At 40.7% G+C, this 55744-nt stretch overlaps 1 protein-coding gene, 2 non-coding genes and 1 pseudogene across 3 annotated transcripts; 2 read left to right on the plus strand and 2 right to left on the minus strand.

Annotated features, from left to right (window-relative positions):
• Positions 1 to 3193: 3193 nt before the first annotated feature.
• Positions 3194 to 44154, plus strand: LOC129071108 (TATA-binding protein-associated factor 2N-like; annotated as a pseudogene).
• On the minus strand, positions 11282 to 11386 carry LOC129071143 (U6 spliceosomal RNA). The gene has a single exon (XR_008529211.1). It is a non-coding gene; the product is annotated as a U6 spliceosomal RNA (small nuclear RNA).
• LOC129071151 (U6 spliceosomal RNA) lies at positions 21149 to 21255 on the plus strand. Its single transcript, XR_008529217.1, has one exon. It is a non-coding gene; the product is annotated as a U6 spliceosomal RNA (small nuclear RNA).
• A 796-nt stretch (positions 44155 to 44950) lies between the features above and the next one.
• On the minus strand, positions 44951 to 54852 carry SNX12 (sorting nexin 12). The gene is made up of 4 exons (XM_054574275.1): positions 54581 to 54852; positions 47893 to 47988; positions 47201 to 47325; positions 44951 to 46823 (listed from the first exon to the last, which is right to left on the minus strand). The coding sequence occupies exons 1-4, from the start codon at positions 54743 to 54745 to the stop codon at positions 46721 to 46723; spliced, it is 489 nt and encodes a 162-aa protein (XP_054430250.1). The 5' UTR covers positions 54746 to 54852; the 3' UTR covers positions 44951 to 46720.
• Between the last annotated feature and the right edge of the window lie 892 nt (positions 54853 to 55744).

Consider the following 55744-nt stretch of genomic DNA (forward strand, 5'->3'; position numbering starts at 1 on the left):
AAAAGTGAAAAGACAACTCACAGAATGGTAGAAAATATCACAATATATGTTAAGGGACTTGCATTTAAAATATATAAATTCTTACAACTTAATAAGACAAATAATCCAATTGCTGAGGGAGGGAAGGAGGGAGGGGGCAAGGGAAAGTGGTGGGGGGTAGGCAGAGATAAATGTATTTGAAAAAATAAATAAAATATAAAAAAAATAAAAACTCACAAAGGACACTTCTAGTTTCCTTTCTGGCATATAGGAAGCCTAGAAGTCACCAACCCATCCTAACAAGTAAAAAGCTTAACAAACTGAAAAATCAACAATTCTTCCTAGGGTTGTCAGAGAAGTGAGGTCACAAGATAAACCTCTGTTCCCGAAATTGGAGAGACAGCCAGGCAGATACAGATAATCACAATTTACTGGAGCAGAAAACCACAAGCAGACATCTTCACCAGAATCAGTACCCGGGCAGAAAAACCTGAACTATAATTGACGAAATGCTGGAGGCTCAGAGGGGACAAGTCTGAGAGATTAAACATCCAGGGAGACCCAGTCATGGGGGACCCCCAACTTTTGTGAGTTTTACCTCCAGGTTATCACAGGGAAGACTGATAAAAAAAAAACCCAAAACTCCTCAGGATTCCAGTAGGAAGAAGGGAAGCAATCATTTTGAAATATGTCAGACCATTCTGTTCTACCCAACAAGCCATCCCCAAGAGAGAGTATTTTACCGGAGCCTAACCTATTGGGGTTTTGTCAGAGCCTAACCACCTGGGGGAAGGAAAATACCCAACTCCTTCCCCTTCTAGCCACAGTGAACCAGTTAAGGGGGGAGAAAAAAACTGAGAGACACTTTCAAAGTTCAGAACGTAGGTTCATAGACTCACTAAACTTATACCTAATCATATAAAAGGCTTCCCCTCCTGCCACATATTACCAGTACATTATCATAGGCCAATTTATCAAAGTTCCTTTTACTTAGTACATCTTATCTGGCTTCCAACAAAAAACTACAAGGCATACTGCCCTGGCTGGTATAGTTCAGTTGGCTGGAGTGTCATTAGTTATAGGTTTGGTTCCTGGTCAGGACACAGACCTAGCTTGCAGGTTCGATTCCTGGTCTGGGCACATTCGATCCCCAGTGCAGGCACATTCAGGGGGCAACCAGTCGATGCTTCTCAACACTTTTCTCTCATAGCGATATATCTCTCTCTCCCTTCCTTTCTCCCTTCCTCTCTCTCTAAAAGCAATGAAAAAAATATCCTTAGGTGAGGATAAAAAAAAAAACCCAAAACTACAAGGCATACTAAAAAGCAAAAAATACAGTTTGAAGAGAGAGTGCAAACATCAGAACCAGACCCAGATATGCAAGATGCTGGAATTATCAGACCATGAATTTAAAACGATGATTGCTTTGGCTGGTATAGCTCAGTTGGTTGGAGCATCGTCTTGTATCCAAAGGGCTGTGGGTTTAATTCCCATCAAGGCACATACCTAGGTTGTGGGTTAGATCTTTGGTCTGGGGGTGGGCATGTGCAACTGCCCCCCATCCTGTTTGGGCTCAGATTCCCCAATCTGGGCGTGTATGGGAAGCAACCAATCAATGCTTTTCTCTCCCATGGATGTTTTTCTCTCTCTCCCTTCCTCTCACTCTAAAAGCAATTTAAAAAGTGTCCTCGGGTGAGGATAAAAAAACAAAACAACTATGATTAATATGTTAGGGGCTCTAATGGAAAAAAGTAGGTAATATGCAAGAACAGATCAGTAATTTAATTAGAGAGATTGAGATCCTAAGAAAGAATCAAAAAGAATTTCTAGAGATAAAAAACACTAACAAATTAAGAATGCCTTTGACAGGCTCATTAGAACACTGGACATTGCTAAGGAAAGAACCTCTTGCCTTGAAGACATATCAACAGATACATCCAAAAATGAAAAGCAAAGTGGAAAAGACTGAAAAAAGAATCCAGAACAGACTATGTAAGAACTGTGGGTCCAAAAAAAGTATAAATATATGCATAATGGGAATACCGGAAAAAGAAAAAGGATCAGAAGAAAATTTTCTTATTTTTTAATGTATTTTTTATTTTTTTATTGGTGTTCAATTACAGTTGCCCCCATTTCCCCCCATTAGTCTCTCCTGCCTTACCTACCCCCCACCTCCAACATTTAATCCTCCCTCCCTTGTCATTGTCCTTGGGTCCTTTATACATGTTCCTTGACTTGACCTTTCCCTTTCTTTCCCCCTTTATCCCCCTATGATCTAACCTATAAGTGGAACCTAATCAACAAAACAAACAAGTGAGCAAAATAGAACCAGAGATATGGAAATAAAGAAATTTTTCTTATTTTTAACTGAGCTAACAGATAACAGTTTGTTCAAGATAGTAACAGGAACAATGTATTCAGTTATGTACACTTACATGTGTGTATGTATGTATGTGAAACAAATGACAGAAAGGAGGAATTAGGACTATTTTGTTGTTATAAGACACACTACCTGTGACGCAGTATAGTTTTATCTGAAAAGTGGACATGGATTAGCTGTAAATATATATTGAAAACCCGTAGAAAAACACTAAAAAAAGAACTACAATCAATATGCTAAGAAAGAGACAAAATGGAATCACATGAAATTCAATTAAAACCACAAAAGACAGAGATCCCAAGGGAGCCTGTAGGTCAGTGGGCTCGGTTGTGCGCTCACAGCGGTAATGCGGTAATGCGGTGATGCGGTGAACTGCGCCTGGACAGAGACTGTTCAAGGACAGAGGCAAAGCCGGGGTAGCGTGAACCTGGGGGCGGCAGTGGAGACTGGGCGTCTATTCGGCAGGTAGGGACGAGCACGCCTCCTGGCGAGGAGACGCCCCACACCTGGCCTAGCATTTGGGAGACAAATGAGGTGCATCCCGCCCTGACTGTTGTGGCTAGAGCGCCAACCAATGAACCAAAATGTCGCAGGTTAGATTCCCCAGTGAGGGCACGGTGCCTGTGTTGAGAGCCGGGTCTCCAGTGGGGGAAGTGTAAGAGGTGGCCCATCGATGTTTCTCTCACACATTGATGTTTCTCTCCCTCTCTTTCTCCCTCTCTTCCCCTAAATAAAATTATTCTAAAAAAACAAATGAGGAGCATCCTTTGGAGGTGACAGGCACCAATGGGCACGAGACCCCCCCACCCAAGGAAGGCAGACAAGTGACTCCCCATGCCAGCAACCAGAAAGGCACCAAGGGTAACAGGAACAACATGGGGCGACACAGGAAAAATGTTCTTTGTTGGCCTGAGCTGGGTTACCAGTACAAAGGACCTAAAGGATTATTTTACCAAATTTGGAGAGGTCATTGACTATATAATTTAAAAAAAAAATCGATCCTGCCCTGGCTGGTGGGGTTCAGTGGATTGAGCGCTGGACTGTGAAGCAAAAGGTTGCTGGTTCCATTCCCAGTCAGGGCACATGCCTGGGTTGCAGGCCAGGTCCCCAGTGGGAGGCATGTGAGAGGCAACCACACATGGATGTTTCTCTCCCTCTCTTTCTCCATTCCTTTCTCTCTCTTTAAAAATAAATAAATAAAAGCTTTTTGAAAAATGGATCTAGCCCATCAAGAGGGTTTGGGTTTACCCTGTTCAAAGATGCAGCCAGTGTGGAGAAGGTCCTAGACCAGAAGGAGCACAAACTGGATGGCCATGTCATTGACCACAAAAAGGCCATGGCCATGAAGAAGGATCTAGTAAAGGAAGTGTTTGTCTGGGGTGTCTGAGTCCCAAAGCCACTGAGGGGATCAGAGAATATTTTGTCAAGTTTGGGGAGACGAAGGCCATTGAGCTTCCAAGGGATCAAAAGTCAAACAAAAGACGAGGCTTTGTTTTCATTACCTTTAAAGAAGAGGAACCTATGAAGAAGGTTGTAGAGAAAAAGTTCCACACCATCAGTGGAGATAAGTATGAAATCCAAGTGCCCAGCCCAAAGAGGTCTGTCAACAGCACAGTATGTCTCTGGACACTGTGGGGACTGCAACTGAGGGGAACATAGGTAGCAATGCTGGGTGGCAAAGTGGAGGAGGTGAGAGTCAGAGTTGGAACCAAGGCCACCACTCCCCAGAAGGATGACAGTGGCTATGAATACTCACCCTGTGGCTATTATGGCTATACCTCAGGCTATGATTAGTCAGGGCAGCAAATTTCTGGGAAAAGCCAGCAACACGACGTTCATCACAATAACTACAAGCCTGACTGAGGTACTCCTGGTCTGAGCACAAACACTTTGTCTGGATATCGAGTGAACACACACAAATAATTATGTAGCGAATTTAACTTGGCATATTTTCTATGGCCTGTCCCATATGCATTTATTTAATCCCCCCCTAAGAAATTACTCTTTTGTTTACTATTTACAGAGCTTTAATTGTTTTAAGCAGTGTGTGATGTCTCAGTGGCCAGAGCAGCACTGTGGCCTGATTTTATTATGAGGTTACCCAGAACCAGGGAAGGTCTGCTTTTTGCTGCCTCCTTACACATTGGATCTGTGGACCCTGGTTGTAAAGAGGTCTATCTTAGAAAATCAGTGTCAATTTTTTTTCTACCCTTTAATTTTATATTATCTGTGTTATTCATTTCCTGTAATGGAAGAAGTGCTCATTTTGCTTTACTTTTTTGTACCTTTGGAAATCTGATGTATTGTAAGGTATCTGGGTTTTGCCACAACATGGATATTGAACCAATCCAAGTTTTTGAAATGAAAGTGTGACACCTCCCATCCAAACAAACCCAAACCACTAATTCAAAAGAATATATGTACCCTTACATTCACTGCAGCAAGATCTGGAAGCGGCCCAAGTGTCCATCAGTAGATGAGTGCATAAAAAGCTGTGTTACATTTACCCAATGGTAAATTACTCAACCATAAAAAGAATGAAATCTTACCATTTGTGACACCATAGATAGACCTAGATGGTATTATGCTCAGTGAAATAAATCACATAATTTGATGGTTTGTTTTAGGCACATCCATGTTAAGTATTGTTATATCTTCTTGGATAAGTGACCCTTTTATCATTATGTAATGCTCTTCTTTATCCTTGATAACTTTCCTTGCTTTGAAGTCTCCAAAGAGACATAGATGAATTCAGTATCTTAGCTGGAGACTTCAGTACGGCTCTATCTGAAATGGACATATTCAGCAGTCAGAAAATCAGTAAGGACATAGTTGAACTGAACACCATCATCAAGCAACTGGATGTAATTGACATCTATAGTCTACTTCATCCAACCACAGCGAAATACACATTCTTCTCAAGCTCATGTGGAACATTAATCAGAAATGATCAAATTCTGAGCCATAAAACACACCTTACCAATATAAAGAGAATAATTTTAAAGATTAGAAACGAGGCCTGGCCAGTGTGGCACAGTGGGTTGGAGAATTGTCCCATAAACCAAAAGGTCGCAGGTTTGATTCCCAGTCAAGGCACATGCCTAGGTTGCAGGTTTTGCCCTCAGTCGGGGCACATCCAAGAGGCAACCAATCGATCAATGTTCTTCTCTCACATTGATGTTTTTCTCCCTTTCTCTCTCCCTCCCTCCCCTTCTGTCTGAAATCAATAAGCATGTCCTCAGGTGAGGGTTAAAAAAAAAAGAATAGAAACAATACAATTTCTGCTCTCAGACCATAATGAAATTAAACCAGAAATCAATAACAGAAAGATAACTAGAAAATTCCAAAATATATGAAGATTAAACAACACATTTTTAAAAAACACATGTGTCAAGGAAGGAATCTCAAGAGAAATTTAAAAAATAAAACACTTTGAGTAAATGAAAATGGAAACACAACTTCTCAAAAATTTGTGGGATGCAGCAAAAGCACTGCTTAGAGGGAAGTTTATAGCATTGAATGCCTACATTACAAAAGAAGATCTAAAACCAATAATCTAAGTTTCCACCTTAGAAAACAAGTAAAAAAGAGCAAATTAAATCCAAAGTAAGTAAAAGAAATATACGATCCTATTAACCAATATCATCCCAATAAATTTAACTTTAAAATGTAATAAAAAAATAATAAGAATTAGAGTAGAAATCAATGAAATTGAAAACAGGAAATTGGTAGAGAAAATCAATGAAACCAAAATATGCTTCTTTGAAAAGAACAATATATTGAATTACACAATCGAATTGTACACTTTAAATGGGTGAATTTTGTGGTGTGTGAATTACATTTCAATAAATCTGTTTTTAAAAATCAGATCAAAATAATGTTAGCAGTAAAAAGATCAGTGGTAGCTAGGAGTTAGGGATTAGGGAGGAATAAATAGGCAAAGCACAGAAGATTTTTTTGGGTGGTGAAATTATTCTGTATGATACTATAACGGTGGATAGATGTCCTTATACATTCATAAAAACCCATAGAATGCACAACACCAAGAGTGAACCCTAATGTAAACTCTGGACTTTGGGCGATTATGATTTGTTGATGTAAGTTCATCAGTTGTACCAAATGTACAGGATGGGCAGGATTTTGATTGTGGGGGAGGCTGTGCATGTGTGGGGTCAAGGCGTGTACAGGAACACTATGTACTTTCTGTTCAATTTTGCTGTGAACTGCTTTAAAAAATAAAGTATTTAAAAGGAAAAAAAATGTTTTAAATCAGAGACTCTTCAAACAGAATGTGAAATAACAACAACAAAAAATCCTGTACCTTTAACCTTTCTCTTCCATGGCTCCTTTTGAGGCCTAACAGAACTAGGTCCATATAAAAAGCTATCTATTCTAGCCTGAGAAGCTTATCTCCTCCTCCTTAACTTCCATAGGCAGGCGAGAGAGCCACATGAGGACCTCTATTTTAGGATCCCTTCAACTGCAGGCATTCTGCTTCACTCTACCCAGACAAATGACCTAAATGACTTAGATCCAAAAGGCGATCTGCACTAACTATGGAGAAATCTTTACCTTTAATCCTCTTAGCATCTTCTATTTTCATCTAGCATGGCCTATCCACCTGACCTGTCCATCATTTTGCCATCTCCTCCAAAATTCAAAATCCAAGTTATACACGCAAACATATTACAGACACTCGTGGTAACTTGAACTAAAAATATTAATGTTAAAAGCATTATTCTGGCCAGGCCACCAGCTGGGAAGAGCGCGAGAGGCAACGATCGCTGTCTCTCCCTCTCTTTCTCCCTCACTTTCCCTCTCTTGAAAATAAATAAAGAAAATCTTTTAAAAAAGCATTATTCTGACAGGAAAGTGTATGGAAGGACCTAATTTGTTAAAACTCAGGGAACAATGGAAATTACCCTCCTTCAAAATGGCCTCGTTAGCACTCATTGTAGCCTGACCTCCAAGAGGTTCTGACCCTGAAATTCCAAGCTGCAAGCTGCTCTGACAAGAAATAGCTAATTGTGTACCTACCTGTGGAGAGTAATTCATCACACTATTGAACATCAATCTCATTAACTCTCCTTTCTATCGCATACTAATAGTGACTATATATTGAATTCTAAGCACATACCAGGCACCATATTATATACTTCAGATTTTTTTTCATTTGATTCTTACAATAACCATGAGACTCATTAATTTATTTGATAGGTAAAGAAACTGAGGTTTAAGGCAGGTAAGTAATTTCCCCATTGATCACACAGCTAGTGAGTGAAAGAGCCAGTATTCATTCTTTTAACTATTAAATATTAAATAAATATTTTAAATATGACTATCATCTAGATATAGGTAATATTTCATTTGTAAAAGATACTTCATTACACTTAAATTTCTATCTATTTTAACTTCAAAGCATACTTCCTTCCTTTTAATCTTGCCTTCACAGATATTTTTATTGCAGTTCACTCTAAGTTTCTTCATTCTTGAAGTCAAGCCAGGTCACAAAACAGACTTAGTTCTTCCAGTGTTTATATTTCATGGATACCACTCTACCGAGATTATAAGTAACCCCTGAGGTTCTCTTCACTCTGTTTTGCTGCTTAAGGCTCAGGCCTGAACTTCTCCTTTAGGGTCTATGAATCACATCTATATTTTTCTATATTCACCTTCTTTGCTTTTTTTCTTTCTTGTTCTTTTATAGAGAAGAAGAAACTAGTCCATAGGGACTGCTTACCTGGCTAGACCAGAGTGACACAGATTGCCTCGTGAACTGGAATTCTGACAGCCTGAGGACTCAATATCCCATGTCACAAATGATTTAGAGGACTGTACAGGCAATAGCTTTTCTGTGATCTCTTTTCTGATGGCTGCTAGAATGACAAAAAAAGAAATATTACATTTATAAGAGTAGCCATTAAGCACATTCATATTATAACAGTAGAAATCAATACAATAAGTCCCCAGAGTGATCACAAATATTTTTTCTGCTGTTATCAACCAACACCAAATAGACAGTATTAATATAAAAACTGCTGGCTGTAAGGCTCCCTACCAGCTAACTGACTCCCTACCTCCATCTCATTGCCAGGAATTATGCACCTCTGTATCCAGCTATGTCAATGTTCTTTCAGTTTATAACAAATGATAGCTAGAACTGAAAATGTGCCACATCACTGTCACAGCAGTTAATCTTCAGGTTTTCAAAACGGAGCTGTACATCTCCAATTCGGTCTCATTTTTTCTTTATGTTTTCTCTTCTCCTATTCTTCTAGCTACATATCTTACTTATATATAGACAGAATCATGTCAAACAGAGTCAGGGTGATTGAGGTCAAAACTCTCACACTGAAGCAGATCCTACTCAGTCCTCTATATATTGTGGGTTGTGGATGGTTCTGGAAAAGCATAGAAAAATATTATTTTAAAAAGCCAATACATTTTTAAGCTCTGATTTTCTAATTACAGAAAGACCAAAAGTCACCAAGTGTACTGAACACATTCTTATGAAAATGATGATCTATAGTCAACTTCAATTCCAATGGTGTTATTAATAATGTAATAATTGTACACCAATCTCACATTTGTCATAGTTAAAGTATTCCAAAACTGTCAAACTGCTTCCCAGTTATCAATACCAGTTTCAAAAATTCCCTAATATATAAACAAAATCAGTTCAGTTTCCTTAGCATATCATCTAACTAACAGTATTTTTAAAAATAATGGCTCTAGTTATATTCGAGTTTCAAACTAACCACATAGATTCCAATAATTATACCTCTAATTGCACCCTATGCTTAAGCAAAAAACAAAAAACAAACAAACAAACAAAACTACCCACCATTTCCTAAAACTTTCTTGCTTTTGGTCTTGCTCATTCATTTAGCCTCTATCACCCCTCCTTAACACTGCGTGTCGCAAACTTTACTGTTTCCTTTGCAGAGCTCTTAATTGGAGGTTGCTCATTTCCTCCACTCACCTCTCCCCATAAATCAAGATTAGGTTAGCATCTTCTTCACTGGATCCTCAAAGTATTATTTTACCATCTTCCCTCAACAGCCTGCCTTTCTTTCAAGTTCATGCTACTCAATTTTATCACCCTCTCAATGTTAAATGTCAAATTCAGTTTTCTCCCCTACGTTCACTGAAGACTTTGGGAACAATCGTTTTCTTTCCCCCTTTCATCCTGAAAGCCTTCATGATCCCCCTTGATGATCTAACACCCAAACCTTGACAAATCTGGATACAGAGGTGCATAATTCCTGGCAATGAGATGGAGGTAGGAAGTCGGTTAGCTGGCAGGGAGCCTTAGAGCAAGCAGTTTTTATATTAATACTGTCTATTTGTTGACAAAAAAGATTTGTCAACAGCTCCTTTGTCAATAGCTCCTTGACAAATCTGATTCTAATTTCATCTCAACTCCATTTCAATTGTCTATTTCTACAGTGACAACTTTAATGGCTCTATTTCCAAAACCAAACACAGAATCCACTCTCTGAACTACTAGTTTTTCTACATCTCTTAGACCTTACATTCCTTGAATTTCCCCTTCAACTTCCTCAAGGACTTGAATTCATCAAGCTTCTCACCTATTTTCCAAGGGCACCGTGTCCCTGTGGCCTTCACCTCCTCCTTTACCCAGGAAAGGTTCCATGGACAGCGGGACTTCAATGACAGCAGCCAGCACTCTTCATTCTCCTATCCCCTTGATTTTCCACCACCCTTATACTGTGACTCTCCATCTGAAAATCAACCCAACTATTTCTATTTTTCCATTCCCATTTATAAATTACAAAGTACTACTGAGTAAAATCCTACACTACTGACCACCAGTTTCCTCTCCACCCAACTGATCTTCCACTGCTACCAGAATGATCCTTTAAAACATAAATTAAGCAGGACTTTAGGAAGGGCAGAGTGAGGAGCTCAGCAAGTCTTCTCCCCAAAAACACAATGATATAACTGTATAACACTGTTAGAAACCACCATTTCAGGACTATGCAAATAAACCCAAATTAAACAATACATTAAGAAGTGTTTAAGAAAACCTACTGAACCTTGGGTGAGAACAGTAGGAATTATGGTGTTTTAGCTAGGGGCTATTCATGTCCCCTCTCCCAGCTCCACAGGAGCTGATTTTACAAGGACAGGGCAGGGCAAAGCCCTAAAAACCAACAACTTGGCTGAGGGACTGGAATGACTTGTTTGGGAATGAGCACAAAAAGTCCCATGCCCCGGGGGTGTTGAAAATAATAGCAAACTCCTTAGATCAAGGAAAACCAACATCACAGTTACCTGAGGTCACAATAATGCTGGGGGCAAGCAACAGAACAACAAGCCTGACAAAATTAGCAGAGAGATCCAGAAAACAAGACAGCCCCAGGGGGACTCGATAAGGGAGACTTCCTTGTCCTTGGTGGTCTGGAAGGCTATGTGTACCTGCAAGGCTGCACTCAATCACAAGGTACTGGAGAGGGCCCTAGCTACCTTCATGTCCCTGGATGAACGTAAAGACCTGCACAGGTATAGAGGAGACATGAGAAGCCCTAGCAGAAAAAGTAGCTATCAGAGGAAACTTAAAAACTTCCTGAACTTTGAATATGCTTCCCAACTCACACACAATTCTATCGACAAAGGATGGAAGACAACACTGGCCCAAGGTGTCCCTTAAAGGACAACCTCTACCAAATGACTGACTGTTCACTGAGCTATCCTGACCCAGGTGTGGCACCTAGGAAGCAAGGATTCCTAGAAATAAAATTTTTTTTTTCAAAAACAGAGCAGAAACTTCAATGGGCTACACACTGAAGAGGAGACAGAATCTACAGAATTAATTCAGGCTAGACACTAAACACATTTTAAAAAGCAACAAAACCATAAGAATCTCTGGGGGTGGGAGGGTAGGGATCAGACCCCGAGGTTAACCTTTTTTCCCCCACAAATTTGCATGTCATCCTTGCACAGGGGCCATGCTAATCTTCTGTGTCATTCCAATTTTAGTATAAGTGCTGCCAAAGTGAGCGCTTGAGCTTTACCTTTGGAGGAACTACTGACTGTTTTCCAAAGTGTTATACCTATTAGGATGGCTATGATTAAAAAAAAAAAAGATAGACAGTAAACAAGTATTGGCAAGGATGCAGAGAAAACTAGAACCCTCATCCACTGCTGGTGGGAATGCAAAGTGATGGTGCTGCTTTGGAAGACAGCATGACAATTTCTTATAAGGTTAAGCACAGACTTAACTACATATTGCTATAAATGAAAAATGAGTTCTAAAATAAATCTAACCAAAAGTAACCTCACAGGGCGATCTGATCATAAATTCCTAACTGGGCAGGTCATGGTGGTCAAGCTCCAGGCATATAAAAGGTTTATCTTCAACGTAAGCAAGGCTTATCCATTGTTTTTGTGCACTAGGTTAACACACCTTTGAAATTCCTCTTTTTCAGACCCCTTGTAAGGGTAACCACCCTCAAGAGAGCACATAATCTTGTTATCTATCCTGTAATCTGATCATAGAGTTTTTCCTGCCTAGCTTTCCTCCCATGTTCATCTTAATTCCTTAATTCCAAAGGTATAAAAAGAAACAACAAAAGTGTCATTCTTCAAAGCATTTGAGAGCTTATTTCCTGGCATGTCATCAGTTTAACTCAAATAAACTCATGAAACTTCTCTACAGGTTTGAACATTTCTTACATTGGCATTACCCAGAAAGTGAAAACAACCCAAAATGTCCATAAACTGATGAATGGATACACAAAATATGATATATTCATACAATGGAATACTACTCAGACACAAATAAGGAATGAACCAAGCACTGACACGTGCTATAACATGGATGAACCTTGAAAACAATATGCTAAGTGAAATAAGCCAGACCAAAAGCCCACATGCTGTATGATTCCATTTATATGAAATGTCCAGAGTGTGCAAATCCATAATGAAAGAAGGTAGATTACTGGTTGTCAGGGTCTGGGAGGTTTGGGGTGATGGGAAGTGACTTCTACAGTATAGAGTTTCCTTCTGGTGTGATGAAAATATTCTGGAATCAGATAGTGGTGATGGTTAAACAACTTTGTGAATATACTAAACACCACCGAGTTATAGATTTTTAAAATGGTGAATTTTATAATATGTGAACTACCTCTCAATTAAAATAAAAAAAAACAATGCTAAGAGAAAGCAGCCAGATGCAAAGGCTATATAGTGTATAATTCAATTTACATGAAATCTCTAGAAAACCCAAAGCTACAGAGATCCAAAGCAGGTACAGGTAAGTAGTTGTCCGGGGCTAGGGGAGGGAAAGGAAATTGACTGGCAAAGGGTACAAGAGATCTTGTACTCTTATGGAAAGCTTCTAAAATCAGATAGTGGTCATGGTTGCACAACTACGTAAATCTACTAAAAATCATTAAATTATATACTTTAAATAGGTGAATTTTATACTGTGTAAATTATACCTCAATAAAACTATTATTTAAAAAAGGAAAATAGGCTCACTTTCTCTCCCAGGAGCACATCTGAACCTTTCCCAGCTCCTTCTTCTTTCCCCCACATTCATTACCTTTACCTTTCTCTGTCCCAAGCGCCAAGGGCCCTTCTTCTGCCTCTGTAAATTTTGAAATAAACTTTATTTCCCTGGCTGGTATGGCTCAGTTGGTTGGAGTATTGTCCTTTAACCAAAAGGTCACTTTCAATTCCCAGTTAGGGCACACACCAGGATTGTGGGTTTGAGTCCCCAGTTGTGGTGCATACAGAAGGCAACTGATCAATGTTTCTCTGTCTCTCCCTCCCCCTCTCTCTTGAACGAGAATAAAATAAACCTTTAAAAAACTTTCATATATATATGAACTAGGGCACCTTAAAAATGGCAGGTCTGGGACAGGAAATATAAGCTTTATGTCAGGAATCAAGCTATGGAACCCTAGTGAGTAGTGTCAGAGGGATATGGGAGGCAACACTTTGGTAAAAGATGGGACAATTTGAGCATTAACAAGAATAATGAATGTAATTGACTGAAACCCATTGAGTACATTTTTAAAAAAAAATATGATTCCATGATAGAGAGAAAACAAATACATACAACTCATTGGTTATCACTGGAAGTAACTAGGGCACCAAGTCTTTATTGTGAAAATTGGTAACCAAGTCCAAAATCAAGAATTAAGCATCTCTCCTGCCTTCCCTTTACAGGTAGCCCAATAGCTCTAGTTGATGAGGGAAAGTTTACTTTCAGAAGAATTTCAGCTAATTAATATAGAAGATAAAATTAGGAAATCACCATTTTGAAACTCCTAGTGAAATAATTCTGCCAATGATCATCAAAGGATTATACCATTAGATGAAAAATTGAATAAATCTGTCACCTGTTCATTAAAGATAGAATAGACATGTGACTTAGAATGAATTACATGGCAACCCCTGTGAAGTATTCTTGACCAAAAAAAAAAAAAAGGTGAATCTGAATATCACTCAGTCTCTAAGGCTAACTTCCATTATAGAAAAATATGGGGTTGGGGTATAGGTAAATAAAGTAAATGACAACACAAGAAAGAAAACAGACAAATCCAAAATGTGGGATTTTCCTCAGGACAACTGACCCACTTTCTACAAGAAGCCAATGGCTTGAAAAAGAAAAAGTGAGCCCTGGCCAGTGTGGATCAGTTGGTTAGGTGCCATCCCACAAACCCAAAGGGTCATGGGTTCAATTCCTGGTCAGGACACATGCTTCGGTTGTGGGTTTGGTCCCCAGTCAGGGCATGTGTGAGAGGCAACTGATTGATGTTTCTCTTTCACATCGATGTTTTTTTCCCTCCCTTTGTCCCTCACTTCCCCTCTCTGGAATCAATAAAAGAAAAAAAATTAAAAAGAAAAAAGAAAAAGTGAGGCACACGCTGCTCTAGATTCAGAGATATTTAGAGATAATAACCATTTTGTATAACTGAAACTTTGTATCGTTTGACCAACATTTTCCCCATTATCTCCCTCCCCCTTTGATTGTGGTAAATACTTCACAAATTATACCTATATGAAATCATCAAGTTGTAATACAATATTTAATTTTCAGTTACACCTTGTCTTTGTCTAAGTTGCTTTAAAAAAATACTGTACACTACATGGCATGTAAACAACAGAAATTTATTTCTCACAGCTCTAGATGCAAGGAAGTCCAAGATCAAGGCACTGGCAGATGAAGTGTCTGGTGAGACCCTGCTCACTAGTACATAGCCTACCCTCTTTTCACTGTGTCCTCACATTATGGAAGGGGCAAGGGACTGGTTCAGAGTCTCTTTCATAAGGGCACTAATCCCATTCATGAGGGTTCTGTCCTCATGAACTAATCCCCTCCTAAAGACCCTGTCTCCAAATACCATCATATCGGGGGTTAAGTTTCAACATATTAATTTGGAGGTGGGCAGAAACATTTAGTCTACAGCAACTTCGATAAAGCAGGAAAAAAAAAAGAGATAATCAAATGTAATATATAGTCCTTGTTTGGTTCCTTATATGAACAAACCAACTGTTGGACAATCTTTTGAGATAATCTGAGAAATTTTATAATGGGCTGGGTATCAGATGCTATTAAGGAATTATTAATGCTGTAATATAACATAATGACAGCATGATTATATAAGAAAGTATCTGTACCTTTTAGACTTGCCTACTGAATATATAGGGGTGAAATAACATGATGTCTGGGATTGGCTTTAAAATACTTCACCAAATTTTTTAAAAGAATGGAAAGAGGAAGAAAAAAGATAACTGAAATAAAACTGGTGAAATCTTGATAACTGAATGTGGTTAATGGGTATATATGGGTTCATTATACTATTTACTTATGATTACATTTGAAAACATTTAATAATTTTTTTTTAGAGAGAGGGAAATGGAGGGAGAAAGAGGGAGAATAACATCAATATATGAGAGAAACATCAGTTGGTTGCCTCTCATACGCGCCCTGACCAGGGACCAAACCTGCACTCTAGGTGTGTGCCCTGACTGGGAATCGAACTGACGACCTTTTGCTTTGTGTGAAGATGCCCAGCCAACTGAGCCACACCAGTCAGGGCATATTTAATAATTTTTAAATTCACAAATCTTTCCATGTAACTTCCAACCATAAAATACCTTCAATGGTTCCCCAAGGTCCACAGAAATAAAGTTCAAATCTACAGCATGGTGTATACAGCCCTCCATAACATGTTTCCCAACCTCATCTCTTACCACACCCTAAATTCCAGCCACTAAAACTATCACAACTCCATGCCTCTGCATCTGCTGATTCCTCTACCTGTGTTATCACACTTCACCCCACACTTTTCTGGGCTGAGAAGAGTTGTATAATTCCAATGAAGGTCTCCTCTGTGAAGCCTTTTTTCACTTTCTATATTCAGTCTACTTTGGTTTTGAGCCTTTTTTGACTTTCTATATTCAGTCTACTTTGGTTTTGAGCCTTTTTTCCCCTATCATGGAATATTTGTGTTCTTATCTGTAGCCTTAGAGTCTTTGCTTAGGTTCGAACTCCTGTACCCAGGACCTCTGATACTAGGATTCCTAGAGCCTTAATGTCAAGTCGGTCCCTGGCTCTCATTGCTGTTTTCCCCACTCAGACCCCAGGGCACAGCATTTAAAGAGGCACTCACTCTCCAGGTCAAGAAGGAGTAGATTCAGCACTACAGACACCTCATTTGCCGCACCCTAGTCCTGGCCCCTGTCCCTCCTCAAACCTTAGAGTCCCAACATTAAAGCCCTTCCTAGTCTCTTTTACTATTCTCAGCTCAGTCTCAGTCACCCACATCAAACTCTATAATTCATCTCTAAATGCTTGTCATATTGAAAGATATGCCTCTCTCCATTTGTGAGCTGAAAACTTGCCCTGATCGTGGGCTCTGGTTGCGGGGTATAAGAGCAGTGTTGGTATTACACCAGTCACAGAAATGGAAATTGCTTAAATCCTTAGTGAAATTAAACATCAGATCCAGTGCCAACAAATTCAAAAAGCTCTTGAAAGTGCTCAGGAGATCCCTTCAAATCACCGTAAGTATCCATCTACCTCTTCTTCCTCTAATTAGGACTGCCCTCCTCTCAAGTGCCATCACTCAAGTTTAACTTTAACAACTTATTCAAATATTTTTTGTTTAATAACTAATATTACAAAAATATTTTTTATTTTTCATTACTTATGTGTAATGTTTCAATTACACTTAAGTAGGCTTTTATCTGCTATTCTGGAAACATAGCCACTACTTACAAATGGTTTCTCCGATAAAATTGTCCAAAACTCCAAATCATTAATTTAAATAAACTTTAAAAAAAGTATAATCACAAAAGAATTAAAAGTTTGCTTTGCCAATCACATACAAACTATTTTAAGATACCAAGTAGACCTAGTTGGTAAGGGGAAATTCTTTACAAAAGAATTCCAGCTAATACAGGTAGAAGGAATGACAGAACTGGGAAAAATCACCAGTTTGAAATCTTGTGAAATAACTGATTCACATAATGGTCATCAATGGATGCTAAAAGCAACAGGAGGAAGACAAATGAGGAACTTTACAATGCAAGGATCAAGCCGTCACCAAACTGCATTCGCTGCTCAATCACAGCATCACTAAAAGTGGAACAACCAGACCCTGGAAGAGCACATGTGAAGGTTTGGATTCTAGAGGAAGAGAACATGGCATTCTCTGACAATGGGAAACGGGGCTTAGAATGAATGAGATACTAGAGCTTGGGACAGGGAGTTCTGATAAATGAAGCTGATGCAGGAGCAAGATGTAGGGCCTTGTAGGCTATTCAAAGAATTTCAGACTTTCTCTTACAGGGACTAGGAAGTCACTGAAGAGTTGTGTTTTAGAACATGTTCTCTGGCTGTAAAGTGGAGAATAATTTGGAAGTAAGAAAATGCGGGGGCAGGTGGATAGTTAGGAGACAGTTGGAATAGTTCAGGTGAGAGGTGATGGTGGCCTGCACCAGGCTAGCGGCAGTAAGAATAGAGAGAAGAATACGGATACAATGGACATTTAACAAATAGACCTGAAGGGATTTGGTGGTAGAATAACTAGAGGGAGAGTTGTATGAAGGTTTTAGGCTTGGGCACCTCAGTTGATGATGGTGCCATTCACTGAGATAAGGAACACAAGGGGAGGAACAGGTTTAAGCAGACTATGGGAAATGGTGACTTGGAGATGCCCATCTATGTAGGCAGATGGATACATGGGGTCTGAAGCTCAGGAACAAGGTCTGGATTAGACATACATCTGAGTGAAGTAAGTGTATAGTAAGCAGCTGAAGCCAGGAGACTAGATAAGATGACCCTAACTAAAAACAACAACAGCAAAAAAAAAAAAAAAAAAACAAACACAAAAAACAAAAAAAACAAAACAAAACAAAAACCAGCAAAGGATAACACATGTCCCCATAGCCCCATATCTTCCACCTCTCACAATTCCAGGCCAATGGCAGAAGAGAAGCCAGATCCATGAATTGAAGAGTAGGAGGTGAGGAATTAAAAGGTGAATGAAGGAGAAGAGATGAGAGGAACTGAAGAACATTCAGTTATTCATTTATTATGAAGTTCTTCATAAATGAGTAGCATTGCACTCATTTATGCTGTCTAATTAACCCTTTACTTATATATGTTGTCCCATGTTATAATATATACATAGTATTGTCTTCTTCAAGAAATGCCTCACATGCATGTCTAGTCCACCCGGTAAAACTATAGGCTCCTAATGAAGCTTTTTTTTTCTTTGTATCCCCCACTATATACACAGAAGTCAAAGTGCTGTTTAAGATCAGTAGACTTAGTTGCTGCCTTCAGAAGAATGACCTCCTAGGTGGGCAATGTCTTTGTGGCATCACCGTGGTCAAGAGTATGGTGCTCAGCAAGTCAAACTAGCCAATCCCACAGTTAGCTTGGTTATATGCCGATGCATTGATTAACAAAGGGAAACAGATTTATCTCAAGAACCAGGACCTGGTACAAGGCAGTTCTTCTAGGGGGACAAGCATATTCAGCAAGCCAGACTATATATTAAAAGGTGGAGCACATTTTTAAAACAAAAGGAGTTTATATCCACAAAGAATATACACCCCATCAAATTACATGATCTGACAAACTATCTTTCTCCACTCAAGATGTTTCTATAAAAGGCCTATCTAATCTACCAAAATAATTGAAAACAATTATTTGTAAAGATATATGCACCCCTATGTTCATTCCATCATTATCCATGGTGTCCAAGACATAAATAACCAAAATGTCCTCTGATAGATGATTGGATAGAGAAGGTGTGGTACATATATACTATGGAATACTGTTCAGCCGTAAGAAAGAATGAATACTGTCATTTGCAACAACATGGATGGACCTTGAGAATATTACACTAAGTGAAATAAGTCACACAGAAAAAGTCAAGAACCATGTGATTTCACTTATATTTGGGATATAAAACTGAGAGTAACAAATGAACAAACAAGAACAAGCAAGAAAAAACAAACAAAAACTCATAGACACAGAAAACAATATGGTGGTTACCACCGCTAGTAAGAGGGAAAGAGGTTGGGCGATGTAGTAAAGAGGGTCAAATGTATGGTGACAGAAAGAGATTTGACTTTGGGTGGTGAAACCACAATGCAATATATAGATGACATATTATAAAATTGTATATGTGAAACATATAATTTTATTAACCAATGTCACCCTAATAAATTTAATTGAAAAATTTAAAGGATATTTAACCATTAACTGGGGGCAAGTCAACTGGTGAAAAGAAACTTATTCTTACCTATGATGTTTTAATATTTTTATGAGAAATATATCACATATTACACACAGTAATGAAAAAAATAAAGAAAAAAAACCCAGAAAAGGCTAAAGAAACAAAATATCATTCTTCCACTTTTCAGGCTCCTTGCAGATTACTACACTTCATCCTTTTATTCACAGAACACTATCTCAGATGGCCAAGTTATAAGGCAGTTAAATAAGTGAGGATTTCTTTGCATTATTATATTTTATTCTCTTCTTCCTGAGACTACACTCTGGTCTTTCATGGAAACTTGAAAAATAGTCTAGTCTCAATACAAGAAAACTTAGATGCTCTTGCTTAAGGTAGGTTAATTCTGTAGATGTATGCTTTCAGATAGCTACTTTTATCCATTATATTTAATCTTACTTCATTTTAAGACAAAGACCTTTCCCCACCCTTATTTGCAATTCTGAGAACACCCTTAAGACACCTTTCCTTTTTTAAATAAGGTGTATAGGTACTTGCTGACTGGTGTAGCAGATTGGAAAAGAAGAGCATATTAATAGGAGGTTTTAGTCACTCAGATTTCTGAAGCTTGAACTAGATGACCCGTAAAATTTCTTAGATGAGATGACTTAGGTGGGAATGCCCTGGCTCCCTGAAACATTTCTCTTTGCCCTCTGGTACCAAGGAAGACAAAGACTGAGCCAGATCAGGTTAATTTCCAATCAAGAATAAGTTTGGACTATGAGAAAGGTCCCCATTTTACAATAAACAAGCCTCCTTATGACCTTGAGGCACTGACCCTATGAAAAAAAAAAAAACTAGACATAAGTACCCCTATGTTCATTGCAGCATTATTTACAATCACCAAGATGTGGAAGCAGCCCAAGTGCCCATCAGTAGATGAGTGGATAAAACAGCTATGGTACATTTACACAATGGAATGCTACTCAGCCATAAAAAGAAGGAAATCTTACCCTTTGCAACAGCACAAATTGACCTGGAGAACATTATGCTCAGTGAAATAAGCCAGTCAGAGAAAGACAAATACCATATGATCTCACTCATATGTGGAGTCTAACGAACTAACTGAACTAACATGGAAAATGGGGACAGACTCCTAGATGGAGAGCAGGATGACAGCTAGTTAGGGTGGGGGAGGTTGGGGGTGGAGGGATTGAGCAAAAAGGAAAAAGGACTCATGGACGTGGACAACAGGGTGGTGATGGCAGGGGAAAGGGGAGTGTAAGGGGACTACAGGGCAATGGAAAAATACAATAAAAATTAAATTTTTGAAAAATCCACCTCATAAGTAAATAAAAATTTTAAAAAAAACTAGAAATTGGGCCTGTTTTTTGTATTGCAACAGGTCTGTTGGCTCAGATCTTATATACAATAGCAGCTAAAGGTAGATAACAACAGTACCCCTTACTTGATGGGCTGATTTCAATGTAAGAGACAGTCTCTAGTCAGGCTGAAAAGATGTGAGTTCTACCCTAGCCTTCTAGGTATTTTTAAGTAGTTACTTGTCTGACAAAACTAATGGCATACTAATCAAGTTTGCAGATGATAAGCTGTAAAACATAGGTAGTACAATTGGATGACATTCAAAGTTCAAAATCAGCTTGAGAAGCAGGAATAATAGGCTAAATTTAACAAGCTGAAAAGAAAGAAATCAACTTAAAGGCTTGTACTAGGTCCTAAAACACAACTGTGGAAGTACCAAATGGATGAACACAGCAGCAGAGTTAAAGTATTACGAATTTCAACTACCTACATGGGCTCAACATAAGTCAACAGAGTGATTGATGTGGCTGTCAGCAAGGAAGGAAGGAAGGAAGGGAGGGAGGGAGGAAGGAAGGAATGCAGGAAGGGAGGGAGGGAAGGAGGAAAAAGCTAAATTAATCTTGACTTGCATGAATAGCAGCATGGGGTCTAGAACAAAGAGAGTTATTGAGCCACTCCTCTGTATCTAGAATAATACATTTCATTGTAGATGCCAATCTTTAAAAAGAGATATTAATGAGTGCTCACTTCGGCAGCACATATACTAAAATTGGAACAATACAGAGAAGATTAGCATGGCCCCTGCGCAAGGATGACACACAAATTCGTGAAGCATTCCATATTTTTAGCCAAGTGCTGAAAACGGCCTAAGTGCCCATCAGTAAATGAGTGGACAAAAAAACTGGTACATTACACAATGGAATACTACTCAGTAGAAGGGAAGAAGGAGCTTCTACCCTTCATGACAGCACAGATGGAACTAGAGAGTATTATGCTAAGTAAAATAAGCCAGGTTGTGAAAGATAAATATCGTATGATCTCACCTAGAAGTGGAACCTAAGGAACAAAACAAATAAGTGAACAAAATAGAACCATAGACACGGAAATAAGAAACAAACTGACAGTACCAGAGGGGAGGGCAGAGAGGGATAACGGGGGAAAGAAAGGGAAGGTTCTAGTCTAGTCCCATGTATAAAGGACCCATGGTCATGGGCAATGGGTTGTGGATTGACTGGGGGGTGGGGGGTGGGCAAGGCAGGGGAGAGAAACAGAAATATTGGGACAACTGTAATTAAACAACAATAAGAAAGAGTTTATTTGACAAGAAAAAAGAGATATTAATGAACTAAAGTATGAATAGAACAGAATAATTAGAATGATGACAATGCAATAAAGGAACTGCAGATATTTAGCACAGAGAAGACAAAACTCAGTAGAGGAAACCAGTAAACACTGTTTTCAAATATGTCAAGTATCAGAGCTGCCCAATAATGGAAAAGGCTATCTTTGGAGAAATGTCCTCAAATAACGAAGTGTTCAAGCACAGACCTAGATAATCACTTGGTGGGGATATCGAGAGAGATTCAAACGCCTGGGGTAACTCTTAGGTCTCTCTCTTTAAAAAGCCCAAAAGCTATGACACTCCAGTAGCAATAAGTCTACATAGCACCCACATCTGGGTTTCTAAATATCATTCCTCACTTAAGGGAACCAGTGCTCCTTGGAGAAATGGTTGATTCCAAGGCTATGGGAGGGAAAATACAAGATAATCCTGAAATAATTTTATTGTCCCAGAAAATAAAGTGCTAAAGAAGGGTGGGGACATGTCAATGGACATGGAAATCAGCTTGAAAGGGCTCCCACTGTCCAAATCTGGGCCAGTTTAAGCATTAAACTGAAGAATGACAGTAAAATTTACTGCATGGGTCCATACTGATAATCAATCAATCAATGCATGAGGTGAAGGGAAAGCTCTTCATTACAATAGAATGCCAACTAACAAATGTAGAACTATAAATGTACTTAGAAAAGTCACTATCTCTCAAACATCATAGCAATAACTGATTCAGACAAGAATCATCAATGAATGTTAAAAACTATTGGGTGAATACACAAAAGTTAACTCAAAATGGATCAAAGGCCTAAATATGAGACTTGAAACATAAATTACATAAAAGAAAACATAGGTACTAAACTTATGGACATTGGTCTTACAGAGGATTTTATGAATTTGACCAAAAGGCAAGAGACATAAAAGCAAAAGTAAATGAATGGGTGTATAAGAAACTAAAAAGCTTCTGAACAGCAAAGAAACCATCAACAAAACATGTTCTTTCCCTGATTCCTTCTTATCATTTCTGAACTGCAGGAGACTGAGCCCCCGTGGGCATTGGTGACCTCCATTACTAGGGACTATTTACTTCATGGTTGACTTTGCTGTGCTGGGTACTTCTACTTGCTATCTATCATTTTGTAATATACATGCTGACTTTTCCCCTTCTCCTCTTTTTCCTGGGAAAATAAAATGAATGAATAAAGACTTATTTGTGTAAAAAGAAAAAGGCAACCAAAAAAATGGTAAAAGATATTTGCAAACAATACCTCCAATAAGGGGTTAATATCCAAAATATTATAAAGGACTCATAAAATTCAACAATAGTTCTGGCTGGTATGGCTCAGTGGATTGAGCCCTGGCCTGCAAATCGAAAGATCACCAGTTCAATTCCTTGTCAGGGCACATGCCTGGGTTGCAGTCCAGGTCCCCAGTTGGAGGCATGTGAGAGGCAACCAATCAATGTATCTCCACATGTTTCTCTCCCTCTCTTTGTCAGCCCCTCCCTCTCTCTCTAAAATAAATAAATAAAATCTTTAAGCCAAAAAAAAAGTTCAACAACAAAAAAAATCAATCTAATTAAAAAATTGTCAGAGGCCCTAGCTGGTGTGGTTCAGTGCATTGGGCCCTGGCCTGCAAACTCAGACGTCACCAGTTTGATTCCCAGTCAGGGCACATGCCTGGGTTGTGGGCCAGGTCCCCAGTTCACGGTATGCTAGAGGCAACCAATCGATACAGCTCTCACATACCAATGTTTTCTCCCTCTCTTCCTTCTTCTCTTCCTGTCTCTCTAAAATAAAAAAATACATACATACATAAATAGTAAAATATTTTTTAAAGTGGCAGAGGACTGAACAGACACTTCTCCCAAGAAGACATACAAATAGCCAACAGATTGTGAAAAGATGGCCAGCTTCACTAGCTATTAGGGAAATGCAGTTCAAAACTATAAGATACCACCTCAGACCTTGTTAGGATGGCTAGTATCAACAAGAAAAGTGATAAGTGTTGGAGAGGTTCTAGAGAAAAAGGAGCTCCCATTCACTGCTGGTGGGAGTGTAACTGGTACGGCCACTATGGAAAACAGTATAGAGGTTCTTCAAAAAATTAAGATCAGAGCTACCATATTACCCAATAACCACTCTCCTGGAAATTTTGAAGACATTTATTCATAAAGATACATGTACCCCTACGTTCATTGCAGCATTATTAATGGTGGCCAAGACACGGAAATAACCAATGTGTCCTTCAATAGAGGACTGGATATAGAAGATGTGGTACAAATATACAATGGAATAGCACTCAGTCATAGGAAAAGATGAAATACTGCCATTTGCAACAACATGGATGGATTTTGAGAATATCATGCTAAGCAAAATAAGTGCGACGGAAAAAGTCAAGAACCATAAGAATTTCACTCATGTGGGATTTAGAACTGACAGCAACAAACGAACAAACAAGGCAAACAAAGAAACAAAAACTCATATTCACAAAAAGAATATAGTGGTTACCAGGGGGAAAGGGAGTAAGGGGGCATTAGGGAGTCAAATACATGGTGACAGAAGGAAATTTGACTTTAAGTGGTAAACACACAATGCAGCATACAGATGATTAATTATAGAATTGTACACTTAAAACCTATATAATTTTACTTACCAACATCAACCCCAATACATTTAATTTAAAAAATTTTTAAACTGTTGGGTGAAAGTTTGATAAGGAACAAGACATTTATATGGTCTGAAAGTATCCCCCCCAAATTGTATATTAATTATAAAAGGAAAAATTGTAAACTTACAATGGAGAAACCTAGTGGAAACCACTTTAGTCAAACAATCAAACTTCACATCACTGATTGTAGGGCAAACTAGCATCACATACCTCCTATTCTGTTGCACTGAGAACATATCACTTCTATGGTATTCCTACAAAAAAATGCAAAACCTGAAGCTAATCATAAGGAAACATCAGAAAAACCCAAACTGAGGGACATTCTACAAAATAACTGACCTGTACTCTTCAAAAATGCCAACATCATGAAAGAAAAAAAAGAAAAACTGAGGAACTATACCAGATTTAAGGAGACTAAAATGACATGACATATGAATTCAATGTATATATGTAATCCTGGAAGGTATTCCGGACTGGGGAATCTAAAGAACAAAATAAACCAACAAACTAAACGGAAACATACTCATAGACGCAGACTGACAGTTGACAGAAGAGGGAGGGATTGGGGGACTGAGTGGAAAAGGCGAAGGGATTAAGAAGTACGAATTGGCAGTTACAAAACAGTCATGGGGATGTCAAGTACAGCATAGGGAATACAGTCAATAATATTGTAATAACTATTTATGGTGCCACGTAGGTACTGGAAATATCAGGGGGAGCACTTTGTGAAGTATATGACTGTCTAACCATGGTGCTGTACATCTGAAATTAATACAGAATAATATTGAATATATATTGTAGTGTAAAATAAAAAAGAAGAATGAGTCATCTACAAAAAAATATACATTATGGTAAGAAGTAACAGGTGCTCTGAGGATACAGAGGCATCCCAGAAAGCAGAGGTGCTTTGAACATACAGAGAGGGGTACCTTATCTCAGCCTGTGAAAAACAAGGAAGGCTTCCCAGAGAAAGTAGAAAGGAAAGCCTGAAGCAAGTTTCAGAATCAATAAAGATGAAACAATAAGGAGTTTTTAAAGCTTAGAGGAGTCACCTATAAGTTTTAGAAAGATTACTCTAGCTTCTGTGCAGAAAATTGATTGGACAGTAGCTGTAGGCATAAAAGGCCACTTTGAAAGCTACTTTAATACTCCAGAAGACAAATGATAGAAAGGGGGCAGGCAAGAAACAGCAGGATTTTTCTAAATTTTTAAAAAATTTTCAATTACAGTTGACATTCAATATTATATTAGTTTCAGGTGTACAGCATAGTGGTTAGACATTTATATAACTTCCAAAGTATTCCTCCTGATAAGCCTAGTACCCGCCTGGCACCATATAGTAATTACAATATTACTGACTATATTCCCTGTGCTGTACTTCACATCCCTGTAACTCTTCTGTAACAACCAATTTGTACTTCTCAATCCCTTCACCTTCTTCATCCAGCCCGCCAACCCGCCTCCTATCTGGCAACCATTGGACATTTTAAGTTTGAGAAGAATTTCCAAGTGGACGTGTTCAATAGAGAGTTGGCTTACACAGGACTGCGATTTGGGAGAGGGCTCTGATTTAGAACCACAGATTCAGCAATCAGGTTATTGAGCCCATGGGAATTCAAAGTTTCTTCTGTATCATAAGCCTCACCCTGTCAACTGGTTCCTTTCCATCATCATTTAAGTAGAATCAAGTCTCTCTCAATGTTAAGGGGGAAAAATCCTTTCTCAACTCCATCCTGCCATTCTCTACTCCGTTGTAGAAAAATTTTGAAAATTCTTGAATGAGCTGTATACTCAATGCTCTCCCCACTTTCCGTCAATCCACCAAAATAGCTATTGCAAAGGTAACTAAATCCAACAGATGCCTGTCAGTCCTCAGCTGACTTTGGTCCCTCAGCAGCATTTAGTACGGTATTAAATGTACTCCTTCCTTACTTCTGTTAATACTCTGTTCCCTTGGCTTTCATGACACCTCACACACCTTGTTTTCCTCCTACATCTCTTCCCATTCCTCAACTTCCTTAATGAGCTCCCTTCCACTGCCCCTATATATGATTGGAAAAATCATTATGGAAGGGTTGCAAATTCTATTACAGATAATCCTGTAAGCGTACAATAAAGGTATGTCTCTCCCTACTATAAATCAATATCAAACGAATAAGCATAGTCTTCTGCTGAGGTAACCCACTGTGGTAGGCTAAATAGCAAAAAGTACCCATGTCCTAATCCCCAAAACTTATGAATATTTTACCTCATATGGCAAAGGGACTTTGCAGAGGAAAAAAAGGATTTTGAAGATATGATTAAGTTAAAGACCTTGAAATAAAGAGATTTTCCTGGATTATTCTGGTGGCCTTCCCATAATCACAAGGGTCCTTATAAGTGAAAGAGGGAGGCAGGTGAGTCAGAGAGGATGTGAAGACAGAAGTAGAAGTTGGAGTGGAGATTTTTGGCTTTGAAAGATGGAAGGGGACCATGAGCCAAGCCAAGGAACACAGAGAACCTCTAGAAGCTGGAAAAGGCAAGGCATAGATTCTCCCCTAGAGCCTCCAGAAGGCTCTAGCAACACATTGATTTTAGTCCCACAAGACCTATTTTGACCATCTTGTGCCTGGTGGGACCTAAACAGGTTACATCAGCATCAGCCGTACAAAGTATACAGACAGCCTTCGTGGCTCAGTCAGATCTGAGTGTAACAACATTGCAGAGCTTGTTTCTCTCAAATGTATTTGATTCAATCAATGAGTGAGCCAAAACTCATAAATGCATTTAAATTTGAATATGAAGGGGAAGGAGGATAATGGTGGAAAGAAGGAGAAGGGACTAGACAAAGAACATGTATGAATGACCCATGGACATGGACAACAGAGTGGGAATTGACTGTGGGAGAGGGTGGTGGGGTGGGGTGGGTGGAGGGGGGCAAAGTGGGAAAATTTGAGACAACTGTAATAAGACCAGCAACACTGAAAAAAAAAAAAAAGAAACCAACAGAGACAAGAGGGAGGAGGGAGGGGGGGCGGGGGAAAAGGAAGGGAAGGGGCAAGTCAAAGAACATATAGCCTTGGACAAAAGGACTCATGGACAAAGCCAAAGTGGGGAAGGACTGAGGGATGGAGGGGGGCAGGGGAAAGTGGTGGGGGGAAGGTGGAAACAAATGTATTTGGAAAAATTAATTAATTAATTTTTTAAAAAGCCATGTGAAAAGCACAAGCAATATATTATAATGAAAAGAAAAAGGCCTATTTTAGACTTCTGACCTCAGAGCTATAGATAATAAATCTGTGCTGTTTTAAGCCACTAACTTTGTGGCAATTTGTTACAGCAGCAACAGGCAATTAATACACTCACTTTAAAAGGAAAAAATTGAGGAACAAACTGGATCCTAAGGAAAAGATGGTCAGCCCCAACAAAACTAGGACTTCCCATTATGGCAAGAAAAGGCTCAAAGAACCTCCTTGTGATTTTCCTGCTATCTTGTCTTAAGAGCTGTTTGTCTGGGCTAGGTGACTCTTCCACTTTCACCCTCCAGAAGATACCTGGAACTAGGTCTGCTTCTTCCTTTCCCCTTGGTCAACTTAGATGAAGACAAACCAACCAACCCGGGTGAGGATTTCTCTAGGAAGATGTTAAGCTCACATATATGCCACCTCTTCCCAGCATCAGGATGTAGGCCAGGAAAGAGCCAGTGCCCTGTAGGAAGTTCTCACTGATGAGTGGGTTAGAGCTGGGTGTGGTGATGCTGGGCTCTGAATGAGATCCTTCTTGTCTATGGCCATACCACCCTGAATGCGCTGATCACGTCTGAATGACATCCTTTCTTATAGGAAATGCCACCACCCCAAATCAGGTGTGTCCCACTGAATGCAACCAACTACTGGAGTTGGAGCACATCATGGACAAGACTTCAACTGAGGAGTCCTGGGGATTCAAAATTCTAAGATCCATCTATTCTCTGCCGTGTTCCAAGACAGACAGTTCTTTGGAAACACACAACAACAACAACAACAACAACAACAACAACAACAAAATACAGGTTTCAAACACCATCCACAAAAATAAATCCTAGGTAGATTCACGATGTAAGCAAGCATATGAAAAAAAAAACTATATGAGTATTAGAAAACACAGAAGAATGTTTATGACCTTGGAATTTGGGAAACCTTATTAAACAAAACACAAACATCAAAAGCCAAAAAAGAAAAGGCTGATAAATCTGACCTCCAAGTTTAAAACTTCTAGTCAATAACATATCCCATAAACAAAGTTAAAAGGCAAGTGATCAACTGGGAGAATATATTATATGTATGTATATTTTAATATTATTTATTCAATAATATTTAAAAATATATATTCATTTAATATATTTAATATACCAAAATAATATTATATATTTATTTCTGTATTAAATATATTTAATATTATTTTGGTATATATACACATATGTATATGTGTGTGCATGTATATATATATATATGCACACACCAAAGCACTAATTTTTTTTTAATTATCTTGGATAAGAAAAAGACAGACAACATAGAAAAAACAGGTAAAGGATATGAGTAAGTATATCACAGAAAAAAATACAAGTGGCCAATAAACATAAATGGATGTCCAACTTACCTATTAATCAGAATACTAAAAATAAAACAATGAGATTCTATTATATACTGGCAAAATTTAAAGTTTTATAATATTCAGTGTTGGGAACAGAAGGAGAAATGAGACCTCTTACACTCTGCCAGGGAGAGCACAAACTAGCAGAAGCATGTTGGCGGGGCATTTGGCAGTAACTACCAAGATGACAAATGCACATCGTTTACAATAGCACTGCTAGGTACATGCCCTAGAGTAGACGTTCAGATGTTCTCAAAATGTGGTCCATAGATCCTGGGGGGTTCCCAACACCCTTTCAGGGGTTCTATGAGATTCAAAACTATTTTCATAACAGTATTAAGACATTGTTTGCCCTTTTGACTGTGTTGGCATTTACACTCTCGGTGCAAAAGCAAAGGTGGAAGGAAAAGAAAAAATGAAGGTGGGTAAAATTGCTGGTGCCTTAGTGGTCTTGAGGCAGTGACAGCAAACTGTACCAGAGTCATTGTGTCTTTTCATCACCACACACTTAAGAATGTCCTTGAGCCCTGGCTGGTGAGGCTCAGTGGATTGAATGCCGGTTCAATTCCCGGTTAGGACACATGCCTGGGATGCAGGCCAGGTCCCCAGTTGGGGGTGCTTGAGAGGCAACCACACATTGCTGTTTCTCTCCCTCTCTTTCTCCCTCCCTTCTCCTCTCTCTAAAAAATAAATAAATAAGTTCTTTTTAAAAAAAGGATGTCCTTGATGAAGCAGTAAATGTTACTAAATCTCCCTCCTTGAGCACATGGCTTTCCAATATTCTCTGTAACAAAACAGGAAGCACAGATACAGCGTTTGTGTTGCATACTGAAGTACAACGGCTGTCCCCAGGAAGAGCACTTGTGAGGTGGAGCTGTGAGCTGCACTTGTTGCTTTTTTCATGGAACACCGTCTTTCTTGAAATAATGACTGACATAAACTATGGCTATTCAGATTTGGATATCTGGCTGGCATTTTCTTGAAAATGGACAAAGTGAGGCTGTCACTTCAGGAAACCAACTGACAGTATCTGGCACCAATCATAAAATTGGAGCTTTCCCCATCATTAGACTTGACACATAGAAGATACTAAATATGTTATCTTTGGTGGTTCTTAATGACTTATGGACAATATTTATAACTTCATTAAATTTGTAGATCATTTAAAAATGTTGAACGTTCAAGCAAAAATTAGAATTTTGGAAAACTTGTACCTCCACCATAGCCCTGGCAGCTTTTGGTCACTTTTTAAGACTTCATTTAAAAAGAAAAAGATTTTACTTATTTACTTTTTAGAGAGAGGAGACAGGAGGGAGAAAGAGAGGAAGAGAAATATTAATGTGGGGTTGCCTCTCATGCGCCCCCAACTAGGGACCTGGCCTTCAACTCAGGCATGTGTCCTGACTGGGACTCAAACAAGTGCCCTTTGGGTTCACAAGCCCAGCTCAATCCACTGAGCTACAACAGCCAGAGCCACTCTTTAAGACTTCTGATGAGAGCAGTGGTGATACTAATGAATGCAACTTTTTGACACCATGTAATGAATGGCATTACCATTTGAAAGACCTGAATAACTCAGTGAACTAATGTTTTCCAAATTGTCAATGCATGATGTTATAAAATCATGTGCAGGCAAAAGATCGGTTAAAATACAAGGTAGACCAATGGGTTTTAATGAAACAAAATATGAAAAGTTGATTGATATGGTTTCAAAATCCACATTAAAGTAATCTTTAAGAGGCCCTGGCTGCATAGCTCAGTTGGTTGCAGTGTCTTCCCAATGCACCAAGGTTGCAGGTTTGATCCTCAGCAGAACATGTAGGAGCCAACCAGTGAGTGCATAAATAGGTGGAAGAGCAGCCCTGACTGGTGCGACTTAGTTGGTTAGGCACCAACTTACAGAGCAAAGGGTCACTAGGTTTGATTCCTGGTCAAGGGCGCATGCCTGGGTTGCGGGGGCACGTACAAGAGGCAACCAATCGATGTTTCTCTCTCACATCAATGTTTCTCTCTCTTCCCCTCTCTCTAAAAATAAATAAGTAAAATCTTTTTTAAAATAGGTGGAAAAATAAATCGATGCTTTCTCTCCCTCCCTCCCTCTCTCCCATTCTGTCTAAAAAACACATACACACAATAATTTTTTTTAAAAAATGCTTAAAATATATTTTATTGATTATGTTATTACAGTTGTCCCTTTTTTTCTTTATAATTTTTTAAATTTAAAAAAATAATCTTTAAGAAACAACTACTTGTTGAAGATTGGTATAATATTAAAGAATATCCACAATTAAAGTCTACTAAAATATTCCTTGTTTTTCTATCCCATTTCTGTGTGACACTGTGGGAAACAGTTTGGAATTTCCTCAAAAAGCTGAAAATGGAACTGCCTTTTGACCCAGCGATTCCACTGCTGGGATTATACCCTAAGAATCCTTGAACACCAATTCAAAAGAACCTATGCACCCCCATGTTCATAGAAGCACAATTTACAATAGCCAAATGCTGGAAGCAACCTAAGTGCCCATCAGGAAATGAGTGGATCAAAAAACTGTGGTACATTTACACAATGGAATACTATACAGCAGAAAGAAAGAAAGAGCTACTACCCTTCGTGACAGCATAGATGGAACTGGGGAGCATTATGCTAAGTGAAATAAGCCAGGCAGTGAAAGACAAATACCATATGATCTCACCTATAAGTGGAACCTAATCAGCAAAGCATGCAGGCAAGAAAAATATTACCAGCAACATTGAAAGAAAGAAGAAACTGACAGGGAGGCGAGGGAGGGAAAGAGGGAGGGGAGTAGCAGGGAAGGGAAGGGGAAGGGTCAGATCAAGGAACAGGTGTGAGGGACACATGGACAAAGCCAAGTGGGGAAGGGTTGGGGGGGTGGGCCAGGGGAAAGTGGTGGCCGGTAAATGGAGTCAAAGTACGTGAAAAATTAAAAAAATAAATTCAAAAAATGATTATCTGTTATAAGTAAAAAAAAATTAAAATTTTAAACATTATTTCAATTTATACTTTTGATAAAAATACATTCATATTTTGGCCATTAAAATTGAATCCAATTACAAAAAAAGAAAATAAAACATCATAATAGATCAACTGCAGAAGCAGATATGAGAATCCATGTGTCTCCTATTAAGCATATTAAAGAAAATTGCAATAAAGGTAATACAATTTTACTGTTTGGGTTTTTGCTTTGGAACAGGGTTTTTTCCCCCCATTTAATATACTATTTATGTTAACATATAATGGGTGTATTGCTATTATTATTAATGAATAAATATTTTAAAAATCTCTCACTCAGAACTCTGCTACACTGGATAAAGAAATAAAATCACATAAACAAATCCTCTTGGGAGTGTAAAGGGGCCCTGAGATCCCAAAGTTTGAGAGCCACTGCCCTACAGAAACTCTGACAAGGACGGACTCATGTTCAGGAATGTCCATAGCAATACGGGCACAGGTCACTTCATCATGCTTCGCTTTATGGTTGCTTCACAGGTTGCTGTGTTTTTTTACAAATTGGAAGCAAGATCCTCCACCAGCAAAATGATTATGACTCACCTTATTGCAATGCTAGTGGTATTACTGCAGTGTGGAACTGAAACAGAACCTGCCATATATCTGAGGTATGTCCGCACTACCTGTGAAAGCAGAGAATTGGGGAAAATCTAGCAGTCCATCAATAAGGAATGGTTCAATAAACCATTGTGTAGCCACACTGTGGCTATATTTCTGCCCCATTTTTTTTATTAAGTAAATCTAGAGGTAATGAAATAAAAGTGTTTCCAAAACATTGAATTAAAACACTTGCAGAATATGTACAGTATGGTATCCTTTCTGTAGAAATAAAAACACACCACAATGTATTTTTTTAAAACAAAAAACAACCCTGAGTGGTGTGGCTCAGTGGATTGAGTGCTGACCAATGAACCAAAGGGTTGCTAGTTCGAGTCCCAGTCAGGGCACATGCCTGGTTTGTGGGCTAGGTCCCCAGTGGGGGATATGTGAGAGGCAACCACACATTGATGTTTCTCTCCCTCTCTTTCTCCCTCCCTTCCTCTCTCTCTAAAAATAAATGAATAAATAAAATCTTAAAACAAAAACAAACCTTCATAAAAAGAAAAAGCTAGAGTTCATAACTACCAAGCCGGTATTAGAAGAGATGCTAAAGGAAATTATTTAGAAGAAGAAAAGTTTAGAAATATGAATAACGAACGTCCACTCAAGATGGTTGCATAGGCAGACATGGTTCGCCTCCTTGCACAACCACATCAAAATTACAACTAAAATATAGAACTATCATCACTCAGAGCTATCAGAAATCGAGTTGAATGGAAATCTAAAAACTACGGAACGAAAGAAACCACATCCATCCAGACTGGTAGGAGGGGTGCAGACGTGGAACAGGCTGGTCACACACCCACGTGTGGTGGATAAAAATTCAGGAGGGCTATCTCGGGAGCAAGGAGTCCCAGCCCCATACTAGGTCCCCCAGCCCCAGGTTCTAGTGCCAGGAAGATAAGTCCCCACAACTTGTAGCTGCAAAAACCAGCGGGGACTGAGTCAGTGGGAGAAACTTCTGAAGCCCCAAGCAGTTCCTCTTAAAGAACCCACACATGGACCACGGACTCCTACTCAGACTCACTCCCTCTGAACTCCAGCAGCACGGTAGCAGCTTGAAAGGCACCAGAGGCATAAGCGGGGGAGGAGCTGAAGTGTCTGGCATCAAGGCAAGCAGAGGCTATTGTCTCTTTTCTAAACCCTCCCTACACAGAGCCACATAGCTGGCAAGCTTGTGCCATATCTGAGACTCCAACAACCTCGTTAACACTGTTTGACCCTCCTTGGAGAGATCCTCAGAGGCTCCAGCCCACCCAGGCTGTTTTTCCATATGAATGGCTGGTCTTGGCTAATGCTGTACAACTTCCTAAATCCTCTCAAACAAGCAGCATCTGGCCTCAGCGAGCCCCAGGCCCGGCACTAGCAGCGGCCAGCCTAGATTCACAGCTTGGCCTCGCCTGGGAATCTCCAAGCCATGCACAAGTAGCAGCCATCTCAGATCGCTTTATAGCTCAGGCAGGGTGGCCCAGGGAAAAACACAGGTGGGGGCTGACATAGGCCTGCACTATCCGGGAAACCGCAATGCCAGTCCACCCAGTGGACAGCTACGGACCACGTCGGAGCACCGCCACCCTGCCTCTGCACAGCTAATCCTCCGCAGAGGGCAGAGGTTGGTGGTCAGTGGTCACAGCCAATCCTTGACCCTGACTGGTCCATTTAAATCCCTCCCATTGATCTGCCAACAGCAACCAAGTCTCAACTACGAGAGGAGGGTATACTTAGCTAACAAGAACGGCCCACCTTGAGTATCCAGCTAGGGTATTAAGGGAGACTGTGGCACAGAACCCTACAGGACACCTACTACATTAGGCCACACTACCAAGGCACAGAGTCAAAGTAGCTCTACCTAATACATAGAAACAAACACAGGGAAGCTGTCAAAATGAGAAGACAAAGAAACATGGCCCAATGAAAGGACAGATCAAAACTCCAGAAGAAGAGCTAAATGAAATGGAGATAAGCAATCTATCAGATGCAGAGTTCAAAACACAGGTTATAAGGATGATCAAGGAACTTAGTGAGGACCTCAGCAGCATAAAACGATCCAGTCAGAATGAAGGATACAATAATTGAAATAAAGAACAAGTTACAGGGAAACAATAGGGTGGATGAAGCCGAGAATCAAATCAATGATTTGGAACATAAGGAAGAGGAAAAAAAACAATCAGAACAACAAGAAGAAAAAAGAATTAAAAAAATGAGGATAGTATAAGGAGCCTCTGGGACAACTTCAAGGGGTGCAACATTCACATCATAGGGGTGCCAGAAGGAGAAGAGAAAGAGCAAGAAATTGGAAATCTATTTGAGAAAATAATGAAAGAAAACTTCCCTCATTTGGTGAAGGAAATAGACATACAAGTTCAGGAAGCACAGAAAGTCCCAAACAAGATGGATGCAAAGGGGCCCACACCAAGACACATCATAATTAAAATCCCAAAGGTTAAAGACAAAGAGAGATTCTGAAAAGCAGTAAGAGACAAGAAGTTCGTTAACGACAGGGGTAATAAACAGGGGTAAGTTCCCATAAGACCGTCAGCTGATTTCTCAAAAGACACTTTGCAGGCTAGACGGGGTTGACAAGAAATATTCAAAGTCATGAAAAGCAGGGGCCTACAGCCAAAATTGCTCTACCCAGCAGAGCTATCATTTAGAATGGAAGGGCAGATAAAGAGCTTCCCAGACAAGACAAAAACTAAAGGAGGTCATCATCACCAAACTATTATTATATAAAATGTCAAGGGACTTATTTAAGAAAAAGAAGATTAAGACTATGAACAATAAAGTGGCAAAAATACATATCTATCAATAATTGATTATAAAAAACAAACTAAGCAAACGAGAAGAACAGAGACAGAATCATGGACACAGAGAGCGTTTCGATGGTTGCCAGATGGGAGGGGCATATGGGGAAATGGGTGAAGAGGTGAGGGGATTATGAAGCAGAAATAGATGGGTACAGAATAGCCATGGGATGTAAAGTAGACTATAGGAAACGGAGTAGCCAAAGAACTTGTACGCATGACCCATGGACATGAAAAAGGGTGTAAGGGTTGCCTGAGAGAGTGGGGGGTGCTGGGTGGAGGGGGCCAATGGGGGAAAATCAGGGTGACTGTAATAACATAATCAATAAGATATAATAAAAATAAAATTAAAATATGAATAAAAATGGCAATAACTATACAAGTATATCTATCAATAATTACTTTAAGTGTAAATGGATTAAATGATCCAATTAAAAGACACAGGGTGGCTGAATGGATAAGTGAACAAGATCCACACATATGCTTCCTATAAGGGAGCCACCTCAGAATGAAAGACGTGCACAGACTGAAAGTAAAGGGATGGAGAAAGTTATTTCATGAAAATGTAAATTAGGGTGGGTGGGAGCTGGGGTAGCAGTACTTATACCAGACAAAATAGACTTTAAAACAAAAGTTGTAACAAGAGACAAAGAAAGACCCAGAAGACTCAGCAATTCCACTTCTGGGTATTTTTCTGAAGGAACCCAAAACACTAATTTGAAAAGACCTATGCATCCATATGTTCACTGAAGCATTGTCTACAATGGTTAAGATATGGAAGCAACCAAAGTGTTCATATATGGACAAATTAATAAAAAAGAGGTGGTGTGGCCCTGACCAGCGTGGCTCAGTTGATTGAGCGTCGTCCTGCAAGGAGAAAGGTAGCTGGTTTGATTCCTGGTCAGGGCACATGCCTGGGTTATGGCTGGTCCCTGGTTGGGGCATGTGCAAGAGGCAGCCAATCAATGTTTCTCTCCCTCTCTTTCTCCCTCTCTTCCTCTCTCTCTAAAAATAAATAAATAAAATATTTTAAATAAGAGATGGTATATATAGGAGGGAATATTACTCAGCCATAAAAAGAATGAAATCTTGTCATCTACAACAACATGGATGGACCTAGAGAGTTATATGCTAAGTGAAATGGGCCAGACAGAGAAATACAAATACCATATAATTTCATGTATATGTGGAATCTAAAAAACAAAACAAACGAACAAACAAAACAGGAACAAAATCATAGATACAGAGAACACTGGTAGTTGCCAGATGGGAGGTGGGGGGGTGGATGAAAAAGAAGGGATTAAGATATGCAAACTGCCCATTATAAAAACAGTCACAGGGATGTAAGGTACAGCATGGAGAAAGGAGCCAATAATATTGTAATTACTATGCATAGTGTCAAGTGGGTACTAGACTTATCAAGGTGCTATCTTTGTAAGTTGTTATATGAATGTCCAATCACTATGTTGCATGCCTAAAACTAATATAATATTGCATATCAACTGTTATTGAAAAATAATTTTAAAAGAAAAGCTGGATGGCTATCAAGGCTACCCACCACACTGTTAACAGTGCCTGCCTTTGGAAAAGAGGACTAGGATTGTGGGTATTGGCCCAAGTGTATCTTAACCCCACCTATGTGTAATATTTTGAGATTTTTTTCTTACAAGGAGAATGCATTAGTGTAACTAAAAATAATTAGAAAAAAGGAATAAAGCCAGGAGGTCAAGTCCACTGATGTGGGAATAAAAGGGGACCACTCTGAGTCTGGCCTGAGAGGGCCAATGTATTTGCTGCAGTGGGTTAGGAACCGATGAGTCTAGGAAGGAGCCACTAGGGGTGAAATTAGGCGGTAGAGGGGATGGCTAGCTGAAATGGTGGCCACTTGGATGGCAGAACTTTCTGGGTCACTTTCTGCTCTCTTCCTGGGAGTTAATACAAAGGCTTTCAGTACCACAGAGCTCAGACTCTCCCACTTCCACCGTCTTGAACTAGTCCTGATGCCTGCCAACTCTTTCCGCATTCCTGGTCCCTGATCCCCACTCCCTGACCTGACCTTAACTGCCACGTCAGGGGCAGAGTTCTGGGCTAGCGGTGGTGGAAGGAGACCTGCAGGCTGAGGCAGGAACTCCCCACGGGCTACTGTGGGAGACTACAGACTCAGTCACTGTGACACGCGGAAAGACATTCTGAGATGGGGTAGGGACGGGGTAGAGGGTCGCTCGGAGACAATCTGCAGTCTTTCAGGTGCCGCCGCCCGCGCTTGGCTTTCGAAAGCAGCGCCACAGCGTTCCCACTGGCCTTCCATCCCAGCCAACCAGCAGGTCTCCCTGTGGCCCACCCCTCGATTAAGAGGCCAATCAGAAGAGGGTATGTGCTTCCCACTGCATAGGACCAACTAAAAGCTTGCTTATTCCTGACTGACGTGTGGACAGCCAACCGGAAGAGCTGAGGCCTTCCGTTTCAGTCACCAGCACGATCTAGGTCCCTATCCTTTTCCCAGCAGTGCGTATCTAAGCTTTGGCTCTGGGAGAAATAACCGAAAGAGTCCCAAGCTGGAGAGAAAGTACTATTTCCCTGAGTTTCCAAGGAGGTTGGCCCTGAGATCAGATGAGTCTGTAGTTCAGCTTTTAGTGCTGCTCTCGTCTTGGTCTCAAATAGCGCCAACCTGAGAAAAGTATTGGTCCTGAGTGCGCCTCCGATAATATTGCTTTGCTTCTAGGCTAATAGCTTTATTCCACCGCCCCCCCCCCCGCCAACCACCAAAGTCTGGTAGGAAGAAGCCTAGGAACATTCTGAGCCTTTAATTAAGAGTGTAGGTTTATCTACAGTGGGGAATGGTCAGAATGTTCAACTAGCAGCAGTAAACACTGCTAGAACAATCAAAACGTAGTATGTGGGTAAATTTTTTAAAAACCTGATAGTGCTGTTATTACAACTCAATGTACCAGAAAATGCAAATTAAAACTTAAGAAATACCATTTTCACCAAATACTTTGGATAATTATCAATTGTTTAATATTTTGCCACTTTTGGCAAAGAAACTTTTTGTGAGGGAATAGGAATTGCTGCACTTCTGGTGAGGAAATAAATTCTCATTTGCTGTAAGTGGGAACCTAAACTGCACTCTAAGAAGGCAACTTAGTAGCACCTATTGAAATATAAAATGTACGCAGCCTTCGACCCAGCAATTCTTTCTTTAAAAATCTGTTGTGTATAAATACTAAACACATGATCAAGATTATATGTAGTACTTGTAATAGTGAATGATTGGAGACAAATTTCTAATAAGTGGATCATTAAATTGTGATACTGCCATACTATGAAATGTTATACTGCCATTTTTTTAAAATGAGGTAAATTTCCATACACTAATGTGAGAGGAAGTCCACAACACATTGCAAAGTGAAAAAAATTAACTGGCAAAATAGTACATATATTTGCCCACCTTTTTTTAAAAACTATATACAAGTGTGTAGGCATCCATATATGTATATTGTGTGAATATATATATATATTCATATACACATACATGTATATAGTAATATACATAGTTTGTGCATAGATAGAAGTCTGGGAAGACACATACCAAATTAAGTTATTCTTGGAAAATGGGAATAGGGAAAGGGAATAAGGGGAAACCTTTCACTTTTTACGCATTTATGTTTTGTTTGAATTTTGTTAACTGCCATTAATTACTTTTGAATTTTTAAAAGATTTTATTTATTTATTTTTAGAGAGCATGGAAGGGAGGAAGAAAGAGAAGGAGGCAAGAATCAATGTGTGGTTACCTCTCACATGCCCCACAGCCCCCCACCAAGGACCTGGCCCGCAACCCAGGCATGTGCCCTGACTGGGAATCGAACCAGTGACCCTTCAGTTTGCAGGCCAGCACTCAATCCACTGAACCACACCATCCAGAGCTGACTTTTTATTACAATAAAATAGGCACTTGCGTAGTCAGAATAACCAACAAAGTTATACTTTCTATATTGTGAATAAGAATAATTCCTTATAGCTATGAGGTAACTGACTATTTCATTTAAAAATTTCAACTAGAAGACCTAGAATAAAATTAGGGCAACTAAATCAAATCAACACTGAGTTTCAATGGGGCATTCATGACTCGATACAACAGGATGTGGGCAAACAAAATCCAATCAGTGTAAGTGAAGAGTCATTCATTTCTGGGAGAGAAAACTGTGCTACAGCAAACTCCACCACATGGGGAAAACTGTGCTCTCACCTTTTTGGTAGTATCACCTCCAGGGTTTACCCCTTGGCAAGGATTGGACAGATTTAAGATATTACAAATATCATATAGTCAAATTCCCTCATTTTATTATTTAGAAAACAGGCCCAGAGTAGGGAAGCAATTTGCCTAAGCCAGTTAATAGCATAGCCAGCTCAAGAAACTGTTACTATTTCAAGCCTATCACTCTTCCTACTTCTATTCAGATGTTCCTGAGCCTTCATTCTTATGACTTATTAGGAAATAGGTCTTAGTAGTAGACACCCCTATATTTAAATTTTAGAAAAATGCATAATAAAATAAAAATGTATACTCCCCCCATTAGCACAGATGATCAAAACTTGACTACATTTGGACAAAAAAAATTATTGGTATAATAATAAACCATTTTCTTGAAAAGTAAAATACAAATTTCTGTGAACTTAACTGTATTTTATTTTTCACTTAAGAACCTCTGTTGCCCTGGCTGGTGTGGCTCAGTGGATTGAGCCCTGGCCTGCAAACCAAAAGGTAGCCGGTTGGATTCCCAGTCAGGGCACATGCCTGGGTTGCAGGCCAGGCCCACAGTTGGGAGCAAGAGGCAACCAATTGATGTTTCACACATCAATGTTTCTCTTCCTTTCTTTTCCCCTCCCTTCTCCTCTTTCTGAAAATAAATAAATAAAATTTATAAAAGCATAGATAAATAGACAAATGGATGGATAGATAGAGCAGGGAAAGAAAAGAAAATAGGGAACAACTTTTTGTACAAACAAGGCAAAAACAGACATAAGAATGCGAGGCGATAGGTGTTGGGAAGGGAGTGGCAGAGAACCACAAAGTGTTTATATTTTAAAAGTAAACCTGAATACTGCAATGTATAAATGAAATGGAATAACAACCACCTAATCTTCAGGTTATAATTTAAATGGGGTCCAGTTTTAGACTCAATGAGTTAGAAAATTAAGAACAGAGTTACCATAAAACCCAGCAAACCCTCTGGGTATCTACCTGGAAAAATTGAAAACATTTATTCACAAGGATATAAGCTCCCCTATGTTCATTGCAGCATTATTCACAGTGGCCAAGACATGGAAACAACCCAAGTGTCCTTCGATTTTTGATTGGATAAGGAAGATGTGGTACAAACATACAATGGAATACTACTCAGCCATAAGAAAAGATGAAAAGCTTTTGTGACATGGACGGACCTTGAGAAGATGATTTGACTTTGGGTGATGGGCACACGATGTAATATACAGATCATGTATCATAGGAAAGTACACTTGAAACCTATATAATCTGTGACAACATGGATAGACCTTGAAGAGATGATTTGACTTTGGGTGATGGGCACACGATGTAATATACAGATCATGTATCACAGAAGTGTACTTGAAACCTATATAATCTTATTAGGCAATATCACCCCCCATAAATTTAATAAAATGTATTAAAAAGAGACATGTGAGGACCTTGGAGAGATTTCAGAATAATAAAAATAAATGGGTTAAAATAAGCCAAGTGGGGTAAAACTAGAACTGTTATTGTGTCTAAGAAGAGAAGATCAGACATGGCTCAACAGGCCTCAAGGATATAAAGATACCCATTTATGTGAGCAGTCCGCATTTGCACAGCAAAATTAATTTTACTTAATTGCAGTACCTATTTGCAGAAGTGTTTTACCTAGGATTCCTCACCAAATGAGAACTCCAGAGAAGCCTGAATGCCATCCACCTGTCCCACCCTTTTCTGGCTCAAGTCCTTATCTCAAAGAATAGGCCAAAGCACAGATAAGGCAACTCTGGAATGTGAAGATTTAGACTTCTTTTGAGCGTACCCTAGCTCCTATGTTCAAATTTTTTGTTAGCCTCTGTGCCCCAGGTTCCAGTATAAGGTTGGGTGTTTCTGTGATATGGGTAAAGGGAATTAATTAATAATAAACACCTAGGTGCATGCATAAACTTGAATTCCTTATGAGTATGCTTCTACCCTGGCTGGTATGGCTCAGTGGATTGAATGCGGGCCTGCAGACCAAAAGGTCACCAGTTCCATTCCTGGTCAGGGCACATGCCTGGGCTGAGGGCCAGGTCCCCGGTTGGGGGTGTGCGAGAGGAAATGGATCAATGTTTCTCTCCCTCTTTCTCCCTCCCTTCCCCTCTTTCTAAAAACAAACAAACAAATAAATAAATAAAGTACACGTCTCAGTTTTGATGGGCAAGACGACTTGGATGTGGGATTCTTTCAGGATCCCATTACTGGGCTAAAATGGCCAATTTGACTCCAAAGAAAGGGAATTTACCTGACCTGATAGTTTTTTAAAAAAAGACTGGAGCTTCAGCCACCATGCCACCTGGTTCTCCTATTCCTTGTACTCGGTGGGCTGTGGGGGCTCTGTGCCACGGCCATTAGTCGTGTTGGATTCTGGAAGTTACGGTCAGTCTGGGAGTGAGCAGCAAAGGTATTCTTCCTATGGAAATCAAGGCAATCAAGGTTATGACAAGCATCACAAAGTTATTCTGACTATGGGCAAACTGCTGATTCCGCACGTGGACAGAACTATGGTGGCTACTCCAGTTATGGACAGAGCCAGTCAGGTTATTCACAATCTCGTGGTGGTTATGAGAATCAAAAGCAGAGCTCATATGGCCAGCAATCTTATAATAACCATGGACAGCAGAACACAGAATCATCAGGAGGCCAAAGAGGAAGAGCACCTTCATATGACCAAACTCTGGTCAACAGGATTCGCAGGACAGCAGTCATCAGCATCAGGGTTCCTATGATGAGCAGTCCAATTGTGATCAGCAGCATGGGTCCTATAATCAAAATGAGCAGTTTGCCCTGGCTGGGTGGCTTAGTTGGTTGGAGCTTCGTTCCATGCACCAAAAGGTTGTATGTAGATTCGATCCCCGGTCAGTGCACATACCTAGATCATGGGTTTGGATCCTGCCTCAGCATGCGTAGGAGAGGCAACCAATTGATATTTCTCTCTCACATCGATTACTGTCTTTCTCCCTTCCTGTCTCTCTAAAATCAAAACATATCCTTGGATGAGGATGTTTTTTAAACTGAGCAGTTCTGGTTCTGGCTGGATAGCTCAGTTGGTTAGAGCATACTCCCAACACACCAAGGCTGTGGGTTCGATCCCTGGTCAGGGCACATACAAGAAGCAACCAATGAATGCATGAATAAGTGGAACGACAAAATCAACCTTTCTGTCTCTAAAATCAATAAATTAAAAAAGCAGTTCTACCATTCACAAGGAGAAAGAGGTCCTATGACAGGATTAATTGGTGGTGACCGTGGTGGCTTCAAAAATTTTGGTGGTTACAGGGATTATAGACCCAGACCAGACGCTGGTTCAGAATCTGGTAATTCAGTTAACTCAATTTTTGTGCAAGGACTTGGGGACGGTATGGCTAACAGATCAAGTGGAGGCGTTCTTTAAACAGAGAGGAATTATTAAGACAAACAGGAAGATAGGAAAACCAATGATAAGTCTGTACACAGGGAAGCAAAAAGGGGAGGTAACCGTGTCGTTTGATGGCCTCCCTTCAGCCAAGGCAGCCATTGAATGGTTTGATGGGGAAGAATTTCATGGCAACGTCATTAAAGTGTCCTTTGTCACAAGACCTGAATTTATGAGGAGGTGGAAGGGGAGGGAGGCTGTGAGGCTGTGGAGGATATAGAAGCCACGCAGGCTTTCAGGGGAGAGGTGGAGACTCCCAACATGAGGACTGAGCTTGCCCTAATGCGTCATGTGGAAAAGTGAACTTTGCTCACAGGAAATGAGCAAATGCCATCAATGCAATGAGCCCAGACCAGACGACTCTCATCCCTCAGTAGATTTTTGGGGAAGAGGTTACACTGGAGAGAGGGGCTATGGATGCAGAGGTGACGAGATGCCTATGGTGGACGCAGGAGTGGGAGTAGTTATGGTGGGGACCGAGGAGGCTGTGGTGGAGGAAGAAGTGGGGGTAGCTATGCAGGAGACAGAAGTGAAGGTGGTTTTGGTGGGGACAGAGGAGGTGGCTATGGAAGAGACCAAAGTGGCAGCTATGATGGAGACCGAGGTGGCTATGGTGGAGACTGAAGTGGGGGTGATACGGAGGAGACAGTGGTAGTGGCAGTGGCTTGGATATAGACCAAAGTGGGCGCTGTAGAGGAGGTAGGAGTGGTGGCAGCTATGGAGACTTGAGGTGGCTATGGAGGCAAAATGGGAGGAAGAAACTACAGAAATGATCGGTGCAACCAACAATGTTAATGGCTGTTTTGAATGTTCCTTTGTCTCTGACAAGATCCATAGTGAAATTGCCTGCTGCTTTCCTCATGGCCTCTTGTTGGGTAGTGAAATTGAGACATTTGGAATTTTATTTTGGTGGGAGGGCTGGGATAGTTTTTCTTCCAGTAATGCTCATAGAAATTTTCCCCTTTAGTGTCCAACTTGCTCCTTCCCAACCCTTGAAGCTAAGTGTGTTGTAAAATATTGCCAACGGAAAGTGTTTTGTAACACTGCAATACTGCTTGTTTTGTGGAATTAAAAAAAAAAAAGGCTGAACAACTAACTGGATGTGCCTGGACCTCTTTATGTTGTCTCCAGTATTTCCTAGTCTTGTGTAGACATCGCTTGAACTACCGTATAAGAAGTGGTAAGGTCTGCGAAGAAAGAGAGTGTAATCATGTTGTATTTATACTATGACCACCCTACCCCATCCCCAGCCCTGCTTTTGGCATAAGGCTGGACACAGAGGTGGCTAATAATTAGTACTTGTTAAATGAATGTCACCTGTCCACCATTTTGTTAGTATTTGCTTTTACAGCTGCTTTTTCTTATTATTCTCTAATTCATTCCCTAACACTGCTGACTATAAAGGTTGCCATTTTTCTCATTACTCTTCTTTCTCTTATCTCACAGAAACATCTATTCTCCCTATCCCCTCAGCTATCTTTAGTCATATGCTACCCAAATTAGCACAAGCCCACGAGCTTAAAAACCAAATCTGCTAAATGGGGCACAAACCACAGGTACTGAGCCCTATGGCTACTCCCTGCAAACAGACGCATTCATTACCTCTGTGACAAAGTCAGTTCCAAGTTGCAAGGATGAGTAATTATCACTACAGGCAGCTAGAACTGCACTTTTTAAAAATATAAAATGCAAAGCTTATCACCTCAGGAAATTGACCATGTTGTATGATTTCTGCACAATACCCAGGATATCCCAGACAATCAAAAAAACACTGGACAACAGAGGCTTGCTTCACAGTGGTTTAATATGAACAGAGTTGAATATGACATTGTCTGACAGAAGAATGAACAGTTGCTGAATAAAAGCCCCGAATCAGGATATATACACAGCAGAAATGGGGCCTCAGGCTCTCAGCACTTGTGCACAATGGAAGAAGTAATCTTTAAAAAAAATCCATAACAGAGGGTACAAATCAAAAAGGCAGCAACAACACCAACACTGGAGAGGTGGGAAGGGGAGCAGAGCCTCTCTCGGGGCCACACAGCCGCCGGCACAGGCTCAGCAGCTGGAGAGCTGGTCTGTCACAGGAAACTTCAACATTCAGATGGACTCCAAATCCCATGTCAAAATCCCATGCTAATCTATCTGCTCAGAATCTTGTCTTGGCCAAATCAGTAATCCTTTTCCCCAAGACCCTGTACAGAGGACTCCCATCCTTCCATGATAGGGAGTCTAAGCAGAGAGCCTCCACTTTCGCCCTGACACCAGAGTTAACCTGCTCCCATCCCACCCCTCGGGATGGATATCAGGCCCCAGCAAAGCACTACCTCCCGGACAGAGGCCCAGGAAAGTTCCCAGTCTCAAGAAGTTGCTTCAGACTCTAACATCTGAGAAATCCATACCCAGCTGTTATCCCTAGCTCAGCTTCTGAGAAGAAATGTTGGGAGTTTCACGGGAAACAAGTTCAGGCAGTTCAATAACCCTGTGACCAAACTGGGGAGGGCAGCGACAACTCTTGCCCTGAGCCCCATTCAACAGATCAAAGTGCTTGGGACAAGTCAGAGAGCATGTGGTTTGTTCATGTGCTTCTGCCCTGGTGCAGCACTAAACGGGATGGAGGGAAGGGAGAACGGAAGACAGTGGTGATGCTCTTTTCTGCCACCGGAAGACACCTAGGAAACGGTCCACTCCCACCTGCAGGGAGTTGCCTGGCAGTGGTGAGTTGCCCCCACCCCTCAAGCCACCCACCAAACCTGCAAAGCTGATCCATAAAGTTACAGGCCTTGGGAAGGGACGACTGCTGGCCCATACTGACGCACCTGCTGGTGAGCAAGAACGAGCCACCAGGGTGGGGAGCCACAAAGGAAAGGGGGCTCGGCAACAGCAGCTCCGCCACCGCCCTCTGGCTCTCTTCTGACTCTGAAGCAGCCATGATGATGGGCCCAGAAAACCCACGCACCTTGCTCCCCACAAGAAACTGCTTGGATTCTAGGAGGATTACTGCCATGGAAAGCAACAAAGGGAAGAGGCAGGAACAAAAAGAAACTGTTGGAAAAAACTGGGAGCAGGCCTAGAGAAAATGAGGACAGCTTTTGGGTCTCTACCACCTTCCCATAAAGGAAAAAATTCATGCAGGTAGTAGGAGAGACAGGGTTTCTCCCTGCTCAGTGTTCCTGGTTAAACCTAAGAGTAAGAAAAATCCCCTGGACTTGCAGCATCAGTATGCAGCCAAGTGCCTCACCGGCACAAGACCCCCGCCCCCCCCAACGTTAGCCTTCTGGCATGGGAAAATGCCCGAGAAATTGCCTTCCAGTCCAATCCCCCCACCCACCCCCAACCCCAAGCAAAGGGCATCTGCCTGTGGGTTCCCACCTCTCCATAGAGAAGAGGTTCCTAGCAGAGTGCCCACGGTGTAGTCAGGTACCAAGGAACACAGTGCCAGACAGTCTATCAGGCCAGGGGATGGGCAGCCAACTTCAGATCAAAGAAAGAAAGAGAGGCTTAGTGTAAAAACCAATGTCATTTCAGCAGGAAAGTAGAGGGCAAGTGGTGAGAGGGGCTCCTACTGGCGCACCTTCCCGGGGACGTAGTTCCTATCAATTGCTTCCTCCTGCAGGAACATATGTAGGCAGCGTTCATTCTGGGCCAGTGGGTGCCCCGCAATTCTAGAAAGAGAGTGAGATGGTTACCAGTAGTATTTGAGATCAGAGGGATAGGGGCGTGGACAGGGGAGAGAGGACAAGGTCAGCCCTGAGGTTCGAGCAAGCAGCGTGCGGCAGCACGGCGCCCCTTCAACCCTAATACTGTAGAGGGGAAGAGGGACGGGGGTGAGGCAGGGGAAAATCCCTAGCCACATGCAACATGCCGTGCTTTCTCAGGCCCTGAGAATCCTGCCCAAAGGAACAGAGTTTCGCTTCCCCGTCAGCCCGCCACACAACCAGCACCACATCATATTACTCATCACAAAAGAGGAGCCAGACGAAACACACAGAAAGACCAAGATGGAAAAGGAGCCAGGGGAGCCCCCAGGAGCTCGGCTTACTTGTTAATAAACTGTTCAAGGCCCTGCCTCCTTTCTTCAATGAAGGACTCTTCAAAGATCCCTTCATCTCCTCGAAAAGGGAGCTGCCGCTTCAAGGCTTTCCCAGGCAGCGGTGGTACTACAATCTGCAGGCAGACGCAAAATATCAGCCACATGGGAGAACTCAGAGAGGAAATGGGATGGGAAAGCCCTGCGTTATTCCTCGTTTCCTAAGGCACACGGTCCATCCTGTCCCACAGGCAGCAACTTGCAAGAGCTGACCATAAGGATCGTCAGGATGGCTCAGGTCAAAATCAATCCAACTGCTTTGGCGGGAGGGCAGGTTTACCATCTCAAAAGAAATGAAATAAACTCCAAATATTCCTCACTTTCTTTAACAATCCATTACCATCCAAGAATCTAGCTAGGCTTTTCCTGACACTATACTTTCCATTTTTAGCACGTACAGGAGTTAAGTTGTATAACTTTACTAGCCACTAAGTGAAGTAATGCTTTCTCTTCAAGATCTGCCCTAAACTTAATCACTTTCAAGTTTCAGAGGTTATCACCCAGATCCAATATACTGGGATTTGCTAGATAGAGTGTGTTCACCCTCTCCATTGCCTTCAAAATTTCAGACTCTGACCTTACGCCCTCCCAGCCCTCTGTAGCTCTTGTCCTCCAAGGGTACCACAGAGGGGGCGGGGCCATACCTTACTATCTCGCTCCAGCTCATTTTTTAGCCACTCAAAGTCACTGTAGCGCCGCCGTACACAGGACTCCTTCAGCTTGAAGATAGGTAGGTTTGTCTACAGGGCAAAATGAGAGGAGATGGTAATGATCAGCCTGTGGTGGCCACCTGTCAGAACCACAAGGACAGGTCCCAGTGAAGGAAGAGCTCCTATGGACCGTGCTCCTATAACCCTTTGGAAACACCACCAGATGAACACCAAACCTTACCACATCCAGCCTTGTCACAGCAAGTGATTAGAAGTCCCTTGCTGCTTAGAGTTTTTCCTCTAAGTAGACTTGAAGTTACATGTAAATAGGTATGTACAAGGGTTTTCACTGCTTTTTATTATCTGTAATAATAATAAGTGTCCATCAATAGGTAATGGGGTAAATAAACACAGTATGTCTATACAGTGGAATACAACTATGAAAAGAATATAAAAGATAGTGCCAGTATGGAAAGATATTAAGCATTATAATCAAGATACAGAAGAGTATATATAGCTTGCCTCTATTTGTGTTTTAAGAGGGATTTGTATAGAAATTAATCAAAATGGATCAAAGACCTAAATATAAGATCTGAAACAATAAATTATATAGAAGAAAACACAGGTACTAAACTCACAGACCTTGGTCTTAGAGAAGATTATATGAATTTGACTGCAAAGGCAAGGAAAGTAAAAGCAAAAATAAATGAATGGGACTATATCAAACTAAAAAGCTTCTGCACAGCAAAAGGCAACGTTCACAAAACAAAAAGGCAAACAACCTAATTGGAGGTGATATTTGCAAACAACAGCTCCAACAAGAGCTTAATATCCAGAATATATAAAGAATTCATACAATTCAACACCAACCAAACAATCCCATTAAACAGTGGGCAGAGGACCTGAACAGATACTTCTCTCAAAAAGACATATAAATGGCCAACAGATATATGAAAAGATGCTCAATTTCACTAGCTATAAGGGAAATGCAAATAAAAATCACAATGAGATACCACCTCACACCTGTTAGAATAACCATTATCAACAAGACAAGTGTTGGAGAGGTTGTGGAGACAAAGGAACCCTCATTCATTGCTGGTGGGAGTATAAACCGGCACGGCCACTATGGAAAACAGATGGAGGTGCCTCTAAAAATTAAGAATAGAGTTACCATATAACCTAGTCATCCTTCTTCTGAATATCTACCTGAAAAACTCAAAAACATTTATTCACAAAGATATACGTATCCCTATGTTCATTGCAACATTATTCACCGTGGCCAAGACATGGAGAAAACCAAAGCGTCCTTCAATAGAGGACTGGATAAAGAAGATGTGGCACAAATATGCAACAGAATACCACTCAGCCAGAGGAAAAGATGAAATACTGGGCTTCATCCAGGCACTTAAGCAAATCTGAAATGCGTTCATTCATTTTTCACAGCGTGCATGAGCTCACCTCTGACTGAAGGAAACACTGTAAACAAGGGAAATATCCCAGGAGCAGCTGCTATTTTATGCATTCAGATGAAGATATTCAATCTCAGCTCTCCTAGGGATCTTTAGACTTTGATGAGATCCTATTTGCATTAATGGAAGCTATGAAATTCAAATGTTTAGGCCAGCACTGGAGTGTTTGGAAGTATAATGAGATGAATTAAGGGAAGAAACATTTAGTCTGATCAGGTAAATCTCTTAATGAGCTTTCCTAGACAGTGAAATTAGTAGAGAAAACTCAAGTCTGAGCTGGACAAAGCGGACCCACAGAGATGGGGATGAGGACCTTGTACTTAACTCAAGGCTATATGATTAATGCAGACTTCTGTTAACCTTCTTTGCTCTTGAAATCATTACAATTTACTTTTGTTTGTAAGTCAGTCCTCTCAACACACAAGCTGTTTCGTTTACTAAAAACAACAAGCATTTTGTGCGTGCTCTGTGCTAGGCACTTTTTCCTGTAACTTAACTACCATAATCATGATTTCTGATATCAAAATTAGGCTTACTTGTGACTAATACTTTGTTTGTTTCTTGTTTAATTATTTGTCCTTTCAACTAGTGTCTAATTCCCCTGAGGCACAAACAGGGCATTTTATTTTCACCACTGTGTCCTCGCTACTTGGCGGAGCATTAGCTGTGTGAGGCTCTCAGGCTCTGAAACACGGTTAATGGATGGATGACCCACTGTCTTCAACTTCCAGTCTCCTTTTAGGGCCATTCTTTGTTCTCCATAACCTTTACGGCTATATTGCAAAGCTTCACAAGGTCTTTATTTTGTACCCTCTTATATTCTAGTGTGTTATTTGGCTCAATAGTATTTATTAAATCTATGGTTGAACAACAAAAAGAGATGAAATACTACTATTTGCGACAGCATAGATGGACCTTGAGAATATCATGCTAAGTGAAATAAGTGAGTCAGAAAAAGCTAAGAACCATACGATTTCACTCATATGTGAGATACAAAGCTGAAACTCAGAGACACCGACAGGCAACAGTACGGCGGTTACGAGAGAGAGGGGTATGGGTAGGGTAGTAAAGGGTAAAGGGAGCCAAATATATGGTGATGGAAAATGGTTTGAGTTTGTGTGGTGGGCACACAATGCAATATGCAATCCTGTATCACAAAAAGGTATGCCTGGAACCTGTATGATCTTATTAACCAATGTCACACCAATATATTTACATTTAATAAAAAAAAAGGGATTGGTATATGTGCATACATTTATATTTATTAATAAAATATTTATAAAAAGATACTGGTAATAGTGACTTTGGAGAATAAAATTAGATAACTGGAATGGGTGGGTCACATTTTTCATTGTACAATTTGAATTTATCATGTGCATGTATTACATTTTCCATTGAAAAGTGAATTTAAGTTCCCTGTAAAGACCACGAGATAAGCACTTTCAAGGTATGCCTTCCTCTATTTTTCCTGTCCACATCCTCTCCATTCCATAAATCTCAAATCCCACTTCATCCGGGAAGTCTTCCCTGACAATACCAGTTGAATTTATTGGTCTGCCTCTCCTCTGAACTCTTACAACAATTATACTTTAGTACTGCCTGACACACCTGTTTTATGCATTTTGTTCATCTTGCTACCTAAGTATAATTTCATTGAAATCAGGAGCCATGACTACTTGTGCATCCCCTTAAATGCAGACTATGCAAGTTACTCGATAAATATTCAGTTGATTATTAGAGGCCCTATATATGTTTACTCTTTCCTAACCTAGAAAGTGTAGCAGAAAGAGTAATTAGATTTGGCTGTCTTAACACAGCTTACTCCCACATCTTAATCATTGAGAATTTTCCTAAGACTCTTATGGCAACATGAATCCCCAATAAACAAAAAGCCCTGATCCTCACTCTTGTCTACAAGTTCTAAATAGAAAGGGCCAACCACATGTATTAATAGTGACTATTTCCCAGCAGCCAGTTCAGATGAGCAAATGGAAATAAAAGGGACTAGTTTCTGTCCTTTCTCCGCAACTGCCTCAGGTCAGGAATAAAGCATCTTGGAGCTATGCTAGAGGTTCACACAGTCCTCACTACATCATGCTTCTGTAGTTACCAAGTCTGGAAATTATCATATCGGGATCCAGGTTTAGCTATTTTAGGTCAGCAAAAGCCAAGTAACTAGCTGACTTTGATTAGTTACAAATATACCCAGGATCGAGGTCCACAGAATGTTGATGACTGCAAGTGGTATGAGATATATGTAAAGTAATATTTTACTATCTAAACTGTCCTTTAGAAGACTAAATAAGAAACTGGAAACAGTGGCTTCTTCAGAAAGAGGAACCTCTGGAGGGCGGAGAGAGGGAGACAATTTTTACAGGGTATCTTTTTTATACCTTTTGAATTTTGTACCATGTGCATGTATTAACTCTTCAGGATAAAACATTATAGAGAACATTCTCAGAATCCTGAAAGAGGTACATAAATATGTGTATCAAATCATCACATTATAAACCTTAAACTTATACAATATTATATGTTAATTATATCTCAATAAAACTGGGGAGGGAATCCTACAAGAAAAAAACTCTTCAGTATCACGTGATTCTAGGTTCCTACCACAGTTCATTACGAATACTGTGCTCCTTAAAAGTGGAACCTTAACTAGTAAGCTTTTACAAAAGCCAACAGAAGAACCAAAGAAAAAAAATGCTGAGTAGATTCTTCAAGACACAACGAAACCACCCATCGCCATTTTGTAAACTTCCCCCTTTGACTCACAAACATGCTATTCTTTCCCTATTTCCACAGGATGGTGGCAATAATGGCCTTTCATCTCAGCACCTAGCCATCTAAGGAAGGGGCTACTATGTTCTAGGAGAGCCTCCCAGCTCCAAGCTCCAAACCACAGGAAAAGGACAGGACTGTGTAGTATAGGATATACAGTCCTTCGGCTCTGATCCACCCAAAGTCAATGGAGAGAGAAGAAACAAAGTTCAAGTCCACAGGACAACTGACATTTGAAAATTTCCATACACATTATGCCAAGTCACCAGGACACCTCTCCAGACTCCTTGTATCTTGGGGGGAAGGGAGGGAGGGAAAGAATTCTTTCCTGAGCAAAATGCAAGAGAACAGCTTCAGAAAGATTTAGCCAATATACGAAGGGAAAAAAAGTCAGTGCTATCTGCTTCTACCACTCACAATGCCTAACTCTCAAAACCCACTCTCTGAGTCTCGTGTTCCCTATAATGCCTACTATGACCAATCACTTCCAATAGCAATTTAAAACCAAATAATTTGTACCAATTTTTCCTCAAAACAGAGTTCAACAAAAATGTTAAAACCCTATATAGCAATATGTACTGACATAAACAATACAAATTAACTCAGTCCCACAGAACTAGGAACTGCCGCCAACCCTATCACTCACTCTACATTATAAACTGTGCAAAGAATTGAAGAAAAGCTTGATGGGTAGAAATACTTGCACACTAAAGTAAGCATTGCCAGACACTACTGTGCATGATGGACTTCGGAATCAGACAGACCTGGGTTCACATCCCAGCCCTGCTACTTATTAGCTTTGTGTACTTGGGCAAGTTACTTCAATTGCATTTCTCCTCAGTTTCTTATCTGTAAAATGGAGTTTTTGTAAAGACCTGGAAACTAAAACCTAATTCAGTGCCTAGCACACAGTAGGCACTAGATGAACAGTCCCTGTTGTTATTAGAATGCCTGGAGCAGAGAGCTATTTCATTCATACTTCCTAAGGTTCTTGGGTAATGCCTCAAGACAAGGTCTCTGAAACTCCACAGCAGAGTCCTTACACTGAACAAGTTATGCCCAGGCTTCCTAGCTTTTATCTCATTTTGAGGGATCTAACTTCCAATCTTCCCCAAAAAGATGATTTCAAATAGTTCTTATATAGATGAGTGTTCTCATGGTTTGCTATTCACTTCTCTTTCTTCAGTTTGGACTTTGCCAAACTTGGAATTTGGAGGCTATCATTTCTCAGTTAGATTTCAATGCCCAGTAGGAGAGCAAATGCTTTCATTCAACTCATTGGTTCAAAAATGAAAGCACATACATTCGTTTAGGTCTTCAAATGCTGTTTGGGCAGCATGCTGTCCAGAGAGAATAGTCTGGCTCTCTAGTCTGAGAAGAAAACATAAGGAGAATTAGAAAATCGTTCTCAAACTTTTTTTTTTATTGCCTGTAACCACTTCAACTGGCAAAGAACCTGCAAACCACGTACTCTACCTGCACATTCCATCCTTGCATTGTGGACTAAAAACTAGAGAGTAAAGTCCTCTGCAGTGTACACTGGAAGAAGCCACTCCAGGGAAGTCCTGAAATGTCGGATATTAAAGTAACTACAGACCAGGGTCTGAATCCAAAGGTTAATCTAGGAGAGAAAGGGCAAATGGACACTCATATACAGAAAATCCAAGTGAGAGCCCATAGATATTGAAATAAACATTCTAGAGATTTCAAATCTACAGGATAAGCAAAGCAGGAGAGCAGCAACTGACAATCCATGAATCCCTGAGAAAACTTAAGCACAAAACACTTCTCTCCTTCAGATGCTAATTCTACATCAGCGTGCAAAGCACTCAGTCTCAAGGAGACTCCCTTTATCATTCCTTCTCCACCAAGCCTACTGTCTCCCTTTCGTGGAATCTCATCTTCCTTTTAATCCAGGTTTTGCTTTAACTCCATCATCCCAGGGAGACCTCATTAGTAAGAAGACGGGCCTTCCTGACCTCCCTCTTCCGGCTGACTTCCCACAACCTAGTTTAGTTAGGGGTCCTAGCGATATCTCGCCTTTGGCTTTCCATCCCCCAGCCCTCTTCCACGCTTCCTTCCCTCTTCTGTGGCTACAGTCGCGATTCCTATTTCCTTGAATTGCTCACTTTCAGCTTCTCCATCCTCCCCACCCTGTCGAACCATGCTTCACTTCTTGCTCATGGGTACTTGTTTTCCCTCACCCCGGTCTTATGTCCCCCTCAGGACTTTTCTGAATCCTCGGACCACAACTGGGTCTGCTGACCTCTCTCCAAACCTATTCAGCCCTGGACCCCCAAATGTCGCCTTCATGTGTCTTCTCCACCGTTAGGCGCCCCCGCGGCAGCCTCCCCCCGCCTTCCCCTCCCTCCCTCCCCGCCCAGCTGCCCGGTCCTCCCCTCAGCTGTCTCCCTCACCCCGTGACTCACCCGCATGCGAACCTCATAGGTGGTGAAGCGCGCGCGGCCCACGCCCACCGTCTGTGGATTAAAGATGTCGATCTCCAGGAAGTTACTTGGCGGCCCGTAAGCGTCGGTCAGGTCCTGCGGCTTCGAGTTGAGGCGCCGAGTATCAGCTACGGCAGTGTCCGACATCTTTCCGAAGGAGAGACCGGGACCAGGGAAGGGGGGGTGGGGGACACAAGCCGGAGGCAGGAGCGCGCACGGCCCCTCCCGCTTGCAAAATAACCAGCCAACCCACAGACTGCGGCGCCGCGCACGCGCGCCCACGCACGACGCACGCACGCACGAGCGCGCGCGTCGTCCGGCTCGGGGCCCGGCACTCTGAATAGCGGCCTAGCTGGCGGCTGGGAGTACTGCACCCAGGAGGCCTTATTCAGGCTTCCGGGCGGTATTTGTGGGTGGCCGCCCGGGAGCCTGCATCCCCGGAACGTGCCACCCAGTATCCTGGGAAGCACTACCGGCAGGATCCGCCAATCGCTGCTCCTCAACGCGAGAGATTGCCTTAGACCGTGCGTGTATCAATCAGCAGTGGGTACTGCCCTGCACGCAAGGGTTCCACAGTGATAGGCCGAAGTCCCGTGACCTGAATAAGTCAGGGTTTTGCGCGAAAATAGAAGGGTGACTTCCAGAGGGTGGGGTTCCAACGATAGTATTGACAACCTAGAACGCAGCCCCGCCACTCATGCCACAGAGAATTTCAATGCCTGCTACGCGCAGTTGAGCACGCAGTGAGAACTACCTATGGTGCCGGGGGAAGCAGCGACGATGGGGTAAACAAAGATGATTTCTCCTTCTCACTTTTCAGGAACATTTGGGCATATCTTCATCCTCCACTTGTAGCCACGTAGAAGTGAACCCAGGTTTTACTCAGATAGGTTTCTCAGCAAATTGAGGGCATTTATTTCATACCTTCTATTCTCTACTCTGCAGAACCCCATACTTGTCACTACTCTGAGGTTGCTTGCAGCCCACAATAGAGATAGAATACATGTCTCCTCGAGAATGTCTATGGAAATATAAATATTTATATAACTAATTTACACATGGCCCGCATGAAGGACTAGTGCCCCAGATTAAGAGGGGTGAGTTTAGGTCTTTCTTTTTTCCTCCTTGCACCTGCCTTCTGCTCAG

Source organism: Pteronotus mesoamericanus, unplaced genomic scaffold, assembly GCF_021234165.1.
Source record: "Pteronotus mesoamericanus isolate MK-2021 breed Mesoamerican mustached bat unplaced genomic scaffold, CSHL_Meso_final contig_256, whole genome shotgun sequence".
NCBI classification, from domain to species: domain Eukaryota; kingdom Metazoa; phylum Chordata; class Mammalia; order Chiroptera; family Mormoopidae; genus Pteronotus; species Pteronotus mesoamericanus.

What these genes read in the sequence shown, in the direction of transcription:
- SNX12 (XM_054574275.1), bottom strand. Translation starts at nt 54,745, where the DNA reads ATGTCGGACACTGCCGTAGCTGATACTCGGCGCCTCAACTCGAAGCCG. An exon ending in CCTATGAGGTTCGCATGCGG is followed by an intron (nt 47,989 to 54,580) that starts GTGAGTCACGGG and finishes TTTGCCCTGTAG; the next exon opens with ACAAACCTACCTATCTTCAA. An exon ending in CTTGAACAGTTTATTAACAA is followed by an intron (nt 46,824 to 47,200) that starts GTAAGCCGAGCT and finishes CTCTCTTTCTAG; the next exon opens with AATTGCGGGGCACCCACTGG.